The 58838-nt window shown below is 41.8% G+C and overlaps 2 protein-coding genes across 2 annotated transcripts; one reads left to right on the top strand and one right to left on the bottom strand.

Moving 5' to 3' along the window:
* The first annotated feature begins 486 nt into the window (after positions 1-486).
* On the top strand, positions 487-3532 carry LOC137296520 (uncharacterized). The gene is made up of 9 exons (XM_067828320.1): positions 487-539; positions 877-1004; positions 1150-1282; positions 1404-1521; positions 1652-1888; positions 2205-2320; positions 2575-2921; positions 3068-3166; positions 3402-3532. Exons 1-9 carry the CDS (start codon positions 487-489, stop codon positions 3530-3532), a joined length of 1362 nt encoding a protein of 453 aa, XP_067684421.1.
* Positions 3533-4429: 897 nt separating this feature from the next.
* LOC137296109 (universal stress protein in QAH/OAS sulfhydrylase 3'region-like) lies at positions 4430-56931 on the bottom strand. Its single transcript, XM_067827789.1, has 4 exons — positions 56764-56931; positions 18629-18709; positions 17166-17257; positions 4430-6984 (listed from the first exon to the last, which is right to left on the bottom strand). The coding sequence occupies exons 1-4, from the start codon at positions 56834-56836 to the stop codon at positions 6775-6777; spliced, it is 456 nt and encodes a 151-aa protein (XP_067683890.1). The 5' UTR covers positions 56837-56931; the 3' UTR covers positions 4430-6774.
* Between the last annotated feature and the right edge of the window lie 1907 nt (positions 56932-58838).

Below are 58838 nucleotides of genomic sequence, written 5' to 3'. Positions count from 1 at the left end.
CGTACACTTGAGGATAGTATGATAGATAACACGATGTCACCCATAAAATGGTGTAAGCGTAACAAATACCTGAATGTATGGGGTCCATATACATAAGTCGTTAAGACAAAAGAATTGCGGCAAGCTGGCCTTAAAATCGGCAACCGTCAAAGACTCATCATCACCTGTGGGCCATCCATTTCGATGACGGGACATCTGTCTATGATCCTGTATTCCCCGTATATTTCCAGACTGTCATATATTAATGAGGGTCGTGTTCAGCCCGCAATAAATAAACTGGGCTTCGTCTTGCATGTCGCTCGTCTGCGCGCGCCAAGGGTGCCGGGAACCAGCTTAAGTCTGCAATGACGGACTTTAACGAGTTGTGACGGAATCGTTTCTGTGACATCATAATCGCAAGGCCGCCATTTTCTGGGTAGCAACCAGATTCGCATCGGTGGACTGCATAAGCTCTGGCAAAACTGACTTTTCTCTGCGTTTCCAAGTATGAACGAGATCCATATACCCGATTTTCATCATCCCCAGAACGACGGGGAACTGTAAGTAGTTTTCTTTGCTTCCATTCTGCGCACAGTGAGATGGAATCTCCAACCTAAACGTAACGGACGTTGTAGTTGCTATGTCCAAGTTGGACGCCATTTTGCATAAAACTTCAACAAGGTCTACCCATATGCATAAAATAATTTCAGCAACCAATCTGCTTTAAATGCCTCACCCCCTTCCCGTTTTCTGACTGTGTAAAGTCTATTTACAATTGTCGACATGCTATTCTTGCATTTTCACCCTAAAACGATTATGCCCATCTCCTGCCTTCGTGTAATAACAATGAGACTGCTACATCACAGATTAGATGGAGTTGGTATTATCTGTTTACAGCTTGAACCCTTCTCGTTTCTGGGTGGAAATAATGAAGTCCCGGGTAGGAATCAACACTTCATACGCCGAGAAGCTGCTCGACTGGTGTCAGGAATGTAGGACTAAACTTGACACTGTCAGTCAAGAGGGTACGTATGCGACAACCCTTATTCAGCTACTATTTACATTAACGTTTTGACGTATGTTCCTGTTATGTTGCATCGAAACCCCGTTCCTAAAGGTCTATTTTGCTTAATTGCCAATCACCCCATGCTCTCTTCATTCCGTTTTCAGCTTGTTCCGAGAGTCAAAAGATTCGTCATCTTCTGGTTTGCTATCTGAGATCGTCTGAACAGGAGGCTAATCACATTCTCACTGTGTCACGTGATGTGACGATCCAGGACGGACCTATCCAGTCTCTAAAAAGGTAAAGGTAATTGATGTTTGTTAGTGTTGTTCGCGTGTGACTATAGCCACGTGTTGTTTTGATTGTGTGATTAAAATTATGACCGGGGTGGCATTCATATTAGTGGTTGACATGTTTTCAGACTGGTCACTGCTAACAGGAGAGGCGTGTTGTCTGAGCACAAGGCCTTGAGCCGGGAACTTGTGTCCCTGACTGAGAGACACATGGTGTGCCTCAAACATCTTCAGGAGGTGAAGGAGGTGAGTTGTTCTGGTTGTTTTGGGATGAAAGACTTGAATTTAGTTTGTTTCCTATTCTGAATACTACTGTACACGCACGTGTTTGTTTCAAGTAGAATATTACAAGTGAATGTCTCCTCCTTCTTGACAGAGCAGCCTAATGGCCATGGCTACCTCTCGTAATTATGAAACAAGAATAAGAGAGCTGAAGGCTGAGCTGGAGAAATTGGGGGAAAAGTCCAAGAGGTCTCAGGAAAGCCGACTGGAGAAGAAAGTCCGGACTTTGGAGTCAAAGCTGGTTAAACACAATCAGAAAGAGACGACTCACAAAGCCCATTATGAGTGCCTGTTGAAAGAGGAGAAAGAGCTTGTGAATAGACTGAGAAAGGTGAACATTGAAAATAAGGGTTCTGATATCTGTTTCCAATCATTCCTACACATTCTTTGAATGATTCCTTTGTTATAGAACTGTTTGTCTTAATCCCTTTTAACCCGCGTTCTCTGTGTGAGTAAATGATCCACGTACTGAAACCCATGAGTGCACAATATCATGCAAACTTCAAACAATCATTCACGTCTGTCTCTCGACCTTTTCTTCATCTTTGGGTTTTTTTTCTGTCTTTCTCTCTGTTACTTTTTGTTGTTTGCTTTCCTTTCTTTATCTCTTCCCTGTTCTGTTTGTCCCCCTCTCTCCACCCACCCAGACCTCTGACCATGCATGTCAAGAAGTATGTGACCTGCAGAAGAGTCAGTTGGAGTCCTTTATCTCCAGTCTCAGAGATTTTGTTGTCAAGACATGCTCGCCTGACAATGTGGGCAGGTACAACAATAGGGCTGGCTTATCTTTGCTTCAGTGTATTCATCCTAGGTTTTGGTACTCTTTATTTCTCTGTGTGTTTCTCTCCCAGTGTTGAAAAATCAGGATCGGTCACACGAGATCTATGATCATTGTATCTGTGCAGCACTTTTGTCCTTGTTAATTGCATTTAGAGTTAATCCTTTGGTTGTCTGTATTTTCTTTGCCTAGCTTTGATAGTTATCTTGTACTTATGGAGGTATTGTCTGTTGCTTCAGGAGCAGTTTCCTGAAGGCGGCCATTGATGATATAGCTGTCGATGACATCATCAATGCCACCTGTGATGTGACCTCAGAGAAGTACATCTTCCCAGATGTTCAGGCCTTGCATCGGAAATTTGGCTTTTTGGAGAAAATTCCAACCCCGTTTGTCCGAGCATCCAATGTGGCCATCAGACGAGATCCAAAGAAAGGCCTGACTGAGGAGAACCTCCTGGCGCAAGAAATCATGTCAGCCATTGGCCAGCCAGTTAACAGCCGTAGACTCTGGATCTCTAAGTCTAATACCAAGAAAGGAGACAACTGTGACTTCAACAACAACGAATCCGTCACTGTTACCTCAAAAGGTAAATGGAGTCATTTTTATGTATACACATATATGTATGTCTCTTTCTCTCACTGAGAACACTGTGTATTGTTTTGAACTTTACTTTACTAAAAAGACTATGTTGTAAGAGGCAGATCTTCACTGAATTCTTGTGTCTTTCCCCAGCTGTAGTGGAGGAGGACGTGAAGTATCTGGAAGACGTGTATGTGCGCGTCATCCGGCCCTTCAAGCCCACCCACCCTGAGCACCTCCAGTTGAAACTGGGTGAGTGTTCCCAAGGAGCATATCTATAACACTCATGCATGGGATGTAGGAGCGGCCAAAGTTGCGTCCATAGATGACCATGTAAGCATCCTACAGGTATACGAGGTTAAGTCTGACTTTCATTCTGTTGGGAGTGGACGTGAAGCAAATGATTACTAAACCCGTGCATGCTACTTGTCTCTTTGTACATTTGTATGGTTCTCTTAGCTTATGGTGTAACTTCGGTTTCTTGCAGGCATGCGTATTAAGCAAAAGTTCCCCATGGATGTACAGGGAATGTCCTTTGGATGGTGTCGGCGTGGGCTTGGGGGTCGGAAGAAGCGGCACGGATTTTACCCTGCAGATCACGTGATCTTGGAGAACTAGACTTTCTTTTCTCTTCTCGACTTTGTATTGTGAAAATATTTTGTTTCCTAAATAATGATAAAAGTGTTCTTGGTGGTTTTGTTCTTGGTGGAGTCGTGTGAGGCTGCTGAACCCGGAAGTATAACTGTCTTCCTAGACATATTCATTTATTTATCGATGTGTTGCATCCTTAGTGTCCCATATCCGGGTTTGAGTTGGCCTATCAAAAATCATTATATACTGAATCGATCTGCAGTTTCTGAGATATAGCAAGTGACAGCCGGCACTTCGTGTCCCTTCCAAAGGCTATGATTTAAGTAAAGTAGGTAAACTACAAGCAAACTCCGTAACCCGAACACCGGCAAATAACTCTTCATAGCTGAAGAATTCTTGATGCAGTCTGGTTCCCGGGGTCTGTTGCGCCTGCGCTAACGCTCCGTCGGATCGTCATTCGACGATAGCAAGGACGTAAGGTTTGCATAAAGGGGTTGTGGTCAAACCAAGCCCTCACATTAGTCGACGCTTGCTATCGTCCACCATTTGACGGTCAAAATCGGTTTTAAGTCGACTTGTATGAATAACAATAAAAAACTGGTAGGTGTCATGAGTGGTGATCGATGGGACAGTCTCCCATGGTTATGCTGAGATGAAGTTTTAATACATTGTATGCGATGGTAGCGTAGCGATCGCCAAAGCAGGCGGATGGGGTACGTCGAAGTGTCCGGCCTTATCTAAATATATTGTACTGTGGAGCGTTTCAAGTGGACAGGTTATCTCAAAATTTTCATATTTAGAAAAACAAATACTTAATCTTCCCCTTGATACGATGCCTCTTTGAAAAGAACCATATCATTGTTTCCGTGAATGGTTCAGGCAGGATATCAAAATTGCCAACAAGTTTGGAAGGATTAAAACTAGTTAACTGTTAACTGTTTATTGCACGTGTTACTGTTTTACAAACGTACATCATGTTGACAGAAAAGTTAACAATCAAGGTAATAAAACGTGACCGGCATTGATGAACAACGTCAATATATATCAACAGTATCAAAACCTTAACATTGTATCAGATAAACTGTGCCAATCGAAAACACTATGATGACCTAGTAATACTCCCACTCGTCTCTTTCCGTGTATAGGTGTAACAATCGCCGATAATGTACGAGAGCTCCCGGAAATTACCGATTTCGAATTGCACATGGTCGCTTTCTTTTGAAGGATTCCACGAGGTTCAAATGTTTTAAAATACAGTGTAGTTAAAGGCAAGAGCACTCTCGACAAAGAGAGACGAAGAAAAAGAAAGCGCGCAAAAGACCCTGTAATTCAATCATTCTGCAATAGAAAGAGTTATTGGTTCGGAGGCAATACGATCGATTCTCAGATGCCTCTTGCATGATTAAAGCGCCGTAAAATTCCATACGGGGTTTTGTGGAATATTTAAAGAAAGAAGTTTCAGCCAAATGTATATGGGGAGTTCCGAAAGAAGGTGGGGTAATTTGATCTCCCGACCAAATGTGAGTTTGCAAGAAACACACTGTCCAATATAATCTTTCATAAACCAGCATACGTATACATGTCAAACAGTTCACAAACGAAATATACCACTGGCAACCTAGTAATTATACTGATTTGTTTCTAAAAAGGAATTGTTTCCTCAATTTGACCCCCAAAATATTTAACAGTGAGCGTTCATGAATATCGCCCTATTCCATGTGTCATGTGGAAGCTTTTTGCCGAAGAATTACGACGAACGCTCTCGCACATTACCGACTTCCTTACGCATTCTCTTAATGTATTATAATGATTGTATGTATTTGATTTGAACAGGTATTTCGGTTATGTCTCGCAAAAGAATAGGGGAGAATAGTTTTGACAAATGGATATCTTTCTGATATAATAATCTTTGCGAAACCCACGTCCTCGGATGTGACACTGTTTCACCTAGAACGTAGAGACATAATCAACGCGAATCGGTGATTCGAACTCGCATTCATAGGCTCCTGACACGTCAAAGGGACGCCACTCCGCACAGTGTTTAACGGCGCCATACACAACGGGGGTACCCAAGTGTAAACTATAATATCACGTTTGTACAGCATACAACTAACTTGACAAATTGTTCGAGAAACTGAATCAGTACACACAACTGTCCCGAACTGACAAATGTTTTCACAATGAATGAGCCAACAAAGGAAAATAGAAAGAAATCAGATGATTGTAATTCAGGGAACGTAACCGCTGCGTCCTGATGGACAATGCCAGCATTGTACTGACACAGTCAACGCAGCGTATCGTTACAGAACACTAATACCCGTCAAGATCCTGGTTCCTCACCACCCAGGAGGCGACTAACAGGATCAGGTGGCCAGTAGTACTGACTTGGCTAACACATGTCATCGTAGCCTAACTGCGTAGATCGATGTTCATGACGTCAGTCACTGGACTGTCTGGTCAAGATTGAGTATATACAAACTGCAGGAATAGTGACAAGTGTGGCGTTAAAAACAAAAGCAAAACAGCCTGACTTCCGCAAACGCATCCCCAAACGAGTAAAACATGAGGATACTGTGATTTATGTTGGACACTGACTAACACCGTCAATATTTCATGGGTTTGTTTACAGTAGGTTCCGCCACTTCCCCTCATGGCCAATTTTCTGTGTGATTGTGACAGCATCATTTTTCAATAAAATAAGGAATGGTGGATTTGTATACCTCACTGAATCTATATTTATCTGTGTGCAAATCCTACGTTCCGAACGCAATTTGTAGAATGGAGGTTGCAACGCTGAGACACATGTTCGTGAGAACTGCTGCCGATGAAATCTGAACGATCAATGGTGTGAGTACTCGCTGGGTTGCGTTGTGGCACCAGGTCGTAGCGTGGTGCTTTCATTAATAATAGTCCTCTGTGCAAAGCGACCTGCGTATTTGTTTATTTCTTGTGTACGAACTATGTGACTTTGATCTGTGAATAATCGACAATTCGGTGACTGAAATCATGAGCATTGATCGCCGCTGTTGGAAACTGAGTGTCCCATACATACCAAATCACCGACCTATCACGATCCATTTAGACGTCTTTCAAGACAACTACGGTTGTTGAAGACCCTTTGTAACCCGGATGTTGACGGGGGACTGTGTGTATTGACGACTGGTTGGGGGACGTAGTGCACGCAAACCTTTGAATAGTGACACAGTATCTATAATACATCCTACTGTAAACACAAACACAAAACTGGTTCTCGTCTTCACACACGCCGCCTATTGTGGTGTTTCCCCTTTCTGTCGACACACCAGCACGGGGACATTGGAATGATGAACGATGTAGTCACTGACGCTGCCGAGGATCGTCCTCCGGAATTTTCCAAGTCCTCGCGTACCCGTGATGATCATTGCTGCCTTTTCCTCTTTAGCGATGTTCACGATCACTTCTCCGGGCTTTCCCGCTCCCGTTCGGAACTTTCCGGAAATCTGAAAATAATTTGATTAGCACATAACTATTAGCACATAAGTATAGTATGGACTTATTAGCAGTTGTGATTGACATTAGATAGAAAAATCGATAGTTTCCGTGAACCGGATTTCGCTTGTTTCTATGAATACGATGCCAATTAGAAAGTGGTCAAATGTAAATGTCCTGTAATATATTATTTTTGGGATTACACTTTCTGTGTACCGATTCCAGTACTTATGCCGGGTTGAGTCACATCAGAAATTCAAATCCACATTCTCAGAGTCAGGCACCTAATTGTCAGCTTATTTTTCTTATATTTGAATAGTAGTCTTTGAGATAGAGGAGTTCAAATATGAACGATACATCTTTTAGGCACTGCGCTGCAAATAAAACTAATCCCATATCCCCCAACTATGAATATTACTGTTGTCAGTCATGGACAGGAAGAATATAATATCTAGTCACTCATTATTGTTCCTAATATAGGAACTACTGTATAAATTTTCCATAGGAAAATAGCCAAAGAGCGATATCGTCACTTACATCACAACAAACCCTGTCCATATCTCGGGAAGGTTTCACGATGCATACCCTATTCAATGCATATAAACATGATTTGGTCCATCCGACGTCGACTGGTATTACAATCAGATCACACACGTCGGCTTTGTCTTAACTGGGCATGAATACACAGACATATTTGTGAGCTTCTGAATAATGCAGATGGCGTGGTTTGGGCGACCTGTTCACAAGTTCATCTTGGCAGTGACAGCCGGGAGAATTACTAAGGCCTCTGGGACAACAGGCGCCTTTTGTGATTCATTTAGGAAAGCTGTGTGCTGCGAGGTCATGTGTTACTACTGATGGTAATACTATAGTGTCAACAGCTTCATATGTGTCGCATTTTATTGTTACCATGTTTAACATTTGATTACTGCTGACACCCATGGTCTTAAGTGCTGTAATCCCCGTTGAAGGTTGCGCCCCTTAGCTGTGCGGTGATCCTCCTCTGATTGTAGGTTCGGCTCCCACAATATGTTTCGTGGTCTGTTAGCGACAAACCTATAGTCGTGCGTGGATACCACCAAAGTGGCAATCACTGGTTTCCCCTTCTGCAGTAATCACACTTTAAGGTCACACTGTCTCTACAGCTCACAACTGGAACATTAAACTAAATTCAGGTCCTACCAAATGATTGTGTAATGCCAAAGTGACGCCGAGGTCCTTAAGCCAATACCCGGAGAGATCCGGGTTAGCAATACCTGGCGACTAACTGACTGGGGTGGTCAGATTATCTGACACATGCCATCGTATCCCAAATGCGTAGATCGATGCTCATGGTATTCATCACTGGACTGACTTGATTATTTATAGATCACCTCTGTATAACGGGGCAGCCCAGCTCCAACGTCTGTCTAAAATACACCGCCAAGCGAAAGTAAGTGCGCAGTAGTATAGGGAATGGCGAGAAAAACCGGTAGCGGGTACACTTTGCTCAGAAGCTTCGGAGTATAGCTAATTCTGCTACCAGCATATATATTCAACAAGACCCTTTCGATAAGACCACTTTTAGGCTGCTTCCAATTACTCCCAATTATAGTGTATTCCCAATTAGAGCTATGCGGGTACATAGACATAGAAATATGCCAGGAACCAAGCTCTCGCGAGAAGCATATACCGAGATCCGATCGGGTCGTTTGTCCATTCGGGAAGCGAAGAGGAAGTATCACATATCGCAAGCTCGATACACACGAATCCGAGGTGGTATAGGCAAGCCCACAACTCCCGATATATCCGAAGAATTGGAGGCCCTACTGCAGAAGTGTCGCCCCATGTTGCTTTCCGACCGAGAGAAACAAATCCTAGAGCAATCGGGACACACCTTCTACGAACACTACCAGATCCCCAAACAGTTTCTCGAACTCTACTTGCTGTGCTTTCGTCCACTAGTAGAAGCCGGCAAAATAGTTGATTTCGTCTACATCTACCCACCCAACCAATTTCGACCCTCGGCAGGCAAACTCCGAATCATTCTCGCTGATAACTGCTATCCGGGCCCCAAGGACAGACACAACCGATGCACCGACTGCCTAGCCACTCTATCGGAACTGCCTGCTCTCTTCGGACCCGACAACTCTACGTGCAAGTGTGGTGCCACCGACCACTGCGTCGACAGCAAGAAATGTATTCTCTGGGAACAGAAAGTGATAGACTACACACCCCAGGAGCGACTTCCACTCGAGGTTCCAGAAGAGATCGAGGTTGGCAGCTGTTGTGTGAATATAGAGAACCTATACGACAACGCCTGCCTTTTCTGGAGCATAAAATACGCACTCCTCATCAACAAATTGATGGACCGTTGTACGTGTAAGGAGAAAGAGTCTTGTATCTTATGGCGGTTATCGGAGAAAGCAGAGGTACCACAGGGGCGGGGTAATATTTGGCATACCCCATTACCCGACTATGGTGGACCCAAGCATATGGAAGTAGCACCCCCTCCATACAGCGAACACAAAAAAGCTGCGAACGTCCCAGAAGGAGTCTACTTATGCAAAAAGTTTGCTGTAGCGGGACACGAAGGGAAGAACCGGCTGTTATTGCTACTCGATCCCCCGACTGGGGAAACGATTCCAGTCTATGGCTACAAGATACGAGAAACGATTCGGGCTGCCGGGGGAATAGAACGCCTACGGTTAGTGCGGGAACCGTTTCTATGCAAGCTCGGTAAAATCTGCTACTCACCTATATCAGAAAAGAAAGACGATAGAGAAATCGAATTACTGCTTCCAGACATTGGACGAGAATAGGTCCGGCAGCTCACCTAGTATTTTGGTAGATGCAGTCGTGGGCTTACAAAGGACGAATACTTATCTAGGCTAGTTTTTCGTATTCCAACTGCTTTTCGTGGTACCCTACTACTTTTTTCCCCTCAAAAAACAACACTCTACTGCATAATGAAGGGATCCCCACGTTTCGTCTTGGATGTTTCTACCTTCTCGGTCGGTGTGTGCACTGATTTGCTGTGCTTCCAGGTCTTGTAGACGACCTTCCAGAGAAAAACAGCGGCTAGCGAAAGGTAGGTCCACCTTTGGGCTGTTTCTAGTATCTGCCGCACCTTCTGGATATCCAGATGGGTCTCTTCTTGTTCCTCCTCAACGTTTTCTATTTCCTCTTCCTCATTGTCCTTATCCAGCATCGACAAGATGTCGACCAACAAATTCGTGGTTTGCTCCATATGAGCCGGCAACGTATTCGTGGTTTGTTCCAAACGAGCCGACATCGCTGCAGTTTGCTTCACACTAGCCTCTAGCCTCCCCAAGCGGTTGTAGAAGTCCTGGATGGTGGACACAGTCGGCTCTGCAGCAGGCAATACGCTCTCGCTAGGGGGTAAGATGGCCGCAGGCAATACGCTGCCGGCAGACGTCTCACTAGCGGGAGCAGGCAATGCGTCTGTGCTGGTCGGAGGTTCTACAGCAGGCTCTCGCCATATGTCGTAGAGTCTTGTGGATCCAATACCGAAGCGCTTTTTGACCTCGCTTGCTGGGAGCACCCCTCGAAGGGAGCGTATTTCTTGGACCTTTTCCGAAGACAAATCTCTTCTTGGTGGCATGGGGTGTTTTTCCTGGGAATATATATATATACCATACTTCCTACTTGTCTATATAGGAACCAATCCTCTCCCAGGAAACTTCTAATAATGCTTAGCAATGCTTAGTAATGCTTAGTAATGCTTAGCAAATGCTTAATAATACTAAGCATTTGCTAAGCATTACTAAGCATTACTAAGCATTGCTAAGCATTATTAGAAGTTTCCTGGGAGAGGATTGGTTCCTATATAGACAAGTAGGAAGTATGGTATATATATATATTCCCAGGAAAAACACCCCATGCCACCAAGAAGAGATTTGTCTTCGGAAAAGGTCCAAGAAATACGCTCCCTTCGAGGGGTGCTCCCAGCAAGCGAGGTCAAAAAGCGCTTCGGTATTGGATCCACAAGACTCTACGACATATGGCGAGAGCCTGCTGTAGAACCTCCGACCAGCACAGACGCATTGCCTGCTCCCGCTAGTGAGACGTCTGCCGGCAGCGTATTGCCTGCGGCCATCTTACCCCCTAGCGAGAGCGTATTGCCTGCTGCAGAGCCGACTGTGTCCACCATCCAGGACTTCTACAACCGCTTGGGGAGGCTAGAGGCTAGTGTGAAGCAAACTGCAGCGATGTCGGCTCGTTTGGAACAAACCACGAATACGTTGCCGGCTCATATGGAGCAAACCACGAATTTGTTGGTCGACATCTTGTCGATGCTGGATAAGGACAATGAGGAAGAGGAAATAGAAAACGTTGAGGAGGAACAAGAAGAGACCCATCTGGATATCCAGAAGGTGCGGCAGATACTAGAAACAGCCCAAAGGTGGACCTACCTTTCGCTAGCCGCTGTTTTTCTCTGGAAGGTCGTCTACAAGACCTGGAAGCACAGCAAATCAGTGCACACACCGACCGAGAAGGTAGAAACATCCAAGACGAAACGTGGGGATCCCTTCATTATGCAGTAGAGTGTTGTTTTTTGAGGGGAAAAAAGTAGTAGGGTACCACGAAAAGCAGTTGGAATACGAAAAACTAGCCTAGATAAGTATTCGTCCTTTGTAAGCCCACGACTGCATCTACCAAAATACTAGGTGAGCTGCCGGACCTATTCTCGTCCAATGTCTGGAAGCAGTAATTCGATTTCTCTATCGTCTTTCTTTTCTGATATAGGTGAGTAGCAGATTTTACCGAGCTTGCATAGAAACGGTTCCCGCACTAACCGTAGGCGTTCTATTCCCCCGGCAGCCCGAATCGTTTCTCGTATCTTGTAGCCATAGACTGGAATCGTTTCCCCAGTCGGGGGATCGAGTAGCAATAACAGCCGGTTCTTCCCTTCGTGTCCCGCTACAGCAAACTTTTTGCATAAGTAGACTCCTTCTGGGACGTTCGCAGCTTTTTTGTGTTCGCTGTATGGAGGGGGTGCTACTTCCATATGCTTGGGTCCACCATAGTCGGGTAATGGGGTATGCCAAATATTACCCCGCCCCTGTGGTACCTCTGCTTTCTCCGATAACCGCCATAAGATACAAGACTCTTTCTCCTTACACGTACAACGGTCCATCAATTTGTTGATGAGGAGTGCGTATTTTATGCTCCAGAAAAGGCAGGCGTTGTCGTATAGGTTCTCTATATTCACACAACAGCTGCCAACCTCGATCTCTTCTGGAACCTCGAGTGGAAGTCGCTCCTGGGGTGTGTAGTCTATCACTTTCTGTTCCCAGAGAATACATTTCTTGCTGTCGACGCAGTGGTCGGTGGCACCACACTTGCACGTAGAGTTGTCGGGTCCGAAGAGAGCAGGCAGTTCCGATAGAGTGGCTAGGCAGTCGGTGCATCGGTTGTGTCTGTCCTTGGGGCCCGGATAGCAGTTATCAGCGAGAATGATTCGGAGTTTGCCTGCCGAGGGTCGAAATTGGTTGGGTGGGTAGATGTAGACGAAATCAACTATTTTGCCGGCTTCTACTAGTGGACGAAAGCACAGCAAGTAGAGTTCGAGAAACTGTTTGGGGATCTGGTAGTGTTCGTAGAAGGTGTGTCCCGATTGCTCTAGGATTTGTTTCTCTCGGTCGGAAAGCAACATGGGGCGACACTTCTGCAGTAGGGCCTCCAATTCTTCGGATATATCGGGAGTTGTGGGCTTGCCTATACCACCTCGGATTCGTGTGTATCGAGCTTGCGATATGTGATACTTCCTCTTCGCTTCCCGAATGGACAAACGACCCGATCGGATCTCGGTATATGCTTCTCGCGAGAGCTTGGTTCCTGGCATATTTCTATGTCTATGTACCCGCATAGCTCTAATTGGGAATACACTATAATTGGGAGTAATTGGAAGCAGCCTAAAAGTGGTCTTATCGAAAGGGTCTTGTTGAATATATATGCTGGTAGCAGAATTAGCTATACTCCGAAGCTTCTGAGCAAAGTGTACCCGCTACCGGTTTTTCTCGCCATTCCCTATACTACTTGCGCAAAAGTAAAAAACACAAAAACTGGTTATTTGATTTGATACATAATGAGAAATTTTCTACAGATATAAGTCTTGCCTTTTGAATCTTTGACAATCAGGTTTCAGTGTTTCTATGACTGTCCTCTGGGTACTAACTTTTCGATACCGTCTGCAATTAGAGTCAGATCCAGTTGTCAGTGTATACTGTCTTTACTCCGGCAGGTTAACTCTTGCAGATGTAATATAATGTTTTTTTCTAGGCTACTTGCTTCAAGGTGAAGTATTTTCTCTCACTGCATGTAATTGGCGACAAACTTGTTGTGACACGTTTTCTGCGCGTCTCGCTGTCACCAGTTGCCATGAAGACAAATTGCATATATATATATATATATATATATATATGAGTGTGTGTGTGCATTAAACCCATTTTATATAATATGTAAATGCCACACGCTTGCCTATACCACGTCTGCAATTTGTAAGGGAGATCGCACTTTTAGTCCTCGGAGAGGAGACAGAACGTCACATTCATATATCAGCAAGTCCAGACGGTATCCAAAGGTTAGTTGTCTGAAAAGAGTCAGAGACGTTGCGACCATTTTATTAAAGATACAAAACGCCCCGTATATAAGGAATAGCAATTAAGAGACCCTGTCTTCGCAATCGCTGTCTTCTGCCTTTACCTAAGGCGTCTGTCAAGAGAATTTGTTTCGTCTCTTACCTAAACCCAACACGACTAATAAGGAAGATTCAAGACGAGTATGAAATGCCTGTATGACTAACCGTTACTGAAGGAATCGCGACTTATGGAGAGAATCTAGCGTCCGTGCCCACAATGTACTCCGTCAGGACCCACGGAGGCCCCGAGTAGAAATCCAGCAACCCATGTCTGACAGGGTCGGGTGGTCATGCTCGCTGACGTAGTTGACGCACGTCATCTTGCATCATTTCCCAATTGCGTAGACTGATGCTCATGATTTTGATCACTGGATTGTCTGGTCCATATGGGAATATTGCTGAGTGCGGCATTAACCGATAACCAAACCAAACCAAACTACTGCCTGAGTACAAGAATAAGATTAACAAAGCTAGAAAATGAATAAAAATCAAATGAGAAGTCACATTCTGTAAAAAAATGTAACCAGTTCCAAAAACATCTCGGCAGCTCTGTTAGCGCCCGAGGCCTCTCGCTAAGCTGTGGTGATGCCCGTCTTGAAAACGCGTTTCAGTCGTTTCGTTTTTTGAATCCTCCAAACATCCTCAGACCTTCGATCAATTGCTTTTCAGGGAAATGTCATCATTTCGGAGAAAATTAGCGCCGTTATTTAGAAACACACTGCGTGAGCATTCACTTGATTGCGTGTATCTGTATGTGCTAGTCGGGTTTGAAAGTTTCGCTGCTAAGCAACAGATTGTAATGTCGTATCCGGGGCACCGCCACCTTGGAACATAACAGTACTTACGTTTCATAAGTCGCTGGGACTGTTCGCCGTCCTGTGACAACACATTTTGCTCATATTTTTTCATGCATTTAGAAATCTTCCAACTTTTGGCAATCTGAACATACGTAGTCATGAGCGATATCAGTACGATCTGGATGATGTCGTTCCCCATTTGAAATGTTTTGTCATCGATACGATGCTTATGAAAAGCGTTTGTCATCATCTTGTAAAATGTTTCACATGAACGATGTTTTCAGTACTCTTTAGGTTTTGTCGCAAAACATCCGGTTGAGTGTTTTCACACAGACAAAACTGTCCGGATTTTAAGTGATTACTGCTTGAAAAGTATTAGATGAGCCAGCGCAGTGAACGCGTTTGTTGCAAGCAGGCGGGGCAAGTAATCTGAACGAATACACTTTGTTACTACAGGAATACTGGCAATTAAGCTGGTGCAATACATCCTGACCGTGGCGTTATACCGCTTCTGTTTAACACGTGTCTTGTAGGGCCGTTTAGTTCAGCAGCAAGACACCATCACGACACGATTCGCACGAGGAAATTGAACTTTCCAATATTTAGAAGACAACCTGTTTCCCTCTTGTTTCAAATGGAATGTTCTGGAGGGTGTTCCTATATATGCAAACTGGGGAGTATTTCTTCCTTGCCTGTGCTATAACGCCAGTTTTATATACAAAAACAAAACAAACCAAACAACAAAACGTTTGTGTCTTTGAAAATGAGATTTAAAGGTCACAGATTTCTAAAAAGATTAAACATTGGCTGTTTTCATGACTGTAATTTTGGTATTGAATGGAACATTATACAACGAAAACCTATTACTACACATTTATTACTTCTTAAAGCTTGAAAATATATTGATTTGGAAATACTACACATTTAAGGTGTCTTTACACAGTTTCTAAATGGTATCACGTCCTTTCGTATAATGTCAAGTCATTATCCTTGTCGCACAATTGGTAATCAACACAGGGAAAACATGGACAATATAAGATAATTACCAATCAGTACTGCAAGCATTGGGATGCCCTGGTGTAGAAAATGAAGCCGCTGTGTTTTTATTTATTTATTTTTTTAAAAAAAACAACTGGTTTTCAATTGGCTCAAGAACAGTGTACGAAATAGCCACCGGTCCGTTAGCCCATGGGAAGCAAAACTCCAGTCGGGCCAGTAAATCTCCACAGTTACTGGCCCGACTGGCTGGTGAATTTACGAAGGGCCATTTTGTAAACTCTAACCCACTTGTTAAGTAATAATACACATTTAAATCATGCAAAATTATGATAAAATATTCATCACTTTAGCAGCTTAATGATGAAATCCGTATTTACATTCAAAGTTCTGGCTAGTGAATTATTTTGTTGGCTAACTTTCAGACATAGCGAACACGACTGCCTAGCAAAATGTGGAAATTACACTGGCCAAAAAAGAAAAGAAACGCATAACCAAAATATTAGTTTACCTTGATGTTATTTTCATAATTGGATTACATTACACAATAATTAAAGAATGTACAACAACCAACACAGGGTTAGGCACATGTTTGCTCCACTACATACAGTCATTTACTGCTCTTGGGGACATCTGTGTCTGTGGCGGCATTATGACAAAGTCAGTACCTGGTGTGACTACCTCGAGCAGGATCACTGCTCTACACTGCCTGGATGTGGACTGAATGAGTCGTCGAGAAAGGCGTTGTTGAATCCGTCTCCACTCATCCTGCAATGCATGGCTCCGCTGTTGTAGCGTCGACAGTTGAGGCTTTTGGCGTCACCCACGTCTGTCTAGTACATCCCACAAATGTTCTATGGGGTTGAGATCCGGCGATTTGGACGGCCATGATGTTGGCAAGAAAGTCCATGGTAACACGTGCAGCATGCGCTCTGGCGTTGTCCTGCTGGAGAATCTTTCCTCTGACGTCAATGGCGGGGGTAACGTGACGCTGGAGGATTTCATCACGGTAGCGTACAGCAGTTAAATTTCTCTGTACGTGCACCAGATCTGTCCTACCATTCAAGGATATGCCTTTCCACATCATGACACTTTCATCGCCGTATCTATCAACTTCACGAATACAGACACGCATCTTACCATCATGGCGATACAGCAAGAACCGCGACTCATCACTAAACTAGGTCCTCCTCCATGGTCGAACGTTTCTTCACCATTGCAGACGAGCATGATGATGATGATGCCGCAGAACAGGTGCTGCATGTGGTCGCATTGGTCGCTGCGCTCATACTCTACGACATTCAGGAACAGTTTTTGCTGTGTATGTTGCACTGATGTCCGGATCCGCAGATGCAACGCCCGGATGAAGCGGTCCTGCGCCGCTCGGTCGATCTCTTGTAGAAGATTTTTATACCCAATCGTGTGAAGTTTTAGTACCCGGATTTGCACGTGCAACATGCTTACAGCTTTTTATTCATGCGATTTCTCCAAGTTTTAATTCAAGGTGCTGTATTTTGGAGACAGCTTCCCAAATGTTGCGTTCGTGTACAATGAATTAGTGTATGGGTTGTATTCACAGTTAGCAATGACATTACTATTGATGTCAAGCATTTTTTCATTAAAACATTCTACAGATTTTACCTATGCGTTTCTGTTTTGCCGAGTACATTTCGCACACTGCTCAAAAACCTATGACTTATTCACTATTTCTCATCGTGTAATCAAGGAACAGTATGCCTGAGAGTGTGCAACTCACCCGGCGCGACATGAGTCGTTCCTTGTACTTCTTCTCCAGGTTATCCACCCTCTCCTCCAGCTCCCGGAGCAACGTCTCCACTACAGCAGGACCTGAAGTCGTGAAAGACATCAGACTTCTCAATGGCAAGCTCACATGCAACAGAACAGCTGCCCATGCACAGACGGCAAGCATTCAAGACCATCTGCACGTGCTGAAGCATCTGGTAACAGATCTCATGCAGCAGCATAGGAGATGACTCAATGGCGTAAGTGTTATCAGTATTGGGGTCAAGGCAGCCCCCGGCAGTCTAACCGTACAAGGTCAAGGTCACCGGTATCACCAGTGTATGGCAGGTCGCCATTGGTACGACGGTCCAGGTCACTATAGTATCTTAGTATAAGTCAATATCACTGTTAGGGCATACATCAAGGTCACTTGTAATTTTCAGATACATGTCAAGGTCATTGATAATATTTAAGTATATGTCCATTTCCACGGCAAGTCAGTCGATCTCAGTATTGTCAAGAACGTTATTTCAAAAAAACGCATATGTCAGTTTCCTTTTCTTGTTTGTGAGCTTTGTAAATAATGCCTATTATATTATGACTATTATATTATGTCTCAGTTCACCAAGCTGCAAATGGATACCTTCTGAGGATGAGGCTGGGCGATTACTCACTACGCCTAACAGGCTGCATGAGTTGAATGATAGCCAGGGAGTTGAGTTGGTTAATAGAATGCCAGGGAAACAGAGACATCCGTTGATCAAGGAAATACCCAAGCGCCTTGAGCATGTACTATACAGCTGCGTAGATATGTGCGCCTTATACTTATCCTATCATATCTTTACGTGAAGGTCGCATACGCCGTCGAAAGTGGTATCAGGGAATATGTTACGGTTACAAACAGTATGAGAGTACGCAGCAGCAGTGTCACTGATATTGTCTTTCTATGTGTCAAAGTCGCCAATAGTGTCAGTTTACAAGGTCAAACAAAGGGCCATAGTGCATATCAAGGTGAGCAGTAGTATGAGTCAAGTAACGAATAGTATGAAGGTAGTGTCCAGGTCAGGTTTGATGTGAAGGTCTCAGTCCCGGAAAGTTTCGCAGCAAATTGTAAGGTCACTAAAAGAATCAGAGACCATAGACAGGTTACTAGAAATAGCAGAGAACACACCGAGGTCACAAAGAAAACGAAGGCGACAAGTGACATCGTGACGGTTTGCATGAAGTGTAAGCAATACGTCCATGAGTGCACGAAAGATAGACGAGGTATAACAGACTATTAACGGGCAGATATAACAGAGTAATAACAGACGGATGCATAAGCATAAATGGAATCAGTTGTTCGTGACCTCGTTTCATTTGGACTGTGCGAGGGGATAAACAGCAAATGAGCTCTCTCGTTACGTCTCTTCTCATTGCCATCCATGCATCTTTGCCCTCATCACCTATCTCCCAACTTTCGTACCATCCACTTACTTGCCATGGTGAAGTCGTAAGACTCGGGGACGTGAATCAACAACAGGAAGTCATCATCCCTCTGAACGTGGTCACAGTACCCTGGAACAAGAACATACAATATTATAATGTTGTCTAGCTAGTTGGTTGGTTGGTTTATGTTTAGTCTCTTTTGAAACTTTGTATTTGGGTTGGAACAAGCCCCCTGCAATTGATGCTTGTCGGAAACGTAGGTATTGCACTGGTTGATTGCATGTCAGTGCGACCATTTTCCGGACGTTGACCGTTGCTCTGATTATCAGTTACTCAGAATATCTGGTCTATGCGCTAATGTCTACATACTGATGTGACATAGTTTGTATGTCCCTAGAGCTCAGGAGAGTGTAGTCTACTTACAAATCAACAGGATACGTGTGAAAATCCGAGTTAGAATTGGTCCTCGGCAACCCATGTAACAGGAGAGTATAACGGTATCGGGTGATCAGGCGCGTTGACACATGTCATCTGACATGATTTACCAATTGCTTAGATAGCTCGTGCTGTTGATCACTGGGTTGGCTGGACCAGACTCGATTATGTGCAGGCCGCCGCTATTTTGCCAGAATACTACTGGGTGTGGCTTTGAACAACACAACAAACAAGTCAAGGAGTTATGTTACATCGATGTCAGCGTATCCGAAGTGTCAGCTAAACAGTGACGTTCAGCTGTAATCTGTATTTTAACCCCATGTCGAACTCACAACATTGGCCTCAGAGAACAATAGTTCACCTCTAGCGCGCATACAACCATCTGCACTCCCACAGCTCAAACCATGTGACATGTATGTCCATACATCGACCCTGCACCTTCTAAAGACTTCTAATCCTTCAAAGGCCGAATTCAACGCTCACACGAGCGTGAATGTTTGATAGCATTCATATCATTGCCAGACAAGGTGATGCAAATCCTTCATAATACCCACTGACTTGGTGACCGTTGAAGGTCGTTCGTTCGTTCGTTTCTAAACGGTTATTTCTGGTAACGGTATTACGTTTCAGCATGCAACGTTGCATTCGTTAGGTGGCTTTCAACCCCATCACGACTTCCACGACGGTAACGCCGCTCAGCTGTCACACGGAGACGTTTCTTCATCAGTCTTCTAGCCAGCAATCTTTAGTGTTTGTCACACAACGTCCCTCCTTTCAAACTCATGGTTGGTTGGTCATGATTTAGATAATACATTGAATACGTCCTCAACTCAAATATCGTGTAAAACAAAGGCAATAAATGAGTTGTGCTTTACCAAAGTGAAGTTTATTACTGAAGTTTATTATATTATTGATTATTATTGATTTTTCCCGTATCCGTATTTAAGGCGGCGGGGTAGTCTAGTGGTAACTCAGCGTTCGCTCACTATGAAGTGTGGTTCGATTCCCAACATGGATACAATGTGTGACACCCATTTCTGGTCTCACTCACTCTTGTAATATGAATCACTTGGTTGTCAGGTCCAAAGACCTTTTGTATTCATGTATTACCGGCTGTGTCGAACTTCGGATAACTCGATGTATTTACAGAGACATCTTCACTTCAACAGGACGGTGTTAGAGCGTACACTGTGGCTTGTTGAAACTGTAAGTACTCTGTTTCTACAAAATAATAAATTCAGTTAGCTTCAGCTGCATTAAGACTATCTGCTTGGTATCCGAAATTTTATTTGTACCCATGATCAGTTGTATGTTTTTCACATCACTCCCCACCGTGATATTGCTTGACTGTTACTAAAAGCGGCATAAAACAATACTCACTTACTCTTTACACTAGTTGATACCATTGCCATGGACCTTAAATTTGAACGATCTTTCAACATTAGATGTTTATGTTGTTTAACGACTGCTTGTAAATAGAACCAATATTATTGATGCAAATAATTCTGTTTATAACAAAGACATTTATAACAAGCTGGATATATCCAAGTAAGTATGTTTTTTCATTGTTGTGTGTTTTAGTCGAAATCAATGTAACGAACTACATTTAGAACATTGATCCCTTTGAGTTCGGTATATCCGTAGTTTACGTTGGATATTATGAACTACATTGTCTATTGACGATGGGACTCATTAAATAAAGTTTCTGGCAATTCCATCCAATGAGGCGCCTCTTGCGACAAGTTGTTAGTTCCCAAGGAGTAAGTTGATATATTTAGTATATTTATAACCTGTGAAGATGGTACCCATTTGCATACAGCGATGCCAATCACTGGATTATCTGGTTAATTACAGTCCGCGTAATGTACATGAGTGTTATGCTGCAGTCAGCAATATACCTGCTATACGACAGGCTAAGTAAACTTAGTCTCAGTATTAGTCCTACATTGTAATGAATAATACTCAGACTAAGAGTACTTAGACTGACTATATGGCGGCGATCTGGATCAGACAACCCAGTGATCAACTGCATGAGCATCGTTCTACGTAATGAGATACCATGACAACAAGCAAAACGAAAACGACTACACATATCACAACATGATGTACTTGGTGTTCCTTTTCGATTTCGCTTACGTAACTAATTCATATAAATGTGTGTACTCGTGTGAACGCTATCCTTGATTGGACATGTTAAGTCATGAGCAGAATATTCTAAGAATCGAAATACACCACCTAATTCGATATCTAGATTTAAAAGAAATGCAAAATATTTTGCAAACGCGAGTTGAACATATGTTGACTGTCTTGCCAAATATACATTGGTACAAAATAAAAAGGTTTATATCACAGAGGTCCAATACTACATGAGGAATTAGCTGGCGCATCTACATTCATTTCACAATAACGTTTGGTGGAATAATCGTTGTTTGAAATACAATCGTCACCATTCGCCTATTTCCGTTATCTGCAAGAAGACACGAGTTGCTGACGAAAACCTGTAGGTAGTTTCTCGTGTCCATGCGCAACATACGGGTTATTTCGGGACAAACCAATTAGCAACACGAGCATGTCTTCTTGCAGGTTGGAAGGGAGCGAGGGGTGACGAATGCTTTCACCAAAATGGAAACCTTACAGGGAAACGAGTGTACATTCGGCTTGTCTCGGAATGCGTGTAACGAATGCGAATATTTGAACGCTTGGCTTCAAAGCAGGAAATTGCGTGAAAGCATTTACATGTTTGAATTAATCTAATTTTTTTCCAATATTTCCTCTTTTGCATATAAAACATGGACATATTGACACATTATTGAATAGCATGGCGCAATGAGTCCCCAATCGATAGAAGTTGGAAATACTATTCTAATACCCCAAACACGATGAGCTATGGGGGATTATATTAATGCCCTTCTGTCGAAGAAAACAGGAAACGTAATTTTAGGTTCCCAGCAAAATCAGATTAAATGCAATTTTAGTTTTGACACAGTGAGGCAGCTGCCCCTCTATTGAACATGTTCGCTCAACCCTCAATTACAACAGGACATTAGAATACCCTACATCTGGTGTCCTGCTCGTCTAGTGTAAAGGGAGTGGTATGAAGGTTATTGAGGTTCATTTCATCAATTACAATATATTTCCATCGAAAACAAATAGACATTTTTCAGTCGCATCATGTACAATTTAATGTATACGTTTTGTACATTTCTAGTCAGTGAACCACTGGTGCAACATAAATTCAATACAACAGGATCCTGAATAAGGTAGAAACAAAAATATTGGTGAATTGTTAACTACACGTGACTTTCGTGATGATCTATAACCCACACTCGGTGAGAAAAGTGTTTTTAAAGAATAATGATCTTAACCTTGGTAGTGAATGGATATTTCAGAATCCACAATGGTGATAACATAGTTTACACAAACTACTTCTGTGAAGTTAAGAATATATAGACTTACAGAAACCACGCGTGTCAATGTCCCTTAACATTCCTCTAACCTGTATAACTGAGATTTAAGAAGATTTAAGAACTCTTTAATAAGTTAAACGATGCTAATTTCTTTTTACTTTCAGTTACGTCATTTAGGCTGAAACTCCTCCTAGGTGCCACTGTACTCCCCTTCTTCCTTGTCTGTTTCTTTGCACATATGAATCAGAGCTGGTAGTTAAAACAAGGTAATTTGATGAAATGTTCTCATATCGGTCGATAATCATCAGACAGTCAATTTCCTTAATAAAATGGAAATAAGGCAATCTGTGAGACCGCCTTGTGTGTTTCATATTTAGATGTCTAACGATTTAAGTGACTAAACGACGACCACACGTCAAGAAGTTGACCTCAACTTTCCCTTTATGTCCCGTCATATTCAAGCAGCTTCACAGCCTTTGGTGTTTACATGTCTCAACTTTAAAGGCACAATGGAGCATTCCCTTTCTACTAAGATTTGAAGTAGCACATTACGACCCTTGACCTAAAACTGTTTGATCTGGATTACAACATGTATGGTCACTACTGGCTACTGGTGAGTGAGCGAGTTTAGTTTTACGCCACACTCAGCAATATTCCAGCTGTATGGCAACGGACTACCAGACAATCTAGTGATCAAGAACACTACCATCCAATCTACGCAATTAGGATACGATGAAATGTGTCAGCCAAGACAAGTAGCCTAACGACTGCTTTAGTCGCCTCTTAGGACAAGCCTTAGTTACTGAATGGGACTGGTGTTGGGGGTTGGGGTGTGTGCGCACCCCCTGCATCCCTCTCTGGATACACCTATGCCAAATTAGCCAACTATTGCGACTATCAACAGCTGTGACAGCCAAACATGGTTGTATACTTGGTCCGGTCTGGTAAAATTATATTTTGAGGTTGCGCAAATCTGAACCAGAACTGGTTCTTGAACATACGCATGTCGCCGGAAGCCTGGTACCGGAAGTAAACAGAGCCCAGTCTCGTGTATAGGGAGCTAGGAACCAGCTTAGTACCGCAAGTACTCGCGAAACTTACTGATCTTATTGGATGTTATAAAACAGTGCGAACAAAAAAATAATACAATGGCACAAAACATCAAGCATCTGTTTTATGATTCAGGAACACGAACCAGGAATTCTCGCCCGACCTTACACGTATGCGATGCGCACAGCTCTCGGCATGGTTTGGGACACACAGGAAGTACTCATGTTGTATATTGCCATGACAGACACACAATAGTCCCTTTACGGGCAGTTTGGTCTGAAACCGGCAAACATTACAAACTAACATTATGGTAATACGGTCATCCAGAATAACCGAAACACTATTTCCCGGCCTATCTTTACTAGTAATAGCGGTGCCTAATTGAGCCTAAATGAGCACTTAAGACTCACAACCATGAACGCTTCGACATCGTCTAAACTTCCACAGCAAATGCCTGTTTGGGGATTAGTAGTTGGACGGAATGGTGCCATTACTCGATGTCATGGAGTGGACGAACGATGGTGACAGGGTGAAAATACCATTTGTGCAATTGCAGCTTTAGACAGGGTTGTTTCCTGTTTCATGTGGTAGTATACCCTACCAGTTGATTAGTGTCACAGAGTTTAGGTATAGGTGTATCTTTTATAGCTTTTGTTGGTGTTATATACATATGGAAATTAATTAAGCAACACCAAATTCAAAGACACATAAAAACTTAACAAAGTTTAACGAAGTAATTTTGATGATTGATTATTCAATTTTGATGTATTGACATACAGCATGAGCTTTTCATGGGTTGATATGACGCGCGTGAAGCTTGCACAGCGCACGTGCATTGCTTTAACCTCAACTTTCGAAAAATGCACTTTTTCCCTGGGGTGTTTACAAGCGCAGGTTGTCGATTGCATTCGGTTTTTCATTCATTTCAATGTCATGGCACGTAGGAAATTATCAGAGGCCACTCGTTGGCAAATAATCGGCATGAGGAATGCTGGTATGTCTCTAAGACAAATCGGGACTCAAATCGGACGACATCATTCCATAATTTCAAAACTTTTGAAAAAATACCGGGCCACTAATGAAGTTAAAGACCTGCCTAGACCAGGAAGACCCAGGAAGACCACAGTCCGGGAGGACAGAGCTTTACTGAGACTTGTACGGCGCAGGTCCTTCGACTCGAGCTCTCGGTTGAGACAGGAGTGGCTTCCAGGGAGACCCATCTCGAACAGGACTGTTCGGAATCGTCTGAAAGCTGCAGGATACCGGGCAAGGAGGCCAATCAAGCGACCCAGACTGTCTCCAGCCCATAAGGCAGCCCGACTGGCCTGGTGTAATGACCGTTTGCACTGGAACATTGCCTCTTGGAGGAAGGTCCATTTCTCAGATGAGAGCCGGTTCTTGCTGCACATGGTGGACGGTCGTACTCGGGTCTGGAGGCAGAGGAACACAGCAATGGCTCCACGGAACATCCAGGAGACTGTGGCCTTTGGGGGAGGTTCCGTTATGGTATGGGGGTGCATTTCCATGAACTGCAAGTTGGATATCATTACCATCCGTGGCAACCTTAACGGTGTTCGTTACCAACAGGAGGTTCTTGACAGGGCTGTGGTACCTCATTTTGAGAACCATCCTCTGGCAACGAGACCCATATTTATGGACGACAATGCTAGACCTCACAGGGCGCATGCTGTAAATGATTTTTTGCGGCAAAATGCAATTGACAGAATTCCATGGCCTGCCATGAGCCCTGACCTCAACCCCATTGAACATTTGTGGGACTTTATTGGCCGTCGTGTGAGGCAGAGAGACCCACCAGTCCATAATCTCAACGAATTGACGGCTGCCCTGCATGAGGAGTGGAACAGGATCCCCCAGAATCAGATCCGGAGACTCATCCAAGGAATGAGGAGGCGTCTGGAATCGGTGGTGCGTGCGCAGGGAGGACACACTAGATATTGATGAAAGTCGGTGTGCAGACTCTCAGATGACTGTTCTTTCTTTCCATGTGACATTTGTGTTAATACACCTGACAACAACGTCTGTGGATGAATAGTAAATTGTGTCCATTTTTTCATGAATTTAAGACAGTTTTAAGAATTTGGATTTCGTTGCAATAAAGCAAAGTCTTGATACTTTTTCCCTTTAAGTTGTTTGTCAGAGATCGTCTGTTGAATAAAAAAGTGTCAAACTATATCAACCCGGCATATTTTGATTGTCAGAACACTTCAAAGTTGCTCCAATAGAAAAAATTGGGGTGTTGCTTGATTAATTTCCAGGTGTATAGATTTAATTGTTTGTGTTAGGTTTTCATTCAGCTGCCTCATTTGACTGTAGGCATAAACCAGCCTGGGAGATCGATTCCTGTGTTCCCTAAACACACTCCATGATTCGTATAAAAATTGTTTGGTGAAAACATTAACAGAAATGTGTATCAACCTGATGGATATAGCATATGAAACCAATGGACGTTTATGTATAGATAAAGCTCACTGGACTCTGGACTGGTGAACTGGATTGATTTTTATAACATGATCGAGGGATCAAGCTCGCAGACCTGGCTGACGCATGTCAGCGTATGCCAGTTGTGTATATCGATACCCGTGCTGTTGATCGGTGGATTGTCTGGTCCAGATGAATCCATGAAGGTCCGGGTTAGAATGTGTCTTCAGTAACCATGCTTGTCACATGAGATGACTAACGGTATGGGGTGGTCAGGCTCACTGACTTGCTTGACATATGTCATCAGTTCCCAAGCTCGTAGATCGATGCTCATGATGTTGATCACTGGATTGTCTGGTCTAGACTCGATTATTACAGACTGCAGCCACAAAGCTGGAATATTGCTGAGTGTGGCGTAAAACGTAACTCACTCACTCTGGGCCAGATGCCATTGTTTTACAGACCGCCGCCACATAGCCGAGAGTAGCGTTAAAACAAGCAAAAGACTTTTATACGAAGGAGATTGAATACTGTCAGTGTGTCACAGTCACAGTCACATCGTTCACCAAAATGGTGGCAAAAGGCGTTGTAGGACCAGAAATGAAATGGTCATGACGCCAGTCACCAGATTGGTTCTGATCACCCACGTACTGGAGTTATATACGTACTGTGTTAAGCGTACAGAACTCAAAGAAAAGCACATGCACACGCACGCACATACACACCCGCGCGCGTTGCTGAAAACTATATTCAGGAGGCATGCAGTACGGAACTCGGAGTGTAGCATGGAATTCGCTTAAGCTCGGCGTATTGCTAACGTAGATTAACTGGGTAACAAGAGAGAGTGTTTGAGTATGAATTTACGCCGCTTTAAGCAATATTCCGGCAATATCACTGCGAGGGACACCAGAAATGGGCTTCACAGTTTCTACTCAACAGGGGAATCGAACCCGGATCTTTTACGTGACAAACAAGACCCTTTTAACCAATACCACGTAAATGCATTTAATAAGAAATTGCAAAGGTATAGACAGACTCATAGAAGCTCGTTTATCATTCACGATCCACTTGTTCTGCCAGTCTGGTGTTTTTTATTCAAGTGTCTTTGGCATCACTGCACTCACTGCATTACATCTTCAGCTCAAGTGTGAAATCAGTAAACAAGAGAGCTGTCGTACTGAGGGATGTATACGAGCGAGTGCTGCAACTGGACTCTTACACTGTCACGTGGAAAGTACTGTATGAATGTGGGAACCATAAAAGTCCGAACCATAAAAGACAGTCTTTGCTACCACTTATGAACAGAAAGAAATCAATATTAAACTATGAAATATGTTACCACATAGTTGCAAAGGTCATTAGAACTAAGACTGTGAATGCATTCTGAGAACAAAATAGAACAATGAAAAGACAATAAAGTATCCAAAGCATTGGCGTAAATAATATGATGTTTAGTAAGTAAATGTCACGGTATATTACATGTCAGCATTTAACATAGCATCCCGTTCAGTTACCACTTCGATAATATTGATATGTCTGGGAATTTATTTCATATTTCGTTAAAACAATTTGTGGTCGTGGTTGTGCTTATGGGGATTGTTGTGTTGATGGTGGTGGTGACTGTGCCGATGGTGGTGGATGTGCTAATGGTGGTGATTGTGCCGATGGTGGCGGTTGTTGTGTAGACGGTGGTGGTGGGTGTGCTACTGATGGCGGTGGTTGTGCCTGTGGTGGTGGTGATTGTGCCGATGGTGGTGGATGTGCTACTGATGGTGGAGGTTGTGCCTGTGGTGGTGGTGAGTGGTGTGCCACTGATGATTGTGGTTGTGTAGACGGTGGTGGTGGTTGTGCTACTGATGGCGGTGGTTGTGCTGATGGGGGTCGTTGTGGTGATGATGGTGGCGCTGAATGTTGGAAATATCTAAACACCAGTTACCCTGTACAGTTGTCTCAGTCTGCTGTCGAGTCTATTGTAATGACGTGGTCACATGGTCATCAATAGTAGAGTCATGCTGTTACTCCACTTTTATCATTATTCCAGCAATATTATGGCAAGGGACACCAGAAACTAGCTTTACACATTGTACCCACCTGGAACAGAACCCGGACTTCTGGTGACACGCACGAAAGCTTGAACCACAAGGCTACCCTACCATGCCCTCAAGTGCCACCAGAGCAGCATAATCAACATAAGCAGATCTTGACGCCGCAGTCTTCACCATCACGTTAAAATCGAATCGGCAAATTATGGGCATAATTTACCTTTGGCCATTTCGCACCGGTAATCAAAGACGGCTGGTGTATAAATCAATAACACTGCTGTAACAGTAGCGGAGGTTACACAAACGGCAAAACATGTCCCATAGTATAATCAATGACCCTGACTTGAACTGGACTGGCTGAGGTATGAGTTCCCCCGTGCTTCGCTTTTTCATCCAGATTGTTCAGGCAACGAGCAATATCTCTCGCCATATCTGTACACGAGAGGGTAGCCTTTCGGCATCAGCTATAATAAGCGTTTCTTATGGAGGGGACGGTTTGTCAATTCTTCTACGTATACGTTCAGCCCAAGGAATATAGTGTTATTATTTTAAACAGATATCTAAAAAGACACAGGGAACAAATAACAATATATGTTGGACCAAAACAGTTAGGGATATATGTAAATTTTGAATTTATTTATTTATTTATTTATTTATTTATTTATTTATTTATTTATTTATTTATTTATTTATTTATTTATTTATTTATTTATTTACACACTGATAAAATATCAATCATAAAAATACCAGTATCCCTAACCTATTTTGTCAAGTGAATAATTTCAGGAGCAGAGTCAAAGTTGTCGAATCGTTTGACTTGTCATGCATTCAGTTTCAAACACAGAATACTATAACGCAATCTAAGGGACCACCAATTTCACTTCGTAATGACCGTAGTTCGTCGTACTCAAATACACTGTCACTTCGTTATAAGACAGCGGTGGGTAGCGTAGTGGGTAAAGCAGTCGCTCGTTACCTGAGGTCCCGGTTCGATTCCACACATGGGTACCATTTATGAAGAAAGTATGAACCAAATATTAAATATAGAATAAAAAAAAGGTTTAACCCTTAACGCAACAAACCCTGTCTTCATACTAATAATACCCTACAAGCCTCCACCCCCAACATTAAATGGAAGTACGTGTGTGGTTATATTCTAAAACAATGTATCAGATTTGGGAAACCTAAACGCCAAAATACGTGCTTGGTCATGCAAGTACTTTCAGAAAACTCTTTTTGACCCAAGCTGATTTTATATAGACATTTAGTCCAAACATGTACGATTTTTTATACGAATTATGTCCAAATCGATCCATTTGACCTATAGAACGGTGCCAACATCAATCGAAAATGGAAATACGTTCAAATCGGTATCTTACAACGAAATCACCAGAGACCAAATTATTCCAACATGGGCGTTGTCAAGGAAACGGAACACAGAGTGACACAGATCTAATCAGACGTACCGGAACAGATTGAGCGGTCTGTACACAGACTGGACGTTCATAAAAATACGGCTTGTCGACGCCAAGTGGTATTGGCAGGTACTGATGGATGAACACTTGGCATAAGAGCGACGCCGTAAGTCCTGTGTGTACTCACTTGCAAGGTAAGTATTAGCTCCATGAAGTACAGCATCCGGGTGTAGGCTTGTGTGATGGATACAAATGATCCGTCTTCAAATAATCTAGTCTGGATCAGACAATTCAGTGATTGACATCGCTAGCATCGATCCGCCAAATTTTGCTCGATGACAGGCATTAACCAAGTCAGCCAATCTGACCCCATCCCGAAGTCGCCTCTAACGACCATGGGTGGCTGGAGCCCAGGTCTACACGGAGCTCCACGGGTATCCTAGATCTGTAGCAAGGTATTATACTACACTGGGAAACAAGTATTGATACTGCAGATATTCTAGAACTGACATCAATCAATTTAGCGTTTATGGACGTACAAAGTACCCCAAGTGTACAATAACAGGTGCAGACTAAGTGGGGTTTTATTTATGTACGTTTGTATTAACCCATCAGGAATAAGGAACTCGGTGTCCAATTAATGGTTATTAGTAACACTCGGGTATTCTACTGCAGTATTCAAAACTAAAACAAATGCACCAAGTGAATATATATATTTTGAACCGAAGCACATTCAAAAATATCCATATCGTATAGGAGTTTGCTTGCATGACGCTATACATCCTGCAAACTGTAAATCGGAAACAGCCTCACACCACCTTTCCATACTCTCGATGATGGTGGTGGTGATGTGATGACGATGACGGTGATGATGATAATTACACAGCCCAAAGCATCTTTCCTATCTCTCGATGACGATGGTGATGGTGATGATGATGACGACGACGATGATGATGACAGTGATGGTGATGACGACGGAACCAAAATCGCTGTGGATGGATGAAATATACTCCACTCTGGCATTTCTTCCCAGTGTTGGTGATGTCGTAAAGCGTTGACAAGACGGTAATAGCGTTTGCGAGAAAAAAACTGAATTATCACCTACTGTGATGGATTGCACAGCCGACCACTGCTCAGCAGAACATCCTCATTTAATTAAATCCATATAAGGTGCACGGCTCTCGCGAGATCACGTCTGAGGCGGTACTTTGTCTGACCTGATACGAGAAAAGCTTAAACAAGAACATGACGAGCTGCCTCGTATTGTGTAAGACCACGATTAGACTAAAAGCTGGCTTTAAAACTCCATACGAGGTACACTTCATCATCGACCTTTTGAGGCAAAGAGATGACATGAAGGTGACGATCGTATCAAAGGGGAGATAATTTGATATCAAGGTCATTGAACTGTAAATGTGAGGCACTAAAAAACATGGCAATGCGTGTCTCTGTTTTATAACATCATATTTGGCCGAAACCATCACAAAGAATAAAGTTGAATAAAATGAAAATGTATGAAAACGTTCAACATTTGGAACTTGAACATTAATAAACCTGGAATTGGACCGAAAATTATTTCGGAAGCTGTGATTGATACCAGTCAAGAAAACAAATTATACCCGTTAATTTACGAAAACACTGAAACATCCAAGTTACAAGTCAGGATTTCAATAACAGAAACATTTCTTTCCTGTCAAAGTGGCAAAAGACCATTCTGTGATATCGATCGATGGACTTGTGTGAAATTACATAGAACACAGGGGCGAGCGTCCAGCCTTCCAGAAAGTACAAGAACGATAACTCTCAACCACCGCTACCATCGGTTAATTCTAAATCATGCATACGACACTTTCACCCCAAGGGAAACGATTAGAGAAAAGAGCACATTGCCAGTTGAATAAATGTTACCATGAAGTCCTAATAGAGTCCACAGGTCGATTATGTGTTATGATAATCCGATCCTGTACTAAATACATCAATATAACGAGGATTGATCGGGGGAAAATGTTATATCGTCATCGCCTATATTGATCTAGAACCAAAATTCAAAGAACGCTCTATATGCAGGAAATATAGTCTTGTTCATTCCGACACAAGCTCCTTCCTGGGTCGTTCTTCGTGTCCGAAGTGCGGTGGAGTTCGTGTCTTCTCGGACAGCGGAAAATCAGTAGTTCGATCCCTGTCCTCGTCATAGCCAATACGTTAACATATGGCGATCAGCATTAAGGGTATGGAGCAAGGACACACGTACAAATATGGCCATGCGTGTCAAGTTTGTTTGATACCATAACAACACGACAATAATTCCGAAGGCCAGGTATTTTCCAGGTATGTCAGTATTTCCTTCATTAGAATGGTAAAGAATACAGTCAAACGAGCTTAGTTTTTGAAATCTTATACTCAAATAATTTCAAAATTGCAAAATCCTACCTCGCCTTATCACCGTAGGTGAAGTAGGAGACACTACCTGTCCTCACCCAACCTTATCCCACTTCAACTCACCCATCTCATCTCAACTAAACTTACGTCACCACAGCTCACCTCACCTGACCTCACCTTACCCATCTCACCGCATCCCCTCGCGTCAGAAACCTCCCATAACAGAAGAAAATAGTCTGTCATACAGACTCTGAAAGGCGGTGGGGGTAGGGTTGTGGTCAAAGCGTTCGCTAGTCACGCCAAAGACCCAGGTTCTATTCCCGCTGTGATAATGCTGGAATATTGCTAAAATCGTATAATCTAAACCGAGACACTCACAGACGCTGATGAAAATATATATGTCCCACATAAATACTATGACCTTTTTCTGTAAAACGTGTTCATTTCAGAGACTTGTTGTTAGTCTACAAAAAGACTCGGATGACAAGGATGACAGTGTGACCTAGCGAGGTTTGTACTAGTTCACGATAACCGTATGTTAATATCACTGCCATATTGTGCTAGCGTTTGATTGAAAGCGTTGAAGTGTGATGGACTCAGTGTTATCCCTCACTAATCAATATAGGACATCCAGTTTAAAAATGGACAAAAATGTCTATGAATCCTGTAAAATCATGTATATATATATTTTCCACCGACCAATCACTGCAAGAAGATGTCAGTACGACGATATGGTCCCTTTCTTCTAAAACGTAGACTTATAATTGAACGAAACACAGCAAAACCTCGAGAAATTAGCAAGCTCCACAATCATAACGGTTGATCAGGAAATAATGTTTAGATGTCATATGATTATTACTCATCAGTGAGTTCCCTAGCAACGTGTAATCAGTGTTTTAACAAACAGACAGGAACATGGTGGAAATAGAAAACAGATTAATACAAGACCATGGATGAAAACATATTCCCCATTAACCCGTTCAGTTCACACCAAACACATGTATATACATGGCAATAAGATTGTCTTGTGGTGTCGTTGCAATGCTGTTTAGTGGAGATAAAGGACAACAAAACTGGTTTCTGGGATCCTTGGATCCTCTTGCGCTACAGCTAACATTGCGATATGAGAGATGGGGTCCATCTTAAGAACTGTTTTCAACATGTGACTAGGGTCCTGTTCGATTATTACGAAAGTGGTTTTTGTTTCTGAAACTGGTTTCTGCTGTTGTAAACGAGTGTCTAGTTTCGGATACCATCGTGGGATCATCGTGTAACGATAAGACGTGAAGATCCCTATGTTACTTTTTCTATGACAATTTGTTCCATCTGTTCCTACACAAAGCGGCATTCGTGTGTATAGAGAACGCACTAAATAATATGAACTCTTCTACATTTAATAATATGCATATCAGTTATACAATGTTATAAATGAACGTCACGGTTTTGAAAACTTCATAACAGGAATCAGAATTTCCAGATATCCATGCTCAATTCCCATCCTTAAAGGTTTGATGGAAATACAGTCAACTCAGTTCAGAATTAAAATACCATCAGAGGGTACTGCTATATATTAAAGATAGTCATCAAGTCAAACTCAAAGACTGGAAGACGAAACAGTACCACGAGGTCTAAATATGGAAAAAGTATAATAACCTTTCGTCAAATATATACTACAAACATGTCGTTTAAAGTGCTCATTCAGCACACAATTTATACATGACTATCAAGTTTTAGGGCGTTCCCATAATTTTTGTTTGTAGTAAATGAGAAGTCAATATACGTGATTGATGTGTCAGCATGTTTTGTTACATCAGCTATCGGCTGTGAATCAAGTGAGTTCTGTTAACAACATAGGTGCAATGTGTGAAGCCCATTTCTGGTGTCCTCCGCTTGTATATTGATTGTTTGAATATTGCTAAAACAGCACTAAAACCATATTCGTTTATTTCATCAATGAATTGGTAAAAACATATTAAGCAAATTAAGCATTTTAAAAATTTGATGTACTGTTTTTTTACTAACCGCTAATTCAGGTGACACGTACTTTTCAGATTAAAGAAAAACATCCAGATTAAACAACTTATCTCTCAAAGAGCGACATATGGAATCTGGCCTCGGCACTCAATTAGATACAGACAGTGTTTCAAATTGAGAGTTGGAAGTTTCCACTTTGTCACTATGAGTAGTTTCACTCATGACAGAACTGACGCAAGGAAATCTATTTTCATGGTAAAGAATTTACAACGTTAGAGCATGACGTGGAAAGACAGACACTAAAGTAGTTGCCACGAGCTGCTAGACAGATGACGCACTTGTTATTCAAGACGCCGGAGAAGTGAAAAATAACTTTCTTGTGCTGACTGGGCTGCACCTGCATAGCTGCAAGATTATAGCATATTGTCACTTTATGTGTGGATCTCTTTTTCAAAAAGTACAGTTCATGTTAATAATAGAGAAATAAAAACTGATTAAAACAGCCAAAGAACGAGTAGAGTTTTGTGTGAAATTTCGACATCCCAACAATATCATTTATTTTTCATTTCATTTATATATTTGTATAGCGCCAATATCCACTTTACCTGAAGCGGCTCAAAGGCACGTTTTCCCCTCGACCATTGGATGTCAATCTCAACGGCACATCGTATTATCAATCTCAACTCCCTGGGAACATACGACTTTAAGTATCACGGCTTAACAAAATGAAATTGGCTTTATTTTATTGTTTGAAGTTGGACGTGACGGGCTAACGTGTTACCTGCTCAGCTGAGCTGTGTCAGTGCCTTCAATGTACTTGAAGAAAATTCGAAGAGTGACAGTAAACCACTTCTAATATCAGGTATTGCTGAATATTACTTGAACTCTTAAACCATTCACGAAGCAGGTGAATCAGTGAGTGAATGAGGGATGTGGATGAGTGAGAGCGTGGGTTTGGGGTTTGTTAGTACCGTATGGTCATACGGTACTGACTACAAATAAAATAAACATCTAACGTTGACCTTTCATTTCGGACAAGATATAATCACATAACATATTATAATATAATAAATATCTTATGATAACACCAGACAGTCAGGTTTTCATGGGATATTGATAGATTTTTCACCTCGTCTGTTGATATATGTTCCTGATATCCCTTATCTAATGACACGTATATCGATACGCAGCTCCATTGGGGCAGCTGTATACATCCACTGACCAATCACTACGGTCACTACACAACACTGGACTCTCAGGCTACTATAGGCGGACACTTTGAACTCAGCGGAAGGTCATCTTAAGGCTGAGAAAACACCGTATCGATGCATTCGAACAGCAGTCCGAAACCTGAGTTATGCCTTTCAGTATTCAAAAAAGGGCCAATCCGCAGATACTGGACACAACGCAGCTGACCATTCCTGGAAGGCTAGGGGACTGGAGGCACCGTGGCAACTAAGCGGGGTTATACCATGCCGCCGGGCAATGCTATTGGCAGCGCGATAGATGTCCGTCCAGCTGTCATGCCATTCAGATCTATCTCTAGCACTGTGCTCCTCGTGCAAACCAGCTCTGTCAGCTCTGCGCGCAGAGGAATGTTCCGGTGAACAGAACATGTTCTGAGAGAAGGTACATTTGCAGATCTACGATCAATCACTACGCTTTGAAAACGAGAGAGGAAACAAGATTTTGTTGCACTTGGATTCATGTAAACAACGTTTCGTGTATGCGTGTGCTGTTCTGACACAACACTAATGTGAGTGAGTGAAATATGGTTTATGCCGCACTTTGTAATATTCCAACAATATCATGACGGGGAACACAGTGTGTTTCACACATCGTACCCATGTGGGGAATCGAACTAGGATCTTCAGCATTAACTACTAGGCTACCCCACCACCCCTGCTAGAGATGAAAAAGTACTCCAAGAATATATATTGAATTAAGAATGTCGAATATTTTTGTGTCCTTTACTAGACAGTTTACGTAACTTGCAATAGAATCTATCTTACCGGTTGCAAAATAATGAACAAATAAATTGACCATGCAATGTCGAACCCGGATTTTCGGCGTGACGAGCAAACGCTTTTACCACTAGGCTACCTGACTGCGATTTAGTTTTTTTCAGAGCTTATCGCATCCATCCTGCTGTGCATGCGAGTGCTGCCACTTCAGACGATCTATCGACTTGACTATAGACAGTCCAACAACAATAATGGCCCACTGACACTCAAGTAACAGTTCAAGCTCCTCGCGGACTCAGCATAGGGTGTTCGGAATCATAATACACTAAAATTGTATCATTATGTTTTCGAAATGAAAAACAGCGGTTTCAGCAATAGCGGTTTGTTATAATGACGCTTGAACATTTATTGACCCGGAATAGTTTGTTTCCAGAGAGTTGTTTGTGCATTCTGTAACCCTGTTCATTAATTTAGGACTTCGTGCTCAGGCGGTTGCGAACCAGGAACAAACACAGCCAAGTCTAGTGGATCGTCTAGTGGTTTATTTAAATTTGCATCAACGGTTATAATAAAGTGAAACTATTCAGGTGCTTTACAAACGTACTGTAAGCAATCCTGAATAGCGACCTCTGACTACCTTAGCCCCGCAAACGGTCTCCCCGAACTCTAACTTTCCCCCCTAGTTTTAACCCCGGTCCTCATTACATCAAAGTCTATGATCCATCAACCCATAATTGTAAAGACACGACACATTCGCTGGACTGTCCTTTAGATGTCCACCACTATACCTATTTCTTAAGTTTCCGATGTCAGTCAATTTCGGACAGCCAATTAATTATCTAAATTCCTTGCTACCTGCGCTTCCGGTCCTCACGTACAAATTTCAAATATGTTTAATAACACAGTTCATGTACAACCCAACTCATATAAATTATAATGTACAAAGATTATTTTAATTCGCATATAAACTATCCTTATAAACATCCTTATAAACCGCGAGTGTAACTCCCGGTTACAATTCGGAGCACACACAAAAATATCTCTTTTATATAATGCTATATTAAAAATAAAAAAACCCTATATCGACAAAATGTTAAATTAACACACACACACACACACACACACACACACACACACACACACACACACACACACACACACACACATACACACACACACACACACACACCATTATAATTCATCATATCTATGTAAGATGACAGACACACAGACAGACAGGCAGACAGATATTTTATTCAGTATAAAGGCCAAAGGCCCATGATACGAAAAAGTAGATTCGTTGAGATGAGTGCACATAAAATTGATAGGATTTATGTTTTCAGGGTTGCAGTTCTAGTACATATTTCAGACATTTACAGGCATTCATGATAATATTTTTTTCTTTAGTGTTAAGTATGTGTATCAAATTTTGTTTGCTGACATTGCCATACAAAAATGAAGTGACGAACCTATTTCTAGCATCATTATATAATTTACAATCCAGAAGGACATGTGTTTCATCTTAAATATTACATTTTAAATTTTCTACTTTACAGTACAAACAAACTTTGTCAGCCACTGGAATGTCATTATATCTTCCTACCTCTAAGCCTAACCCAAAATTGCTGCACCTAAACTTTGCTAGTAGAGATTTCAGATGGGGAGAGACTGATAATGATAGGTAGCTCTCCACATGCAGTAATGATTTAAAGTGTGTGCACGCAAATGAAGCTGAAAGGTTATCAACAGTGGCAGACCATGATTGTTTGAGGTTATCAGAGAGCCGAAGTTTAAATTGCTGCATAAATGCTTTGCTATCACCGACATCCTGTGTGATCCATACATACCCAAAACCGAGGGTAAATAAGATATTTTTTATATTTGTAGCCCATGTGGTCCTATCTAGATCATCAAGAGATTTCAACGTATCATAACGCTGAAATGGGAGTCGATGTGATTTTAACTGACTGTATAAACCTACACAAATATTTAACTGCTCTAGACACATAATTATATTGTAATGGAAGCCTGCCACATTCCCCTAGAATCATACTACCACTAACATTTCTGCCAGCTCTGAGGTATTTTCTGCAAATCTTAATCTGGAGGCCTTCAATAATTTTACAATATGATGTTACCCAAACCTCAGATCCATAACACAGTATAGGCAGAATGACAGAATAGAACAACTTAAAGAGGTCTGGAGCTGGCAAAATTTCTTTGAAACGAGTAGACAGATATAAAAGCTTTATTGCCTTGAGAGAGGAGGCAATGGTGTGCCTTAATCCATGATAGCCTGAGAGTAAAAACTATGCCAAGATACCTATAAAATGGCGCGACTTCATTTTGTTTACCCTCAAAGAAATAGTTTCCATAGTGTGTTAAATATCCCGAGTTTCGAAACACAATAATTTTTGTTTTTCCAAATTAATCTTCATACCAGTATGCCTACAGAATAACTCTAGTGCATTAAGTCTCTTCTGTAATTGAAGTGCAGTATCTGGAACTCCTGACACATCACCAGCAAACATTAATGCATGGAGATTATCAACATTAACATTGATGTTAACACCTTTTCCTCCAAAACGTTCTAAAACTGAAAAGTGCTTGTTGATAAAGATAATGAATAGTTGGCGACTCAAGATGCAACCTTGACGGGTGCCTTGATTGCACATGAAAGTATCAGTGAGGCCATTTGAGGTCCTAACACAGGCTACCAATTTCGAGTACATGGACACTAAGATATTATAGAATTTGCCAGTTATTCCAACATCCTTTTGACAATTAAATAAAACTTTATGATTAATTGTATCAAATGCTTTTCAAAATCATTGCTATCACCAAGTATTCGCAAAAACGTGTGATCATGTACTGTCCGTCCTACCGGTGGGTATATTTCATTTGCTTGTATATTAAAGAATAATGAGACAAAGGTCACACCGACTTGGATGCAGACTGTATAAACTGGATATTCCTCGTGGTAACTAGGCATCAGTGCGCTCTGATGTTATCCAGAGATGGGGAGAATGAGATACAATATCGCCAATGATAAAGGGCAATACAAGCCAGTGTCAGGCGAACGCAATGGTTGGCAGCTTACAGCACTGCCACTTTGAGGTATTTCAGTTCAATTCAATCTGTCAAATCTGGACTCAGACCTCTACTGATCTCTGTTAATGCTGGACCAAATTTACACTGCCAAATATAGTACGTGTTTCAATCAGTAAGTAAATCTGTCTCATCACGACTTCCGTCTCTCCGGATGCAATCCGGACATTGCAGGCAAACGACCAATCTATTACGTAACTGACATTCCATACTTTAAATGAACTTTTCAGATAGTTAATTCACACATCAGGAAGGTTGGTCTCACTGATAAGCATCCGTAAATGACTGGGTATTTTGAGAATGAATTCAACCAATTTGCGTAACAATACTCGGAAGCTTGACAATCTTTGAAGCTTATTCTGACATACTCTTTGAGACAGGTATTTTTTTTAAAGAAATCGCGACTTTCTTCTCTCTGGATAGTCGAGAGCCATCCTTAACAAACCGGTGGTCAATTTCAGTTCCACTATGGGATTCATCGTATCCTCACACTACTCAGGGACGGAACTCTGAACCATTGATTAACAATACGGCTGTATGTATGTATGTATGTATGTATGTATGTATGTATGTATGTATGTATGTATGTATGTATGTATGTATGTATGTATGTATGTATGTATGTGTGTATGTATGTATGTAACTGTGATTATATGTGTATTACATCTGCATGTTCTGTCAACTATGTATGTTATAAGTAGATACCTATATATACTTACTGCTATATGTATTTCAAATGTATGCCATGTAGCCTCTGACTGACAAATAAACTTACTAAGCTACACAGTGGGAAGACTCTGTAAAGGTCTTGTGAAAGAGGGACATATTCAAACTGTGCCGCAGCATCCTGTGACACTATGGTGAGTGAGTGAGTTTTATTTATCGTCACATCGGCAATATTTCAACCTTACCATGACGAAAGAAAACCATACACAGAGAACAAATATATTCAAAAGGTCGCGAAGTATAGCATACAAAAACACCACGGCAGACGGTGTAGCTGAATGACAGGAGATCTGATAGACGGCAGGTAAGACAGACAGCTGATCCGATTGACGGCAGGTCCGTTGGACGGCGGATTTGATAGAGGGCAGATATGGTAGACAATATATCTTGATAGAGGGCACATCTGATGGACGGTGTAGGTGATGGGCGGATCACAGGAGAGGTAGGTTCCGCTTATACTCTCTCCGTGACAATAAACGTCAGCCTGCCATCGAGACCACGTCTCTGTCTTTTGTCAGTTCGTGCTAGTATTGTAACTGATTAATCAAATGATACGTGAGTTGATTATCTGTGCGAGTGGATACTCCTATTTTGAGTTTCTACTGATAATTAGAGAACAGAAGTACTTCATTTTGTTACCCATTTAGAGAAACTGTTCAACATTAGTTTTTGGAAAATCAGTTTTCCCCGAGGAATATCGGTTAACAGAAATCCAATTCAAAATAATTGATTGGTTGTTAGTTTAAGTTGAGTTTTCTCCCCTGGGGGCGTTGAAGATGTCTTTGTGTTAATGCTGGACGGTATGCGATGGAGTAGATGATGCAAAGGAGGGAGTAGACTGTCCAGGGAAATACTACCATGTAGACACAGGTTCGATAAGTTATTTAGTCTATCTCTCTTCTTCACATTGTTAGTGTTCTCATAGTCCTTGGTAGAAAGTCTTAGGACTTATCTCCCCTGTTACTTTTTGTGGTTGCATTAAGACGGTACATGGACACCGGAAAGGAGTCAATGGCGCTGTTGCGACAAACATGTGCATAGAGGTTAACGAGTAGGAGGTGAAATTAGCAATATTCCTTGTCTTGGTTTATTTCTTGAGTACAGAGTACATCGTCACGTTTTAATAGACGCGCCCAGGGGATCACTCCCCGAGGAAGGCAGCTCACACATTCCATTGGAGCAGTGTGCGAAAGTTTCCAAATTTTGCTTGTCAGTCAGGCAATCTATGCCTGAAAGTTACTAGTTAAATTGAATGTTGACACGGGTTTCATAATTGAGCTGCTTAACTGATGAACATTAACATGTTTATGAGGCCATGATCTTGCATGATTTTAAAAAAAAAAGTACTGTAACTTAACAGGTCGGAGAAAGTGACGTATTTACAAAATGACCTCACGAAAATTCCCCCGCCAGTCATGCCAGTCATGACTGTGAAAATTAAGTGACTCGAATGGATTTTTACTTACTACGGGCTAGCGGGCCAGTGGCTGTATCGCGCCGTCCTTACAGCCGGGTGTATGGACGTTACACAGGTGTTGGGAGATTGGTTTTGTCTCATTCGTATGTTCCCAAATGCTTCCAAACGGGTCCTCAGGGTTTTACACCCAGACACTTGTTGTGCAGTATCGTAAAGTACGGGAGAACATAAATCTGCCTCAAGGACATTATGCTGTTGAAAAACAAAACCGGCTGTGTGGCTTTACGCAATTAGTGTTATCCAAATTGCCTGCATTATGTTTACTGATGTTAGAACAAAGTCTACTCAATTGACATATAGTTTTACTGACATGCAAATGTATGTAATTGGTATGGAAAAAGCGTAGAATCTGACACTCCGAACTGTAATCACAACTACATGTATGTCCAAACGGCAAATATTTATATATGAAACGGGGAGGTGGGGGTAGCCTAGTGGTTAAGTGTTCCGTCGTTGCGCCGAAGACCAAATCAAGAAACCTGGCTCCCACGTCAATACGACAGGGATTCCATACTGGTGCCATTCTGGCACTGACTCCCAGCAAGGCCCCCAGCAAGGCCCCCCCAAAATAATTGCTTTTGATTTGTTATAAAAGTGTCTGATGTGCGATTCTGTTACAGGAAACATGACTCACCTTCTGTGTACAAAACGATTGCGTTTCTGAGTTAAAATGAACAGTTTTCTGAAAAAACACCACTTTAATCTGGTTTTGTTACATGAACTGTTAATGTTTTCTGGAAATGTTGTTGCCGTTTTCTCTTGCAAAATGATTTGAAAGGGCTGCAATAGACGTTAAACTTTATCACTAGTAAAATCAAATAAATGCCCTTTTCTGTGATTTCTAGACAGATAACTTATGGGGGAAAAAACACCCATGATATTTGTCAGCTCATTTAAATAATCGATGCTGATAAACTATAAATGGAAATGTCACAGCGACATGTAGAAATCTCAGTCGGTTCACGCAAACTTCCTGCTTTGAACAAGTTATTTGTTTTCTTGGTCATGTCTTCCAATCGCTCCCAGAACAAATCTCATTACACTTACAGTCAGTGACATTCTAACAATGTCTTTTTAATAACATTTCTTCATGTTCTCAACCGGCTGTACCTCTCTGAAAGGCAAATACAGAATCATACAACCCGATATCAAGCACAGGTCGGAAATAGACAATATCACTGACGTCACTGAACGACACCATGACGGAATAATAGACTCTTGTAGACCCACTGCCCAAACAGGCTTCCAAGCAAGCACATGTTCAGACGTGTTGAATACATATAAAAGTAAATGTACTTTTGTTGCATTTCTTATATTTTCTTCGATTAGCGTGCGAACCGTTCATGTGAAGAGAGTAGCTATTTAGCATCCTGTCATCAGACTGACACTTTCAGCTTGCGGCATCCGGTCGATCAGTGCGGTGCCATAGTCAAATTAAATTAAAGATCCCACGATTCTTTCATATTATTTTTGTGAGTGAGTGAGAATGGCCTTACGCAACTTTTAGCAATATTGCAGCACTGTACCGCAGAAATGATCTTCGCACATTGTACCAATGTGGGCAATCGAACCCTGGTCTTCGGCGTGACGGGCGTACGCTTTAACCACTCGCCTACCTCACCGCCTCCATATCACGTACGTTACCGTGTCATGCTCAAAACATATTTTTTCACGATATCGTGTATATGTTACACAAAAAAAGACGTTAAACAAAACCGATACTTTCATATTAGTATAGTTACTGAGACATACAAAAAGAGACAAAAGTCCAAGTTAAAAACATGCGATTCTTTCATATTACCTTATTTTGATATGTCACACTAACACCTTGAGGAACTCTATTCTTCACATTACTATAGTAAATTTGTTATATTATAAACAGTAAGTTAAGGAACATAAGAATCGGCTGTTCTGTACTTCTTTTGATTATGATGCATTCAGTATGTACACATATACACGCACATATATAGAAGATAGAAAAGTCCTGATATTTCTTCTCGTTAACACTCCTCATCTGCAGGTGTATATGCAATAAGTATATAAAAGATGACACACAAGAAAATGTAACAGCAGGTAACATAGTTATCTATAGATAACATTTCCGTCAAATCCAAGTTCCAGTCGATAATTTGTATTTTCAATCTCGGCCCCGTTCCCAGAAGCGACCGTAGCGCCAGGACTGTGGTAAGTCAGTGTTAAAGTATGGCAGTTACAATCGTCTTTTTAGCGCTACCATCGCCTTGAGGAACAAGGCCCTGTTTATTTTATCTTGGACAAAACTGTGTTCCACAGGAGATATCGCTTGCGTGAGATCAGACGTTATCTGCACTGCAGATCTAATGGCACTACTGTGTTCAGAAATGTATTTCTTTTTCATTGAAAACTAACGAAGAATGATTTTGGATGATAAATAGAATCTCACCAATTGTATCAATGTGTTACTTTATCAACTCGCGTTGATACATTTGATATCAGTAGACACTTGAGATTCTCTACATACTTCACTGAAACAACGGTCACGTAGGACAGAGTGTCATAACCCAGGATGTTGGATAGAATGGTAAACACCATTGTTTGAACTGGGAGTTGTACACAGTCACCTAATTGGGTGGCCATCAACACGGTGATATTGTTTCGGAATACATGGTATTATGACAGGTGGTCTGAACAGTGAGTTATCGCTATTTGAAGTCGGAATTTACTGGATTCTTCTATGTTGATCGCCATGGTTTGTAAACGCACGGTCAACATTCAGATTGCTAAAATGGATAATGAACACTGCCTTTAGAACACAAATAACTACCTTATGAATTAAAAACGACCTCAAATGGAACACTAATTTCAGTTCGCTATGGCCGGAGGTTGAAATACTATACTCATTTCCAATACAATGTCCTGCTTGTGGTCAGGAATCCCCAAACAGTTCGTTATAATAGTATTCTTTAGATATGTCCAATATACTATGGTTGTAACGCGAACCAATAATTTTGGACCAATAATTTTGGTTCGTTGTGGCATTAGTTCGATATAAACGTTTCCAGTGATATATGCCTCAAGTAATGGAGAATATCCAGTTCGTTATAGCCGTCAGTTCGTTACAAGCGAGTTCGTTACAGCGGCGCATAAGTTTAAGACGCTTGTATTTAAGATTGTTTGCATTTGAAGACAAGTCATGGAATGAATGGCAATCCTTGACAATGTAAATGATTCAATTTAAATTCGTCCTTCTGTGTGGTACGTAGGTGAAAGTGTGTTATGCACAGCATGAGTTGTTGTTTTTCAAATATAATTTTGTTAGTTGATCAATGATAGCTGTAACTTTTCCTGGTTAAGGATTTCTGTTATTACTGAGAAACATTTCTGATTTTGTAAATCAATTATACGTTTTACTTTCCATTGGTGCCTGTTAGAGACCACAAACCTAGAAATATATCTGACTACACGGCATATATCTGCAGATTCGTTAATGACAGTATCTGAAGATACTGGCCCGGAATACTCGCACATACTAATAACAGCTGACTCTGAAATCAGTGCGTCCAAGGCATTTGGTGATCAGCTCCAGTCATTCACAGTAGGAGACTGGACAAGAGACCACTACGGTTGATTACACTGACCTCACTAATCAGTGGAGGGTCATTATTTGCTTTAACAAGGGATCAGTGCTACTGCATGGACCGGAATAACAGTCTTGGCCTCGAATCACAACCCCTACTGATTAGTGGACGAGTCTTAATTAGGTGCTGGATCTGGTCACTTCACCCTTTCACCCAATGCTTTAAGGGGCCACTGAAGAGGGCAGGGTGTAACGTTTTATCATTGAACTTGGGCAATATGATGAGCAGTGAGACAAATGCGAGTTGGGTCAATCAGACTTTATCAAAAGTTTTGAGTTCGTGACGAGATTTTGTCCTTTTAACCTTTCAGATAGGGATCTAGGTTATAATCAACAGAATGAACTGTGCTTTAATGTTTCGTCTCGATATTGTCTGGTGAATATGGGAGGAAATACCGAACTTTGCGGGTCTAACACTTTTCTGAAACGATGCCGATAAACCTAAAAACACCATAGAAGCCAAACAGGATTCCCGCCCACGTTCAGAGATTCCAGGTATGTCCAAGGGACGCAACTCTGCAAAGTCACCTCGGCCACTGTGCGTCAGCAGAACATGTTGTAGTTTAGAGAATAACATTGCTGAATGACCACAGCAGAATAACAAACCTGCACAACAACCTGTAATTGGCACACATGTCATATGTTGGAACCGAGTTTTGAAACCGATATGTTTGTTCACACAAGAGACGTCCCAAAATGAAACATGATCTCTGAAACCTGTGTTTAGATCTGGACAATACACTGTTGTATGTGATGAGGGTCTGCTATCGCCAACTGTCTCCCAAGTGTTAAGCGAGGAGTCTGGCTGTATCGATTCCGTTAATAAGAACTGTTGGGTTGTGTACAAGAATCGCCGAGACTCGAAGGAACCTACAGTTACAAGAGTGTTCTCCAGCTAAAAACATAACCGAGCTTTCTCAAACTTAAAACACTTCCCTACTTTCTCAAGCTTCAAACACATCCCCACTTTTACATTTGGACAAGAGTCTCTTATAAAGGTCTCTTATGGAAGGTTCTTATAAATGACATTGGAACACTCTGAGGCCGTTCTTGAAGTTTTTCAGAGGTGGAAAACACACATGGCACCAAGGTTACCATTTCGTGAAACCCATGAATTTATATGTTCTGTCGGAACATGAAAAGCAATTGCGTGAACCTGGCGTTCAAATCAAGACCAGCGGATCCTGACACGGAAAGGGAGAGCAAAGTGCACAGTGAGGTGACTTGGTTGTAATGCTTATTGTTACAAGCTACAGGTTACTAGATTCTGTTATTTGTTTTTAAATATGATGTATTTTCATCATTTATCCATCACCTGGACACTTTCCACTAAATCGGTATAGTTTTGCATTTAGATCTAGTCTTTATACGCAATATTTGGAATGTTACACAACACTCTCTTGCTCCGTCGTATTTACAGTCATAACATCAGTATTGGGGATTAAATTGTCAATATGGCTGAGACGAACAGCGAGTCAGGGGACCAACCAGAAGACGATGTTCAGATATTTCCTGCCAGTATTGATCTGTCATAACATGCTGACATTATATACATTACAAAGACCTTATTACACCTTTGGGATATCCACGTCACCGAGTTGGCGGGATTGCCGGGCTCTCATTAGCCGTCAGTGGTTCACTTACAATCTCAGTCTTATGTTAGCCTTTGTAGGTATCATGCACTGCAGTAGCACTGCAATACAGCATAAACATGGCTTCAATATTTAAATGAAGGGACACAAATAGCTCAGTTTATTTGTTCAGAGGAACTGAGAATAGCTCACTGTACTCTTAGGAACTGGAAAATGGATTCTTTTATTTATTCAGAGGAACTGAACGCCGCCTCTCACAGAGAGAAAGATCCAACGCTTAAGATGAGTTTCTGTGTATACAATGTCATGGGACTGGTGAAGGTTAGAATATTGGCCTCCAGTGACCCATGCTTGTCATAAGAGGCGACTAACATGATCGGGGGGTCAGGCTCGCTGACGTGGTTGACATGTCATCGGTTCCAAATTGCGCCGATCGATGCCCATGTTGTTGATCACTGGATTGTCTGGTCCACATTCGAATCTTTACAGACCGACACCATATTGCTGGAATACTGCTGAATGCGGTGTAAAACTGAACTCACTCACTTACTCAGTCACAATGTCATGGAACATAAGATTTCCTTTATCAGACATAGACAGAGTACTGGTGAATGGACATGGATTAACGCTGTTTTCAACAGTAGTCCAGTTATATAAAGGCTGGTCTGTATGTCTCAGGCGTGTTCCACTTGGTGAGTGAGTGAATTTAGTTTTACTCCGCTTTTAGGGATTCGAACTCCTAATCATAGAGTCCAAGAGATGCATGGACAGCGCATACCAAGAATTAGTATTAGGATAAGATCTTTTTTCCATGTATAGACTATGCACATGTTGGTACTCCCCTGCTACCGTACATCCGACCAACAGAATCTCTATGAGTTATATCAGATAACAGTTTTGCTTTCGGTTACAGATAAATAGAAATCGATGGAATGCTGACAACCAGGGGAAGGAACTCTTTAGTCTCCCTGAATGAACCAGTCGATCATTTAGCATGGTACTGCGAGTGTTTTATGCTTCTTTTAACAATGTTCCAGCCAATATCAAGGAGGGGACACTTCAGATGGGCTTTACACATCGTTCGAATTAAATCTGGGTCTTCGGCGTGGCAGGTGAACGTTTTAACCACCTGGCTCCGAACCGCCCCTGTTACACAAAGACAACTTAGCGTTAGGAAACATCTAGCTGCCGTCCTACCACACTAATATGCGACAGTGGTTACGTTGCAAGACAGGTCCAGCTTTCTACAAATATACTGAAGAGAACGCAACTTCCGGACAAACGAAATCTCATAAAAGTAAGCGTTTATGTTTATGTCTCTATCCTAAAATGAGAGAAAAACAGGGCTGCGTTTCTTTTCCTGTTCAGTATATGTATAAATATTAATCACAAGGATAGGTTTAGACGTAAATACAGGGAAAGTTTCTCCTGTAGTGAATCAATCTTGTGGCCCGAGTTTTATTCCCACATGGGGTGCAATATATGAAACTCATCTGATTCACCTTAGATATTGCTGGGATATTTCTGGAAGTCTCCATCAATGAACTATTCGAAGAGGCTTCATTGTTACAGCAAGAAATCTGCACATGTCGTCATTCACATTTGTTGTTGTTGTTTTATGAACGACCCCCCCCCCCCCCCCCCCGCAAAACTTCTACTCTTTGTCACTCATCACCAGTTCTCTTGGCACTGATCAAGGGATGCTTGCGAGGAACACATACTTTCACATTTTACCTTCATTACTTTGATACGAACTATCAAGCAGGCTCGAGAACTAATGGAAAGTAAACGCATTGAAGATCTCCACATCCGTTTTAGGGCGGTTTCGGTTGGAAAGAAAGAAATGGCTGCATCCTGTGTATAGGATGTGAGCCAGAGTAATGTCAGCCTACACGGAACGATGATCAGTTTGAATTTGAAACCGCTTATCAAAACAGTTGGAACCATTGTTCAATGTTAAATATTATTGTAACGCTACAAATCTACTGTGGGCCAAAGTCATCTATAGCCTATAGCTTATATCACTGAACGTTATACGAACTATTCTTGAATTCGAATATATAATTTACCACTCAGGTCTGATGTAAAAAATACAGCTTGTAAATATTAATATTTTATACAGTCGCATGCAGAAGTCTTCGACAGTACATGTTCCGGATGTAATATATGTAACTTAAAGGTCACATGCAACGTAAAACACAACTTTGCAGATTCTGGCACCTTTCGGTATGCACTTACCGCTATAAAGTTGAAAAAAAACGCGATGAAAAAAAAGCCCGCGAAATCGGAGTTCAAACGTTTCACTAAATTCCCCCCAGCGCTGGGGGGAAAACTGGTTTCAACAGCTTTGCTGCGCTGCGTCCATAACGCTTGCGCATTGAATAGGTTCGCGGAGCTTGAAACAGTATGCATGCCCAGCGTCTGAGGTCGTGAGCAGTAGTCTAGTCTTGTTGTGTACACAAACAAGTAAATAATCTACTCGTTACGTAAAACAACTTGTTGATTGTGGTAAGCAGTCTCTGTCACAGAGAAAGCTCAGAGTCTGGTTTATTCACACCTATATGTCTGTCTGCCTGTCTGCTAAAGACAACATGCAATACACAGCTTCAATCATTGACCACGTGCAATTTGAACTTAACACCTATCAGACTAAACGACATAAAGAAAATAAGTTGATTTATGACTCGTGCACCCGAGTCCCGTGTCTGCCACATTATGTAATTAGGCACGTGTGATACACATGACATGTTTTTATCTCTGGGTTGCAAACAAACTACATTCATTTTTTTCGGATGACTGGATCTGACGGAAACTGGTGCAAACTCTTGTCAGTTTCAAGTCCTGCTTTGTACTTGGACGAATGACAGATTCCAGCCATGCAGTAGTTTACCATCTCAACTGACATGATTTTTTATTGGATCGAGCGCAAATTCAGAAAACATGTATTTTCCAAACCCAACATCTCTATATACATTCTTCATGGATAACGACTTCTTTTCGTGTATATGATTTTGTTTGACAACAGTATATGAATCCATACAGCAACGACGCATCAAGTACACAAAAAGAAGTTTTTTATCCATAAAGAATCTTACTTTCTTGTCACTCGCCATACTTCTAAAATGCCCATCAAACAGATCATCTTTCTGTACACACAATGAACCCTCAGCATATCAGCAAATGAAACAGCCAATCGGAAGCCGTCGTTACACTTGAGTGCATATCCACCCGCTATGACTGGGTTCGGTCTCCCGAGGGCTTCGTTTCGGGGTAAGTAAGCCCAACTACAAAATATTGCACTTTTGAATCGCGATTGTACGCTTATAATTGTGTTTATTTGTTTTTTTAAAAGCAGGAATGTATATTATATGTCATGAATAAGTGATAAATGTGTTTTAATTATGTTTGAATTTTTGGTTGCATGTGACCTTTAAGGTATTTTCAATTGAAATCAAACGTGTTTATAAACGAGATGTGTAGTTTGTTTGCCCATCAGTATATTATTGTCCATCAAACTGTTGCGCCCTGTGTCTTTCACCCAAACATTGTATATCTGACGTATTTCCATAGAAATACTATAATAATTGTTCGTGTAATGAGATAAAAGAATAATGTTGTTTACGTACACGTCATATCATAAATTACATGTTCAATCATTACACAGCACACCTACAGAAATAGAATTTAAACCATTCACTATCATTAAAGTTTTACCTGGTGGCAGCAGAACGGACGCTTGGTGATTCGATTACACACTGCAACGATATTTATGAACGGTGCTTGTTGTTAACTTATGTGCTGCTGGCATTGAGTGGATAAATCGAACACAGGTCAGAGTGGGGTATTCCTGTAGATCAGCTGGGACACTACACATCATACCTTCATCTTCTTTTGGCAACCAGAACAATGCTGTGGACTTATCTTTTTAGAACGAACGAGCTTAAAAAGAAATGTCGGCTATAAGGCCATATGCTTGAGTCACCGGCTATATATAAAACGAGCTGTGCTTATGTCATCGGTTTTATGATTCAGTTTAAATGCGTATAACGAAATAATTAAACGAATTATGTAATACGTGGTTCCTTTGAGCTCGTTATAACAGATAGGAAACAGGTTTTTCTTTCAGAAATGATGAATGATACATCTTGAGAACTGTATCACAGACAACCGAACGGAACAAGGGCTGCAGGTCTACTGGAGTCACAATGCATCAGATACAACACGAGGCCTTCTTCAGCTACAACACAAGACCGACAACACGGCCATGGCGGTTAGGAGCCTTGAGCTACAACACAAGCCCTACAACACAGCCATGGCGGTTAGGAGCCTTGAGCTACAACACAAGACCTACAACACAGCCATAGCGGTTAGGAGCCTTGAGCTACAACACAAGACCTACAACACAGCCATGGCGGTTAGGAGCCTAATTCAGATGTCAGATATCATGTACAATTCATTGATTGATCTGGCAGGGACACACAACCAGGTCAATTAGGCAGGATAGGTTGGGACGCCTGACGAGACATGGAAGGACACAGAGGTCCGCCTCCATCAAAATGCATTTCCATTGACCCTACGACATTATTCAGCCATAGATATTAATATGCCGGATAGATGAACGATATCTGTCTGAGTAGATTCAAAACAATATTCATACGCGAGCTGGGGCTTAATCCTGTCTTGATGATAGATGGACTTGGATTGTCCAGTCATGAGCTGTAGTATGTTTCCTGTTTATATTCTAATTTGTCCGTTGTTTCGTCTCGGTTCTGCACGAGGACGTTGTTTTTCACCATATTTTCGTGGAAATGAAAGAATAAGATTAATGGAAGAGATCCCATGGTGTAGTCAAGGTGCATTCCCAGATGATGTGATAACTGGTGAAGAAGAGGCTGGTTCATCTTTTCTCCTAGCTGGGTATCAGCAACATCTTTAGCTGGGTGAGGATATCACGACAGTGAGTGAGTGAGCGAGTGTGGATTTAAACCGCTTTCAGCAATATTCCACCAACATGTCGGCGGGGGACTGTAGCAGTACCAAATTTGCACCGGTAGCTGAAGCAGCGGCAGCAGTACTAGGAACAGTAGTATCACTCGCAGCCGTAGTATTAGCAGCAGCAGCAGCAGCAGTAGTAGTAGCAGCAGTAGCAGCAGGCTTTGGGAAAGTCATCTTTGACAATGGGCCATTTTCAGGAGTAATAGCTATTTTCTCAATTTGGAATGGGCCGCTGCCCTTGTATCAATAGTAAACTTCAAAATTTTAATGGGCCATTTTTTTTTATTCTAATGTGCAAATGGCCCATGCCTTTCCCAATCCCTGTAGTAGTATTGGTGGTGGCGGTGGCGGCGGCAGCAGCAGCACTGCAGTAGTAGTAGTAGTAGTAGTAGTAGTAGTAGTAGTAGTAGTAGTAGTAGTAGTAGTAAACAGTAGTAGTAACAGCAATAGTAGCAGTAGGAGGAGAAACCTGAGTAGTAGTAGCAGCAGCACTAGTAATAATAAGATCAGTAGTAGCGGTAGTAGTAGCAGTAGCAGCAGCAGCAGTAGCAGTAGTGTTAGTGGTAGAAAAAATATAATATTATGATAGAGCAAACAGTACGTCATGTAGTAACATCTTCATGCTATGTATGACCGTTGACAGAGGGCACGGCTTGGGGACGAATCGTGAGTTCCGGTAATTGGTTAAATTGGAATGTATACGAGATGAACGATAGCTACATCCAGATTAAATACGAGCGCTGTCGTCCCTGGCTGGTGCATTGAACAGCGGCCGAGATTAAGGCGGCCAAGTGCTCTTCAATCGAGGGATTTGTCACACATTAGGGAAAGTCTAACGTCGGCATTTACGTCCTTGTCAAGACATCAAGGTCATATGCGATCAATGAGGAATCTTGTTTGAAATATCTGGCAGACAAATATTTCTTTATGGATGATATTTGTGCTTGTGCATGTCTGTCAGCTGTATCTGTTGTCTAGATGGAAGAAATTGATAAGAAATATGGGATAATTACGAGGCAATTACCAAGTCAGGAAGTAAGGGGCATGTGTTTATGGTCTGGAGAACAGGGCCCATCGTGTCTATTTTGGGGAGATGGGGGGAGGGTCTGGAGTCCTCTGCTGAAAGGGACGGTGGGTGCAGACGGTGATTCGAGGAGGGGGAGGGGGTGGGGGGCATGTTCTGCTCTGGTGAGGTAGTACTGTCATTGGGTGTATGTACAGTCTGGCTCTACAACCACTTGGTTCTTTTGGCGTTGCTATAATTAAGACATAATTCAAAGAGTATAATCGTCACATTGACGTCACGTTGTCCCTGTTGGCGTCTGGGCAAGGTTTCGTAAAGAGTGAGTGAGTGAGTATGGTTTTACGCCGCTTGTAACAATGTTCCAGCAATATCACGGCGTGGGACATCAGAAATAGGCTTCACACATTGTACACATGTGCGAAATTGGACCAGGGTCTTTAGCGTGATGAGCGAACATTTTAACCACCAGGCTACAACAATGATACTTCGTATTAAAGAATATTCTTGTCCTCACACGATGTGTATACATGTACAATACTGGTTTTAATAAAGTCTTATCGGTTTTGTTTGTTTGTTGTTTAACGCCACACCCCGAAATATTTCAGTTATAGGGCGTCGATCTGTGAATAATCGAGTCTGGGCCAGACAACATGATAAACAGCATGAACGAACATCGATGTACCCTCCTGGGTTACGATGACATGTGTCTACCAAGTCAACGAGTCGGACGACCCGACCCGTTAGTCGCCTCTTAGGTTGCTGAATACCATTTCTAACTCGGATGTTCACGGGTCTTGTCATTTATTGTCAAAGTGTAAACAAATAAATAAAATAATAAATGATTTCTTTGAAAAAAAAAATATGCAACATGTAGGACGTCATGGAAACTGACCTGAACATCGAACGTCAGTGATTCACTAACGTGTGTCAAACTATGCTTTTGATGTTTTTGTTTTCAAACATTTTGATGCAACTGTAACAAAACGCCAACATTTGTACTTCACCTTTAATAAATGGACTCCTTGAAACTGTTTTATCAATGTTTCTGTTTTTAGCTTATCGCACTGCACTACGAAAAACGTGTCGCATCAATCTCCCATCAAAGACGTTTTACCCAGATGTGTCTTTACCAACTGATTACTGGCAGTTTTCGTGGTTGGAAACAGGTTCACAGTCATCTCCGGTGTCGTGATCCCTGCAGTCTCTGTGTACCAATGTAAGCAGAACCGTTTTATCTCTCGACCTGTGTCGAACCAGTCATTAAAAGGATCGCAAGTTACAAGACTGGGTTGTACAAGCGAGCGCCACAGGGGGCGTGATGGGAAAAGATCCATCCTAGTGAGAGACATGATGCTTTTAATTTTATTCGCGCCTACATTTGAGAGATTCGAAGTTTATATTTTAAAATCAGTTGAAGAGTACAAAATCCATTTTGCAACACAGCACAGCTGAACAGTAACTGAGTTTGAATCTGAATTGTGAAACGTTGGAAGTTAAAAACATTGGAGATTTTATGGCGGCGCGTGTTGGTAACCCCGTGTTAAGCGTTCGCTCGTCACATCGAAGAACCAGGTTCGATTCCACTCATGGTACAATGTGTGAATGCAGAAGCCAATTTCTGGTGTCCCCCGCAGTGATATTGCTCAAATATTACTAAAAGCGGCATAAAACAATGCTTACTGACATTCTTACTTAAAAACAAGTCACCTCACCGTCACTGTCAGGATCCGCTGATTTTAATATGAACACCATATTCGCGTACAGCTTTTCAATCCGACAAACTTCAAAAGCAACTTCGAGGAGTTCCTGAATAATTTATAAGAACCTTCCACAAAGAGAGTATTGTCAAAATTTAAAAGTAGGGATGTGTTTGAAGTTTGAGAAAGAAGGGAAGTGTTTAAAGTTTGGGAAAGCTTGGTTGTGTTTCAAGTTGGAGAACAGTCTTGTAATTTTCGCTTCCTTCGTGTCTTGGCGATTCTTGTGCAGAAACCGACAGTTCTTATTAACGGAATCGATACAACCAGACCCTTCGCCTAACACTTTCGAGAGTAGATTCCAACACGACAGATGCATCAGGAGAAAATGACAGAGGGGTGAGAAGACTTTGAGGATGAGGAGAACAAGACAACGTAGAGATGAGAAGAAGACGGTTTAGAAGAATACGAGAAGGGGAGAGGAGTCCGTTTTGGGATGAGAAACACGGCGAAGGGGGATGAGAAGATGATATATTGATGAGGGGAAGAAGGCAGTAATGATAAGGAGAAAATTAAGTAGGGAAAATGAGAAGACGTCATAGGGATGAGAAGTTGTAGGCGAAAGGAAAACATGGATCTTGGAGAAGACGAAGGAGAAAACATTCCGCTCGGGAAAAAATACACGTGCTGGGGGAGGATGTATCATCCTATTTAGTGCGTTTTCTGTAGTGGCGACGGTTTAATGTTAGATACAGCAATGCGATAACAAATGGCAAAGATGTGCCCGAGCTCCTAACGCTAGGAATCTGTGTTACCTCCAGTCTACATATCTCAGTACTTGATGAAAAGGAATCTCGGCATCATTTACTTCATTAAAAATCCGTAGCAGTATTTATGTGCAATCATTAAGCTTCAAGCACGACTTCAAGTGTAATTAACTCCAGGAGACACATCAAGCCGCAGCCCATGGTGTTACATGTTGGCGCGTGACCATGTCATGACGTCATTGCTTCACTGCGACGTCATTGCTAACCACACATTTGTGTAAATGTGTTTTTACGCCGTTTTAACATTGGTCAGCAACAGCACAGCATGGAGCACCAAAAGTTTGAACTAATGTGGGGAATCCCGGCGCGTAGCAAGCCATATTTTTCGTGAAAGAGGGATTGATTGCAAAACTATGCCCCTGGAAATAATGGTAGCTACGCCCCTGGAATCGAACGCAGGTCTTCAGCTGGGCGGGCGAACGCTTTAACACCGAGACTACACCACCGTGCCAACAAAGTTGAGGAACATCACGAATTTTTCAATCGTCAACAACAGAAGGGCTTTCTAATATTAGACTGGATATTTCTGCTACACTCGAAAAGGAACTTTGAAACAAATAAACCTATAATTAATGTCTAAACATTCGGAAGACAATCTCCTTGTTCAGTAAATAAATAGTATAGTGATACCTGAGTATTAGACCAGGTAGAGGTAGATGGTTAGTGGACCCCAGGATCCGAACTTAGCTGTGTTCCAAGGAGGCAACGCAGTTGGACTCACAGAGTTGTATCCCTTAGTTGTGCTAGGATTCTAATCATGGTTTTTTTGGATCTCATATACGCTGAATTAAGGAGTATATCCGTGGGACTTACATGTGGTAGATAACCCAGACCTACATCAAATAATAAACAGATGACATTTCAGAACAATACAAACCTCCATCGCAGCTTTATCTCCAACAGGGGTATTCGTTTTAGGCCGCACTCAGCAATATTCCAGCTATATTGCCGCAAGCTGTTAATAAGTGAGTCTGGATAAGACACTCTAGTGACTAACATCAGGAGCATCTATATACGCAGTTGGGATACGAATACATATGTCAATATTAAGTGAACGAACTTGATAACCTGATCCCGATAGCCGCCTCTTACGACAAGCATGAGTTGCTGAAGGCAAAATTTAACCCGCACCTCCACTGGTCTCATCTCCAATAGGCATATTTTGACATCTACAATGTTTGGATACTTGGGGCCAAGTCTGTCCCAGAACGATCCACAGACTACAGTGTTGTACAACCCGGGGGAGAGTGAAGAGTGACGTTTGGCAGTGTTAATACATGTGCCACTGCCACCAGGAGCCGGAGACTAAACAGGATGTATTTCGTTTACATATTTCCCCCTCTAGTTAGCAATAAGCGCGGTTGCCCACCAGGTCCCACTGCTCCTAGTGTAAGAGGCGGTGTGGTGCTAGAGAGGGTTTATGCAGTATCGATCATAAGGTTCCCCAATGCAATCAGCTGCAATAGCGTTGAAAAGTACTTACTGTCAGATCGTCTGAACTGCAGACTTTAACGGAATCAAAACGTAGAACTGACAAATCCGATAACGTATAATAACAGGGGCGTGTTCGTCAGTTTCACTATCAAATTTTGTGCTTTCGACAAGCGGATATCTTTGTTATCAAGTTTAAAATGATGCAGGTCAGGTGTTTGGAACAAATGGTTAGTAATAACTACAGTTGTACATATTTTTCAAAAAGTATTCCCAGCATAAGTTTTTACATTCATTGTTCTTAACAAACTTCACATGCTTCTACATAACTCTATTATATTACAGTATCACATGACAGGGTACTACTTCGTTCCTATATCAAGTAAGCCCTTTTCTTGGGGCGTATCCCATCACCAAGTTTACAGAGTGAGCTTGTAAACAACAATGTTCGAAAGATTTCCAAGGAGTGATAATAAAAGTTAGGAACCTCAGGGTCGAAGAGGCATGTATCACGTTGGCATGTTAAAATATCTGAACCGTCTTAGATGAAAGATTGTGCCTTTCGTGTGTCGATATAACGGTACTTACACTGGAAGGCGTTATCCGCATGTACGCTCTCATCCACCGCTAAGGCCACGATCCTTTTCCCTGCTTCCGCCATAGCTCTGATCACACACCCTCCGAGTCTCTCGCTTCCTCGACAGCGTTCTGAAAATAGCCTCGATACCGCGCGGATATAGATTTCTTCTCATGAATAAATAGCAGCTCTTCACAACAACGGTCAACCACAGAGCTTGCCTTGTGACCATTGGCTCCTCAGCCGAAATGCTTATTGTTGATTGATCAGATTAGGTTGCTTTCTATGAGGTCCGCGCTGATGGTATTTTCTCTGCAGTCCGCGCGGTAGGGTCGAGATTGCTAGAATTTGACCGCACAATGAACATTCCAGCTGATGATATGATGTATTGGAGGCTGTTTGCATTGATCTTCAGGATCTTCCGCAATAATCCTTCGGAATGAGTTTAATCATGTTGGCAGCCTAGGGTATTTGTTTTGCTTTTTTAACTTGGGCAGTGACTACACTGGTTCTAGTGCAAGTTTAAAACAGTTAGAATACAATTTGTAAACGAAGACTATTTGAGACACAAGACATGAACAAAACTTTTTCGCAGCAATGAGAATGATGAAGCAGTTTTCGGCTAATAGGTTTAGTGTGGGGCATTTAGGGCTATAGCTTAAGCCCCGTCCACGCTTTAAGAAAATGATGAAGCTATTTCTTATGCAGTGAGGGTAATGGAATTGTCAAGATTCCGAATGTCCGTCTCTGTACCGTATTCCCGATGTCGACTGATGAGGAAGTCACTTCGACTTGTGGGTTGACGATCGAATTTTAATTATGGTTTTCAAGAAGTATCATATTTTTAAATACTCCCCTTTACATCGTTTAATAACATAAAAATATGCTTTCTGAGCAGAAATTATTGTGATGAATTAATGCCGAAAGCAAAGTATTGATTCACAGCTGAAGAGCTGAATTAGGTCATGAACTATTTCTGTCCTTGAGTGTTTGAAATAAACCTGAAATCGAAAAGATACTTCTTAAATTGGGCAATGGCTTCATGTATATTGAACTAATTCACATAATTCATTCCATGTTGTCGTGAGAGAAAATGCTCTGTCACGTAAATCAAGACTAAATGAAAAGCAACCATTACAAAAGTGATGCAGGGCATTACATGAACCCACCTGCACAGGTGTGTAACCAAACCAAGGATCCTTATCAGGAGAAATCAGGAGATGCTCCTGCAGTGCTCTGCAACTAAATATCGTCTTGCAGTATATGGCTTAATCTCGGCCGAGCGGACTTGCGTCTGTCATCACGACAAGAGCGCTTTGGAGTCAATGCTCTCATGAAACGACGCGTTATTACATTAGGATACAAGGGCTCCTGTCTTGGAACATTAGATGGAGAGATAACAGGTAGTAATACATGTATCAAATATTACGAAATTTAAGGAATAAGATAGCAGTCTCCATTACTTCACCAAACAGTAAAATGGCCACATCAGAAAGTTGACGGGACTAAAATAACCCAAAGACGAGATATCACAAATGTATAAGAATACATTTGGATGCTATATATCTTTACTACAGCTGGAATATAGCACATATTCCTAACTTGGACCTTACATCGGTAATAAAATGAATGTCTTTTCTTTACTTAATAATGTTTTAAGGACAAGAAAAGCATCTTTTTCATTACCCTGAACGCCATTAAAACTGCACTCCTAGGTTTCGCCAAGCAAATATCTATCTCTCAGACGTTACGTTTCTATCAAATATACTGGACAAAATAAGTTAGAGATATTGGTATTTTTAAGACTGATACTTTATCAGTGGGTCAGTGAATAAACACATCATTATTCATAATTTCAAAATTAACAAATATCCCTAACTATTTTTGCGTAGTATATATGTAGAACACATTCAACTGATTCATGTTTCCCTTTTGTCTTCGTGAAATGTGGCTCCTTCCAAATAAACATGGAAAACAGTACCCCATGCTTTCATGGTATCAGTTTGACATCATTATCCATAGCAAAACGATTTTAACTTTATCTCAGGTTCACGTACTATCTGGAGGACTTGTCCCTTAATTAAAT

This window comes from Haliotis asinina, chromosome 9, assembly GCF_037392515.1.
Source record: "Haliotis asinina isolate JCU_RB_2024 chromosome 9, JCU_Hal_asi_v2, whole genome shotgun sequence".
In the NCBI taxonomy this organism is placed as follows: domain Eukaryota; kingdom Metazoa; phylum Mollusca; class Gastropoda; order Lepetellida; family Haliotidae; genus Haliotis; species Haliotis asinina.
The sequence above is the reverse complement of the archived record's forward strand: the minus strand, read 5'-3'. Positions and strand labels throughout refer to the sequence as shown.

Coding starts and splice junctions, on each gene's coding strand:
- LOC137296520 (XM_067828320.1), top strand. CDS start 487: ATGAACGAGATCCATATACCCGATTTTCATCATCCCCAGAACGACGGG. Junction 1,005..1,149: donor TGACACTGTCAGTCAAGAGG/GTACGTATGCGA, acceptor TTCCGTTTTCAG/CTTGTTCCGAGAGTCAAAAG. Junction 1,889..2,204: donor TTGTGAATAGACTGAGAAAG/GTGAACATTGAA, acceptor CCACCCACCCAG/ACCTCTGACCATGCATGTCA.
- LOC137296109 (XM_067827789.1), bottom strand. CDS start 56,836: ATGGCGGAAGCAGGGAAAAGGATCGTGGCCTTAGCGGTGGATGAGAGC. Junction 18,710..56,763: donor TGCGGATAACGCCTTCCAGT/GTAAGTACCGTT, acceptor TTCTTGTTCCAG/GGTACTGTGACCACGTTCAG. Junction 17,258..18,628: donor TTACGACTTCACCATGGCAA/GTAAGTGGATGG, acceptor TCACGACTTCAG/GTCCTGCTGTAGTGGAGACG.